Source organism: Colossoma macropomum, unplaced genomic scaffold (assembly GCF_904425465.1).
Source record: "Colossoma macropomum unplaced genomic scaffold, Colossoma_macropomum, whole genome shotgun sequence".
NCBI classification, from domain to species: Eukaryota; Metazoa; Chordata; class Actinopteri; order Characiformes; family Serrasalmidae; genus Colossoma; species Colossoma macropomum.
The window spans coordinates 38338173-38408213 of NW_023494793.1; the positions used below are offsets into that span (position 1 = coordinate 38338173).

The 70041-nt window shown below is 39.5% G+C and overlaps 4 protein-coding genes across 7 annotated transcripts in view; 3 read left to right on the top strand and 1 right to left on the bottom strand.

The window, feature by feature from the left end:
• The window catches only part of tfe3a (transcription factor binding to IGHM enhancer 3a), a 23971-nt gene extending 11011 nt beyond the window's left edge, over positions 1–12960 (top strand). For 2 of the 3 annotated variants that reach the window (XM_036579484.1, XM_036579486.1), the window contains exons 4-10: positions 1336–1557; positions 4366–4461; positions 6934–7072; positions 8087–8143; positions 8586–8661; positions 9178–9325; positions 11339–12960. In XM_036579484.1, the coding sequence (XP_036435377.1) occupies positions 1336–1557; positions 4366–4461; positions 6934–7072; positions 8087–8143; positions 8586–8661; positions 9178–9325; positions 11339–11788 (1188 nt within the window). In that variant the 3' untranslated portion in view covers positions 11789–12960. The remainder of the gene's footprint in view (positions 1–1335; positions 1558–4365; positions 4462–6933; positions 7073–8086; positions 8144–8585; positions 8662–9177; positions 9326–11338) is intronic. The other variant, XM_036579485.1, reaches the window with a different exon arrangement.
• An 18004-nt stretch (positions 12961–30964) lies between these two features.
• Positions 30965–39415, bottom strand: zgc:113363 (uncharacterized protein LOC791449 homolog). Of its 2 annotated transcripts, none has more exons than XM_036579488.1 (5): positions 39314–39415; positions 37037–37202; positions 36211–36342; positions 34658–34888; positions 30965–32956 (listed from the first exon to the last, which is right to left on the bottom strand). In XM_036579488.1, exons 2-5 carry the CDS (start codon positions 37164–37166, stop codon positions 32700–32702), a joined length of 750 nt encoding a protein of 249 aa, XP_036435381.1. In that variant the 5' UTR covers positions 37167–37202; positions 39314–39415; the 3' UTR covers positions 30965–32699. The 2 variants fall into 2 exon arrangements, with proteins under 2 accessions (XP_036435381.1, XP_036435382.1); XM_036579489.1 differs by having other exon boundaries at positions 37037–37190; positions 39314–39401.
• A 1507-nt stretch (positions 39416–40922) lies between these two features.
• cxxc1a (CXXC finger protein 1a) lies at positions 40923–53358 on the top strand. Its single transcript, XM_036579490.1, has 14 exons — positions 40923–41126; positions 44682–44788; positions 44900–45000; positions 45094–45224; positions 46447–46602; positions 47642–47785; positions 48364–48471; positions 49446–49633; positions 49769–49976; positions 50136–50243; positions 50396–50445; positions 51390–51486; positions 51606–51758; positions 51957–53358. Exons 1-14 carry the CDS (start codon positions 41124–41126, stop codon positions 52101–52103), a joined length of 1701 nt encoding a protein of 566 aa, XP_036435383.1. The 5' UTR covers positions 40923–41123; the 3' UTR covers positions 52104–53358.
• An 8451-nt stretch (positions 53359–61809) lies between these two features.
• The window catches only part of mbd1a (methyl-CpG binding domain protein 1a), a 20361-nt gene continuing 12129 nt past the window's right edge, over positions 61810–70041 (top strand). The window contains exons 1-4 of the mRNA XM_036579767.1: positions 61810–61892; positions 66803–67167; positions 68954–69091; positions 69187–69301. Coding sequence (XP_036435660.1) covers positions 66935–67167; positions 68954–69091; positions 69187–69301 — 486 coding nt within the window. The 5' untranslated portion in view covers positions 61810–61892; positions 66803–66934. The remainder of the gene's footprint in view (positions 61893–66802; positions 67168–68953; positions 69092–69186; positions 69302–70041) is intronic.

Here is a 70041-nt window from a genome sequence, read left to right on the forward strand (position 1 = left end):
CAGTGAATGGAAAAAAAATCTATTAACTAATGTATCAACCACAGGTCACTACAGGCAGTCCGGCTCCTTCCACACATATCTGGATATTTTTGAAAACGTTTTGTTCTCCCATACATGAAAACAGAGCGTTTAGAAAACAGTCTCTAGGTTGGAGATTTCTGAAAACTCCTGCACGCCTGCTGCTCTTTACATTTATTGAGCATGCAGAACTCTCTCTGAAATGTGGCTGACTGGGCTGTTTCTGTGTGCTCGGTAGTTTGGGTTGATAACATGTTTATAACTGAGTTTATCTTTGCTTTTTTATTACACTGTAGTGCAGAGGCGTCAGAATATACTACACTCAGTTCTTTTAAATGGAACATCAACTTGATTCCAAAGATGTGTGACTTGATGATCATTAACCAAAGTCAGATTTTTAAAAAATCCTATCTCTATAATTTAAATGGAGAGGAAAGTTAGAAAAACTCAGCTTCTCTGTCTGATCAGGACTGTGTGGATTTTTCAGAGAAAGTGACACAGCAACGTAAAAACATTAAAAAAACTCACAGCAGCAAGTGGTAGGTTTTCTTTCATTTTTTGCACTTTTATTTTCTGACAGAAATCAGACTTTGAATCTGTGTGAAATATCGAATTATGGAGGTCTGATGTCCTCCAAGTTAAAGCCTACTGTTTGTAATCACCATCACTTTGTTAGAAACTCGCAACACGCACTCTAACAATGCTCTTCATGAGGCATTTGATATAAAGTTATTGCATCCTCCTGGGCTGACATGTTAATGTCAGTGTTGTTGTTTTAATAGTTTTTGGAAACCTGTGGACAGAGAGATTTTCGAAAGATTGCTGTTAGTGTGGACAAAGTTTTTTTTTTAAACCCATTTAAAAAATATGCGGATACGTCTGGACAAAGCCTGAAACCACATTTCACATGCCGTCTTTATATAGATAGTCTAAAACTTTGCCAATCATCAAATTGTCTAAAAAAAACAGAATTCATACTGGAGCATTTTTTGCCCATGTGGTTTTTAGTTTCTTATGCATTTTTTGTCTGACGCTATGCGATACACTTAAGAAAGATTTGTGGAGAGCTTGTATTTCCATTGATATCATCATTTTAGTGCAGTAAATTTTAAATGCTTTGTTTTTGGGCATGTTACAGTTTTGCTGGTTGTTGAAAAAGATTGGAGCATCCCTTTATAGTGCACTCTCATGTTTGATCATCAACTTCCAAATATATGAATTATTGAGCGGCTGAGAAAAGCTATCCAGTATTTGTTACCTCTACAGACAGAAGATCTGCTCATGGTCTGTTTCTCTGTTTCTGTCTTCTCTACTCAGGTTCAGACTCACTTGGAGAACCCAACCAAGTACCACATCCAGCAGGCTCAGAGGCAGCAGGTCAAACAGTACCTCTCCCACACCTTCGGCAATAAGGCCAGTCAAACGCTGGCCAAGTCCCCTTCACCCCAGTCAGGCTCTGCCCCCGAACTGGCCCCCGCTGCCAGCAGCACTCCCAGCAGCCCCCTGGCTGTGCTCAGTCTGGGCTCAAATAAAGAGGAGGTAAGATAACATCCAAGGCTTATGGCACAGTTTTGGGAACAAAGTGCAGTATTCCTTTTAATTACAATAGAAAAAAGTAAGCATGTTTATTTTTTTTGTAGTTTTTTGGCAACTATTTGGATAATTGAGAAAGCTCTGAGAGAGAATAAGTAACAACATCAACACTTGTCCAGAGTCAATTTGATAGTGTTTGTGTTTAGCACAAATAGGTTGACGCCTCTGTGCCATTTCAGAGAATTTGGCTTACGAGGTGCTGCATGTACCTTGGCAAAACCCTGTAAGTTGGCAGATTAATTTTGAACTGGCATCTGCATGGCTTTAGCAAAATAAAACCAAGAGGCATAATAAGATTCAATCCTGTAGGTTCCTCTTCTCCTTTATATAATACTGTGTAGGTTAATTCATAGTATTGCCTCTTTAAATAACTGAAAACATATCGTTGCACCTCCAGGTATTTCTGAAGACCAAATAGGGCGCTGAGGGTGGTTGTCTGGTCAGGGCTTTTCGGACATTATCCACTGGTGCCCTTTTTGCCCTGTTGTGATCAGCTTTATCATTTAGATCTTAATTAAAGGTTGCTTATAGGTTTATATGGTCCCATTATGAATGGGCTCCAGTTAGGGCTGTAACAAAACATCATATTGCGTTGTATTGCGACGTACCATATTGTATTGGTGTATTGTCATTAGCAAGGTAGCTTGTGGTTAGTGTGTTAGCTTATGGCTAACATATTAGCTGGTCGAGCTAATGGCTAGAACATCAGATCAGGATACTATAAAGCACACCCTTTGTGTCAAACAATGAGTGCGTTTACATGCACTCAATAATCTGATCATAATCGGATTTCTGCAGTTATCTGATTATTCAAATTGTAAATAGCATACTCAGATTTCTTAGATCAGAGTAAATCTGATAAAGAGAGCTGGATTTTAGCTCAGTAATCAGATTTCTCAGTGCATGTAAACTCTTACACAGATTTCTTTTGGATTTCTCAGCGTGAGCATTTGTGAAAACAGACCGCAGTGCCGGAAATAAGTAAGCAGCGTTGCCGCGAGACGCAGCAAAACACTTTTGGAGTGATGCTGAAACCAAATACATGCTTGACGAAACAAAAGATTTAAATATTCTTCTAGATATTCTTCATCTTCTAGATGATATATGTTCATGTTTTTAGGTAAAGTGGCGCGATGTTTTAAAAAAAAAGCTGCAGCATGAAGTTTGAGTTTTACATTATGGTTACATCACGCCTTCTTCTGTGAGTTTATTGGTCAGTTGCAAAGCAGAAATCAGATTACTGTCTGACTCGTGTAGACCAGGAGTTTCCACCACTGTCTGATTACTGAAGTGCATGTAAACGCATTGATCTGATTACTGACAAAATATGATTTCTGCATATTGGGTTGTTGAGTGCATGTAAACACACTTAATGTACTTTTATCATGTTGAATACTCTAATAAACTTTAACTGAAACATTAATGTGAAGCACATTTTCAGCCAGTCGTTAGATTTGCGGTATCAAAAAAAAGGATGGATTTGAAACCGTATTGTATCGAGTCGAATTCTGAATTTTGTGAATCGTTGCAACCCTAAAACCTGTCCTGTAGTCTAAGTCTGTTGTAGAATGTTTTGCTACAACCATTTTGCCCCTTCCTCAGTGTGAGTTAGTAAAGTGTCCAGTGTGTGGGCTGGATATAGTCACTGTCCAAATAGAAACAAGTATCTCCAGAGGGCTAACTTTACAGAAGACTGCAAAAACACTGTTTGCTTTTAATTTAAGTCAATGTAAAGAGCTTTTATTCTGGGCTATTTTGGAGCATTTCTGTTGGTCCATGTATCATAACATTTTCACACAATGTAAAGGGCAGCTGCTGAGCTTAAATGATGTAGAAAAAAGAAAATAGCAAGAAATGGCCTTTTTTTTTGGTTAATATTGCACGATATGCAATATCAAATGCAATACATCCCTTTCCGAAAGACCAACATGGTCAACCAGAGAATTTCACAACCAAGCACCCAACAAAACTCCATCACAATATGCAGGGAAGTTGCTATTGCTCTTCTTACTCATAGTCTGCAAATGTACCACGGTGTAAGTATAATCTCTTATTTTTCCCTTTTTAAAGCTATGAAACACTAAGCTATTTAGACATGTGCTGTTGTTCCAATAACGAACCGGTCTGTTTACCTCAGCGGTATGTCTAGATCCTTTTGAAGTGTGTTCAGTTCCCTCTGTAAATACAATAGCATGCTTTGTCGAGTCGATGCGAAGTTGGCCAGGCCCTCTCGTGTGCTCTCTGTGTTCGGCACCACATTGTGCTGGTAAATATCACACTACCAGCTCAATGGGCCCCTCCACACTTAGCACGCTGTGTGGGTTTGGCTAGTAAAGCTACACAGCATGTGTGACTCTTGCTTATCATTCTTAATAAGCTCAACTGTCTGCTACTGCCAGGCTTGTGTGCAGTACGAGCCTAACCCTCCGGAGATGAAGTACATGCAGCCTAAGGTTTAATATGTCTCTCTGTTATAGCTGCAGTGGGCTGTAATGGGATTTAGTTGCTCTTTTTAATGAATGAGGTAGACTGACCGAATGTCTCATGGCTGGGTGGCCAGTGTGTCACCGTGAAACTGCTGCATTGTGTGTTTTTTTTTAAGACATCCTGCTGTCTTATGACTCAGCGTGGAAAATGACCACCTCAGGCATATTTCTGCTTTAAAGAACAAGCAAATGCTGCAGTATTTACTATGTTTTTTTTTACGCTTCAAGGTCTGATCTTTACTGGCTTTGTTTCTGCATTTATGTGCAGATTGAAGATGTTATTGATGACATCATCAGCCTGGAATCCAGCTTAAATGACGAGTGTATGACGCTGATCGACTGCGGCCTGCAGCTGCCCAGCACGGTACGTCCCGGTATCCGAAAAAAGCCTGCATGTAGGAATCTCTAATTGTGTTTTTCCTGATTAATATTGCAATTGCAATTTAAATGAGATTAGTTTCTATAAATTAAGCTCCACGTGTGGTTTTTTATTTGTTTTTTGGGTTGTTTTTTTGCCAAGAAGACCAGAATATACATTTTTTAGGCTTTACGCTTGAACACTGAATGCGTTCCAGATCCAGTGTGCCAGACTGCCAGGTCGTCAGCTCTGAATTATTAGCTTTACATCTTAAGACAGCTTTGAATAATATAGGATATATTTAATTACTAAAGTTGTGATTTGAAAACTGCAATCTATTAAATTACAATTTCAATATAAAAACAAATTATCAGTCACCCCTACCAGCAGTTTTAGCTGCAGGAGTCTTTAGGCTGCACTGAGCCTTTCAGTTTCAAAGTGGTTTCAACACTCTTATCACTGATTTCTCAAGCTGAGCAAGCAAAAGCAAGGGGTATGAAATGCAGAAGGGTTGTGTAAATTAATACAATAGATTTGTTCACTTGATAACTGACATGTAAAAAGTGCCCACTGATTTCCTACAAACACCAGATGACGTTTCATTCAACGTTTTTTAACCAGAATTTCTGCTGTGAACACAATGCCTTGCCTATTCGTTTATTAAAAACATTTCACAACCTCGGCCACAGTTTCATTATAACTATAAGTCAGGCACCACCGGTTTTAATTCCTGTCATAATTGCTCAAGCAGGGTTGATGTCGAGGTTTCATGCCCTGGCATGTCACAAGTGAAGCATTTGGATTGGTGTGGCTGAATTTGTGTAGGAGCTACTGGAATCCAGTTCTGTTCTAGAAACTAACATGCATTTCTAACACATGGCTACCAATGGGCGGTGATGGGTGGGGAACACACACTGGGTAACAGGGGGAGGGGGCAGACACACACACACATACACACACTCAGGCAATGGCCATTGAGTAGGAGTGTGTGTGTGTGTTAAAGCAGAGAGCTGACAGTGAAAAGTTTTCTGAAAGATATTTCCCCATTCGTGACGTTCTTTTCCTTTTTTTATAACTGTAAGAGAAAGAGGAAGAAGTGTGCTGTTGGTAGGAGAAGATGAGGATTCTAGTTTTAGTGCCGGAGAATGAAAAGAAAAGAATTAAAACCGAGGTAAATTGCGTGTTTTTTTTTCACTCTTTCGCTTGCTTTTGATAAGATGGCTGATTCAACACTGTCACTATGTTTTGAAGCCTATAAAAGGTAGGAGGTTTGTTGGTTTCAGATCGTGTTGGTTGCAGGTTCAGCTATAATTGGTGTAAATTATTTGCTGTTCGAATAAATCTTGTGAAGCTGTGCCTGGACTGAGCTCTGCTGCTCTCGTATGCAACGTGCTTAACGTTCAAGAGAGCACATGGCTGGCTTTGAAGAGTAAAGCACTGGCATTGCAGACCAAGAGGAAGCTCCTAAGGAAGTTAAAATACCATTGACTCTTTTATGGGCTGTTTTTCGAACAGCGGAATCCAAAAAGTTCCAACTTCGTCTAAATACATGTGGTTTTGTCTAAAAGACTTAGTTTGGATCATGATCTTGTGCATTACAGTTGAGAGCAAACATACAAGCGCATTTTATTTTTTGCTTTAATTACATAATAATGTTTCAGGAAGATTTTAACATAGTAATTAATAATTAGAAAATGCGATACACTATACAGGACGATGCAGGCTATGCTAGTAGGCAAATATTAAGTCATCTCACTTCTATTTTTACTGGGAATCCCTATTACTTAGCATTAGACGTAAGTATAAAGTTGAATTACATGTCACCTGCAAGGCAGTGAAATTGACAGAATGTCAAATTTGTCATTTTACATGTCCAAGTTGTGCTTGACTATTGTACTGGAGTCCTAGTAATTAAAAACTACAGCATATCTAAGGCTAATACATCGGTGCAGCTCTAGATTTTACAGGGCAGGGCTGTACAAGTGTGCAATTTTTTGGGTAGTAAACCTCAGACTGTAATTGGGCAATACAGAAGTGCACGACCTTGAAATATTGCATTTGTCTAAACTGTAGGTTGACTTTGTTTGGCTTTACACAAACGATATACTATATGGTGAGGCAGGTTGCATTATTAAATCGTATTATTATGTGCAGCGGACTAATGTGCCGGTAATATGATGTAAAACGGTAGCTGAATCAGGTGTGCTGTTTGGCTCCGATGGGCTATTAGCACATGTGAGAGTAAATGTTTTGTTCTTGTTCGCACACTATGATGGGTAGAAGCAAATCCAACTCGGGCAGTTTGAGTGACACAGGATGTGAGTAATCCAGGGATGGGGTGACAGTTTGTTCCTTAGTTCCACGACTGCAGTCTTACATTTACATTTACATTAATGTTCTGTTGTGTGAGGGAGGGTTATGTAGAGATCTTCTACAGAGTTGCTCCTCATTTAAAAACCTGCTGTTATTGGTTTGCAGCTGCCAGTCTCAGGAAACCTCCTGGATGTGTACAGCAGTGCCGGGATGGCCACGCCCACCATCACCGTCAGCAACTCCTGTCCGGCAAACCTGCACAACGTGAAGAGAGAGCTGACAGGTGCTTCAGAGAGAGCTGGCAGTTCGTTGTCCTCTTTTTTTCTCTTTCCTTTTGTTCTGTCAGTCCAGCCTTTTGTCTCTCTCCGATTCCCCTCTTCCTTATTTTCTGCCCAGCCCCTCCCTCACAGTTTGATTGAGTCAGTCTGAATATGCCTGTCTTATTTAGACACTTCCTGTTATGTGTACTTCTCTTTTACATTGCCCTGGCCGTAGTACATTATGAGAGAAGGTTGTTCTGGGGCTGAGGTGATTAAAGGTGAAAATCAACAATGCATAGTATTTGGCCAAAATATTGGGCCTCAGTCACCAATATCTTCCTTTTTTTCCTTAAATTTGTTCTTGAGAAATGTCTTAAGAAAAAGTTTACGTCAGATTCATGAATTGGTCGCACCTTTGTGCTCCTAAATGTGTAGACTCTATTCTTACCTAAGAGCAAATCCCAAATAAGAAAACACTGGTGAATGTCAGAATCTTTGTGAAAACTTTGTAAATGGGTTTTAAGAAGATTTTTTTCTTAAGAACAGTTGGTAAATGAGGCCCATTGATGTTACTCTAAACAAACAAATAACAAACGTCAGCTTACTGCCTTGATCAAATCTCTATTTGTAAAAACATTTTAAAATGTTAAATATCTCTATGGATCAGCGTGTTGGTTTTAGTTGTTGAGTGCATTGTTTACTTTCATCTAGGAATGGGAGATATGGCAAAAATATCATATGATACTAAAATACACAAGACAACATATCAAACTATTTGTATTGTGATATTTTGACACGGAAACAGTGCACTAGTAGTGCATCATTTAAAAAATTGCCATCAAAAGGTACAATTTACACTCTCTTTATAACGAAACATGCAGTTGGTCAATGTTCTGTAAGTACTGATGATAACCATGATGTGTTCAGAAAAGCATATTATCTTGATAACAGAATTGATTGTGATAAAGTATTGTCATCTATTCTATTCTAATCTATTCTATTCTGTTCTATTTTATTCTGTTCTATTCTGAATGTGTACTTTACATGCTGTTTTTCAGATGCCGAGACTAAAGCTCTCATTAAGGAACGGCAGAAAAAGGACAACCACAACCTCAGTGAGTTTCACTTGCGCTTGCTCAAGTTTTTGAGTTTGATTGCTTAATAAAATTGAACGTTCATTCATTTCCAAATTCTTATGAATTGCGACTATGAAAATAAAAAAAAAAAAAAACAGCGAAAAGCTGATCGTGAAAAGATAACTAAGTAGAGGGAAGTCTATTAACACGATGCCTTTAACGTGTTTTGTTGAAGTAGTTACCTGTACATCCGCAACAACTTGTTGCCAAAAAAGTGGACCTGGAAGAGAAGAAACACTGTATTTTATACTATTTTGTTCTGATAATTAGACACTGAATATGTGATACCGAGTTTGTAGCCTTCTGTCGTAAACCACCTAAACACCAGAAAGGGAACTGTTAGCTTGTGGTAACACATCAGAAACAGTCAAAGTGAAGTGCTGCAGGTCTACAGTCACTAAATATGTTCATTCCTCCACAGTTGAGAGGCGGAGGAGATTCAACATTAATGACCGCATTAAGGAGCTGGGAGATCTTGTTCCAAAGTCCAGTGACCCGTCAGTATTCATTGCATTTTTTTTTTCACAGTTGGGTTTAAGTTTTGTTTTGAGCCCTTATGATTAGTAATGTTTAGTAAATCTTAGAAAAGAGCATCTCACCAACAGCAGTCACTTAAAGAGGCACTTTGGCCAAAATTTAAAAATGTGAAAATATTGTGAAAATACCTGCTCACCTAAGTAGTGCTCACTTACAGTGGTGCCACGGTGGTTTCTAGACTGTGCAGTTTTCAGTTTAAAAACTAGAAATAACTCTTTTTGATGAAGTGTCTTGAAGGTGGGAGGATCTTTTGAGAAACTACATGGTTGGACAGTTTAAATGTGTACATAACGTAGCAATAGGCCGGAATGCTGCTTATGCTGTACCTAATGGTATAGTATGCGGCTGTGCACGGTTTTATTCTGGCTGAACTGTTACATACTTAACACTATGAGCTAAAGACTTAGGATGGCCTGCCATTGGTGTATGGGTCTAACCATGCTTCTGTACTTTCCTCTTTGCTGCTGTGGAAAAAGTGAGATGCGCTGGAACAAGGGAACCATCCTGAAGGCGTCGGTGGACTACATCCGTAAACTGCAGAAGGAGCAGCAGAGGTCTAAAGAAATGGAACTGAGGCAGAAGAAGCTGGAACACGCCAACCGCACACTGCTTCTCCGCATACAGGTCTGCTCCTCCAGCCTTGCAGGATTTCTCTCCTTCAGCATGCTTAAAGCAAGAACTAGGGAAGGGACACTTGGTGGTTTTCACAGTATACCACTTACAGAATCAAATGAGGATCGTACTGTTTCATATTTTTAATTTTTATTTTGAAAACTGGGTATGAGTACCATCTTTAAACTCCACGATGGAAGTAAACTATCAACTGTTACAGTCTCCTTGCAAATCATACACTAGGATAAGGCATGTTTGTATAGTTATAATCTGAACAGTCAACAGTAGTGCACATTGTAATTTCATGTTTACTCGAGTTGGACCATTTTTGCACTACTTTAGGCTTATTTGTCTACTTCTGTGACCCTAAGGGTTACGCTGTGGTGCAACAGAGTTTCTCAAACTTGGTTTAAACATTGCCTGTTTAGTAGCTTTATTTTGCAAGAGTTAAGAAACAAAAAAGAAGAAAACAGAAATTAGAATCATACTAAGTTTCTTCTATTAAAGGAGTCAGCTCTTGGTTTTGGATTGTGATTTGATGTAGGCCAAAGCATCAAGCAGTGTTTAGGATTACAAATACATTTCAGGATTTAGTCTATTTTCCAACAACGTAGTTGATTTGAATGGGGGATCAGGCAGATATGATTAGAGCTGCAATAAAACTCAACAGCGACAAAATAAATTATGCTTCAGTTAAGGGCCTTTTACACAGCAAGTGACGAGTAGCTACCGGGTCGGCCTGTTTCTCTCCGCTTCCCTTATTAAAGGTCAGAACTCTTTTCATGCAGCAGGTGGAAAATCACTTGCTTCTCTCAAGTGGTGAGCTCAGCTAATGCTCGTCTTGCGTAGATTGCTCTGATATTTTAAATAAAAAATAGGAATCGCAAAAAACATTAAAAGTACTTATTGCACAGACTACCAATTTAATGATGAGGTATTAAACACTCACTGTAACGTTATCGTGGACATGTGGGTAATTTAGTCAAACAATTTGCAGTTTGATCAGTGTTTTCTTAGACATGCAGAGCAGCTGTAATGCTCTGATCTTGTGATACAACCCCTCCTCTGATTGGAGCCTGTAAACAATCACTGTGAACTCTGCGCCACAGCACGGCAGCAGGAGGAGCAGACAGTAGACTTTTTATTCCTCAAAAAGATTTTTGTCTCACTCAGCATGGAGAAGAAAAAAATGTTCAAATACATATGTTTGCATCACAAACTGCTTGTGTATGAAGTAAAGAAGACTGAACTTCAGCTCCCATGTGTAGACTGGTATGAGACCCAGTGTGGAACAAAAACTCCACTGCTTGAAATGTCATATTCTCAATAGCAGAAATTAGCATTCTTGTCAAGAATGTATTTGAATAGCAGAGACATCTCGTCGCTGTCCAAAGGAAACCATGCATCTCCATTTTTATTTTTTTATTTTTCTACCTCATTTTAACACACCAGCTTTCCTTTACGTTGTGTGAAAAATGTACGATGAATGGACCAATAGAAATGCTCCAAAATCACTTGGAATAAAATCTCTTTACATTAGCTTACATTAAAAGATAAGAGGTTTTTTTGCCTTTTCATGTAAAGTTACTATTTTGAAGATACTTGTTTTTTTTCTGTGGACGGCGACGAAATGTTTCCACAGTAAGCACTGTTATAATAATGACTGGCATGGCATGTACATGATGATTATATGGCAGTACTTGCCATTTTTAGACTGGTACAGTATATACAGAACAGTATATTTAATTAAAGGATGTTTCCTGCTCCGTTTTATGTTGGAGCAGCTTCACAGCTCTTGGTAGAGGTCTCAGTGATCTATGGCAGGGTTCTCAACTCTGGTCCTAACTGCAAATAGTGTGATCCTGTGTGATAGTGATACACAGTGGGACTTGTTATGTGGACAGTTTTTTATTTTTATTGTTTAATTATTATTTTATAGTAAATACTGCTACTTTTTGCCTGTAGTGTGACTTAGGATTGTGCTTAAATTTTAAAATGTCTTTTTTTTCTGGTTGATTGGATCAGGAGTTGGAGATGCAGGCTCGTCTCCATGGCCTCCAGGGTTCAGATGCCACCCTCATGCAGCAGCAGCAGCAGCATCAGCAGCAGATCACGTCTCTGGACTCAGGCAACGAGCCCCTTTCTAAAACCATCCTCACTCTGGGCGGGCCAGGGCTTAACCCAACCACCACCTCTACTTTACTCTCCCCTCCCCCTTCTGCCTCTCCTGTGGCCGGAGCCATGACCATCCCTCTTGACTTCGGAAATCTTAGCTTCGGTGAGCTGGACGACCCCGGCTCTTCCATGTTTAACTCCGCCCTAATGGGGGACATTGGCCTGGGGGATATTTTGATGGACGATGGAGGTGCACTGTCGCCAGTGGGGGGCGCCGACCCCCTGCTGTCTTCGGTCTCTCCCGGAGCCTCCAAGACCAGCAGTCGCAGAAGCAGTTTTAGCATGGAGGAGGATTTGTGACGGATGTGATTCGCAAAAGTTCGGTCTGCGGGACTGTTTTACCGAAAACCCAGCACTAACAAGCAGCCCAGCGTTTCCATTCCTGCTTATATGCCTCAGAAAGTGGCCAGTAAGGGCCAATGTATCACAAGGTCAATTCTTTTTAATCATAGTACTGTAAAAGACCCACACACAGTGTGGCTTGCGATTCACTGCTGAGATAAGAGACGCTTCACTCCGTAGTTTTTACCTCGTTGAATTAGAGGTACTGGGGTTTAGAAGAGTTGGTAGGAGCGAAGTAGCAAGATGAGCCACGATTTTTTAACAGGACGTATGATGCAAGTAGATGTATATATGGTAGAGTTTAAAATTAGGGATGACAATAAGCACCTCTTTTATGATTTTGTGTTTATTGTACTGTTATAGAAGCAGTGATAGGCTATAGTTCTGAGCACACTGACCCAGATTTTGCCACCAAACACAAATATTATACAAGCTGACAGAGGGCTTTACATCGTTTATAAGAAGAACTGACAATACTGAAGATTTCAGCAGACACAAACTGTAATGACCTGGCAAAGCTGTGTTTGTTTTTCTGTCGTGTTTGAGGTAGAATTGGTGGCTCTGCGAGGCCAGGGCTCAAACAGTCTGGAGTTTGAGGCTCATCAGTCTTTTTTTTAGTGAAACAAAAGAAGACGAATGTCCAAAAAAACAGATGCATCATTGTAGATCAGTTTCTACCTTCAGATCATCTCTCACTATATCACATAGCTCATAATTTCAAAGGGATAGTAGCGCTCTGCTCTTCTGTTTTGTGTTTATTTGCATATGTTTCTGCTTTTGTATGAATTGGTGTAAATCATGTTTATATAAGGAGGCAATGAGCCTGTAAGGACACTCTTTTAAACGTCCCTCAGGAAAAATGAACTGATAGAACGTCACGCATCCTGTTCATATTTGTGTCCATTTCCTGCTGGGCATGTTTTTCACCCCCTCTGTGGAACTAATGATGACGATAATGGAGTCTTTTAAAGCTTGTTTCTGTTTCTGAAGTTGAAGTGAGAGTGACTGAGCTGCTGCTCTGATTACTGTCCACTGTCAGATGGCTCCCTGGGGGCTGGGGACACCAAGGCCATGAAAGCCTGGTGTTTTATTTGATGTTTGATTTACTGATATAAATGTTCTCTTTTAAATGTCTCTCCATATTTCAGATTAGCCCACAACAACATGTATGTCTAGTTAATATTTTTTGCTTTACCTTTTGTCTTTCCCAGTGACAGCATTAAGTTCACTTTTATTTATTTTTTAACCAATTTGGCCCCACTTTAAATGTTTAATTGGTCCGGATTTATACTAGCGTTCAAAAGTTTCAAAGCACTTGCCTTGTTAATTGCTATTATTTTATTCAGTAACTTGAATACAGTGCTGTAATCTGGATGCCGGAAGGTATTTCAAGATGTTTTATTTAGTTTTTTCCAATAAATTGTTACATTTCTTAATAGGTTGATTCCTGAGAGGGAATTATGGATGTTAATTTTAGTATTCTCAGTAACGTTCTCATTATTGTACAGCTGTCCCAATTATTGTAGAACAGGGGTCGGCAACCCAACCCCTTTGGGAGCCACAACATTTTATGTCCATTTCACCATTTTAGCTGTAAATGTCTCAGTATGTGCTGATGTGCTAGTATAGGATAAAAAATATAATATAAACGAAAACGCAGACTTACTTTGCTTTAAGATTTACCTCTATAGCTGCTTTTCTCGCGTCTCTGGCAGGAAACTTTTACACGAAATGGAATAGTTTCTTGTAAAATGTCCCTCACCATTTGATTTTTACGAGGCAGAAGTCAGTGGAAAATTCAAACAAGAAACTGGCAAACGAGAATCTGACTTCAGCTTCGCAACGTTTTTTTAGTGTCTCGTTGAAGATTAAACGTCTGGAGTGATTATGAATGCAAATAAGTCGATTCATCTCCAAACTGTCGATGTTCATCTTAAATCTCTCTCTTTGCTACTAGCTGTGTTGCTATGGTGACCAGCAGTCTGTTCGCCAACCTCCAGGGTTAAAGGTTGGTGAATTGGCAGTTATACATTAACGCCAGCGTTTGTTAAAGCTGTGTTGAACGATCAGCAGAGGTTTATTTTACTGCAAAAGAGGATTATTTTATTTTTGCCTAAAAATCCGATTCTGCTGTGGAGCTGCAACAGGGCAGTAAAAGAGCAGTATGTTGCTGACCCCTGGTATAGGACCATCTTTCTGACCACCTCTCTTTTTTTTTAAAGCTTCCCAATAATTAATTTAAATCTGTGAAGTTATAGAGCAGTAGCCTCATAATAGATTTTATATATGAACATTTTTTATTATTATTGAAAACAGTGGTCCCAAACTTTTGAACGCTAGTGTCATTATGAAGTGTGATTTTGGTGATGACGGCAGCAGAACTGCACAGGACGTCCGAAGTTTAGAATCAGTGGTCACATTTGTTGACGCTGCGTATAGTCAGTCTTAAGTGCTGATCTAGGAACAGCCTTTTATAGCACTTTTTCACCCGACACTGCGGAACAGCACCAAACTAATTCAGACCCAGAACTGTTTGTACCCTCGTCAAGTACCTGTGTTCGTCTCCCAACACATAACGGTACTGATCAAAGTAGGCCGGCTTCTCTGGAGGCTGTGCGGTGTTAACAGGATTTCCCACAGGACACCAGTGACAACAGTAAACACAAACAGCAGCAGTACCGCTGGCTAAGCTTCAGGCTCTGATTTTCTGTTTCAGTTTGATTTGCTTTTATGTCACAGACAGTGAGTCCGGTTAGTGTTTTTAGAAGTGGTGCTTGTGACTCAAGTGATGATGCATGAAATTTCCATGACCATTGAGTCTGACTAATCAGTGGTCTGCAGTGTTACTAGTGCTAGAATGGTAGCCAAGTTCTGGTTATCACTGGTACTCAGAAATGCCTCGTTTGGGAGCAGAATTATGTCAAAATGTGTGATCACGAGTTTGTAAACCAAATTTGTAACCGCATCGTGCTGCACCGCACTGTCTGGTGGAAAAGCTATCAGATCCCCCTATTTAAATTATCAGGGAGGGGAGCCTGACAGATGGGCTTGAGGTCTTGAGTGGTTTTAAGGCGTCTTATGCAACACTTTAAGCATCCGCTACAACAAAACAAAAGAAAACTGCTCCACTCAGTGATCCACAAGCGCTCTCCCTCTATTGCATTTTCCTTAAAACTTTTACTTTAATTGTTTTATGATTATTAGTTTTTCAGGATGTTCTTTTTATTATTAGTTTCTGACATTTTCTATCAAGAATGGCCTTCTTGTAGTTAGTCAGTTCATTATGTTCTAACAAAGAAAAGGAATGTGTCAGATTACCTGAACTCGCCTAGTCATGCATTATTTACTGAGCCCTGTTGGTGACGTCCTGTATAAATTAAAATAATGCCTGGCCACGACTTGGTAAAGCATGGGTATGAGATCCTAACGCGTGGCCGCGACTTAGGCATAGGTATGAGATCCTAATGTGTGGCCACGACTTAGTAAAGCATGGGTATGAGATCCTAATGCGTGGCCGCGACTTAGGCATAGGTATGAGATCCTAATGTGTGGCCACGACTTAGTAAAGCATGGGTATGAGATCCTAATGTGTGGCCACGATTTAGTAAAGCATGGGTATGAGATCCTAATGCGTGGCCGCGACTTAGGCATAGGTATGAGATCCTAATGTGTGGCCACGACTTAGTAAAGCGTGGGTATGAGATCCTAATGTGTGGCCACGAGTTAGTAAAGCATGGGTATGAGATCCTAATGTGTGGCCATGATTTAGTAAAGCATGGGTATGAGATCCTAATGTGTGGCCATGACTTGGTAAAGGATGGATATGAAATCCTAATGTGTGGCCACATCTTAGTAAAGCATGGGTATGAGATCCCAATGCATGTCCACGACTTAGTTAGACATGGGAACAAGTTGTGGCCATGCATTAGAATCTCATTGCCATGCCTTAATAAGTCATTGACACGACTTAATTATCTTGTTCCCATGCGTTACTAAGTCATGGCCACGCATAATTTTATTTATACAGGATGTCACCAGCGGCGCTCCATAATTAACTCAAATTATTATCATTTTTATTATTTTATTTTTTTGCTTGCTCAGCTTCCACTCTGACGCCACTTTATGGTTTGAAGGTGTAGATTCTGACCTCACAATGATTCGTTTCAATTGTGACTCAGGAAACAGATTTAACCCAGTTTGATTTGTTCATTTTAGTTGATTTTTTTGTTTTGAAAACTGAAGAAGTTGTTTTGGCCAAAAAATAATAACTTATTATAACTATTGTAATTGATGCAGCTGCATCGCCACATTCAGATTGGTGTAGAGGTGCAATCTTTACACCCCTACCTCAGTCTCCCGTGTGGCCGGTATTACAATCAGTGATGTCCACTAGGTCTGAAAACCATCACAAAGCTCCTTTGAAGTGTTTCTGGTCAGCTTTGCTGTTTCCTTGTTTTTTTCCTGATTCCCAGCTCTCACCGCTACAGAGAACGATCGTATTTCAAAGCCTGCTAAGTCAACAGATTTTAGCTGCAGTCTCCAAACCGCCAGTACGTCCTGTTTGTGAGCTGAACGATGCAGTGGAGGATTGTGGGTTGAGTTATTTGATGCAGAGGAACAACCTGAACAATACATAATCCAAGCCAATGGCAGAGGCCGGCGTCTGGCTGGCCTACAGTCAGAACACGCTCTTGTTTCTGTTTTGTTGTGTTCAGTATTCTTTTATAGTCCCAATGTCTGTTTTCTGGGTGGTGTCTTAAAGACATCATTCGCTCTCGGTAGTCTAACTATCACTGATGTTTTTCAGAAGAGAAATGCATTAATTATGTTTTGCTGGTTGGAGTTTTTATCTTACGTGTATAACAGAAATACCGTCGAGCATTACTGAGGTTTAACAGTTGAATCTCGACTTCGTCGAATGCTGAAAGTGCTGCTTGTGGATCGTGTGAGCTTATATGTTGGTGTGTGTTTTTGTATGATGTACAGTACTGGGCAAAAGTCAGAGATCATCCTTTATTTATCTCATTTTCAGTCGAAACGGCCGTTAAGTACAAGTTATTCATTTTTCAGCATCACAAAAAGCTGAAAAACATATAACTGAAAATTACACAGACGTCTTAACAAATAACATATCAGTTCCTTCAGTGTTTTACAGAAGTCTGGAGAGGCCATGAGCTGTTGCTGTAATTTTCTAGATTGTTGTGAGATCACAAGATAATTAACTTGTTAGCTCAAGATAACAACTTCGATATCTTGAGATCACAAGATAGTTAACTCATTATCTCAAGATAACTATCTTGAGATCACAAGATAATTAACTCGTGTTTGAGATCACAAGATAATTAACTTATTTCAAAATAACTGTTGTCTTGATCACAAGATAATTTACTCGTTATCTCAAGATAACAACTTTATCTTGATCACAGGATAGTAAACTCATTGTCTCAAGATAACAACTTTGTTGTCTTGATCACAAGATAATTAACTGTATCTCAAGTTAACTTTATCTTCAGATCACAAAAAATTAACTTATCTCAAAATAACAACTATAATGAGAACACAAGATGGTTACATCATTATCTCAAGATAACAAATTTGTTGTCTTGAGATCACAAGATAGTCAACTCTATCTTAAGAGAACAACTTTGTTGTCTTGAGATCACAAGATAATTAACGTGTTATCTCAAGATAACAACTTTGTAATAAAGCTCTTCGGCTTTATTACAGCTTCCATTCTTTTCAGGAGACTCAGTTTCTCGGAGAAATCTGCAGGGATATTTTTCACACCTCCTAAGTTCAGTTTTAGAAGTTGGTTGTAGTTTTCGCTTCACATCTGAATCAAGAGTGGAGCTTGATTTTCTCCTCTCTCTCAAAGATGAAGCTTTCAGTGCTGTTTATCTGATGGGGGCAGTTGTGGTGTTTACCAGGTCTTCCAGGTGGTTGTTAGGAGGCACATTTTCTCTGTAGCTTTTAATCATTTTTCAAATTCCAGTTTTGGAAACTTGTTCACTTTTTTTATCTTTAACTTTACCTCTTCCTTATGCAAGTCGATCCGCTTCTGTCTAATATTCATAAAAATATCCTGAACATTTGGACTGGAAATTAAATAAATGGAGGGTCTCTTGACTTTTGCACAGTAATATATGGGCCAGAATGCCATTAAATGCTGTTGTGAGGCAGCGAACACAGCAGTGCTTATCATATGTGTATGTACACTTCGCCGTGTCTTACAGTTGCAGTACCATTAGATCCTGTTCTCTTGGCTTAAATGTGACATTTATATGCTAAAGTATATTTTCAGATATTTACTCAAATCTAGTTTTATTATCGTATATTAATTACCCCCCAAAATTGATAGTTTTAGCGCTCTGAAATGAGCATGTTGTTTTTTTATTTCCTAATGAAAATGGTAAAGATAAAAATGCCTTCCTCCGAAAGCCATGACAGAGATGTGGTCAAACAAAGGAACCGTTTAGATGAAGCGAAAACGATTTAGTATGCATAATTCAGAAGTCTATGCAATGTCAGTGGCTTGTGGCCTGTGAGGTGTCACGTTTTTGCCTATGTTTTTGTGGATTTGTGCATTTTTTGCTGGTGTAATGTCTGTGGAAAGAGGTTTTCTTTATCCTCGCTATGCAGAAGTGCATGCTTCTAGCAGGTTTGTAGCTGTGTCCTGCAGTACAGTGTATTCTGAGCTGCCTGTACTTTTGTGTTTGCTCTTAAAAAAGAAAAAAAAAACAGGGAACGCTGTCCTCTTGTTTCCTTTTCACACTTACACTTTGGAGACAGTGGCATTTTTGTAGACATCTCCCAAAATCCACCTTTTTAGAAACAGCAATAAGTTAGCTTTTATATATTTTTTGGTAATACTTGATATATTGTGCAGTTTCTTGTAATGAAATGTCCCTATAAAACCCTTAAAACGTCTCTTACCTGATTAACGCTGTATCAGTGGGATCATGTGTACAGTACGTTGTCTAGAATTCTGGCTATTACGAATGAACGGAGGAGAGTACAGCGATGTTTACTTTGGCCTTCTGCATCTGAATTATTATTTTATGATATCGTGCAGCAGTTTCATATGTGAATTTAAAGGAAAGGGAATTTTCACATGTTGAGTGTCTTTCTGCTCTGAATTTCTCTATTTCTCTGTTTTCATTGCTCCAACCTAAACAAGCAACTTCCAATTCAGTCTCTCCATTCAATGTTTAGTTTCTTTTTTTATTTACTTTTTATGGAAATGTACAAATAAAGTTTAAAAATAAAATCGAAAATCAAACATGGCTTTTGTGTGAATGATTCAACCTGAATACCATAATTTATAATAATATACACCGATCAGGCATAACATTATGAGCACCTCCTTGTTTCTACGCTCATTGTCCATTTTATCAGCTCCACTTACTATATAGGTGCACTTTGTAGTTCTACAGTTACAGACTGTAGTCCATCTGTTTCTCTGCATACTTTGTTAGCCCCCTTTTACCCTGTTCTTCAGTGGTCAGGACCCCCATGGACCCTCACAGAGCAGGTACTATTTGGGTGGTGGATCATTCTCATCACTGCAGTAACACTGACGTGGTGGTGGTGTGTTAGCGTGTGTTGCGCTGGTCGGAGTGGATCAGACACAGCAGTGCTGCTGGAGTTTTTAAACACCTCAGTGTCACTGCTGGACTGAGAATAGTCCACCAACCAAAAATATCCATCCAACAGCGTCCTGTGACCACTGATGAAGGACTAGAGGATGATTAGCTCATACTGTACAGCCATAGATGAGCTATCGGCTCTGACTTTACATCTACAAGGTGGACCAAAAACGCAAGTGCGTCTAATAGAGTGGACAGTGAGTGGTCACAGTGTTTAAAAACTCCAGCAGCACTGCTGTGTCTGATCCACTCAGACCAGCACAACACACACTAACACACCACCACCATGTCAGTGTCACTGCAGTGCTGAGAATGATCCACCACCCAAATAGTACCTGCTCTGTGAGGGTCCATGGGGGTCCTGACCACTGAAGAACAGGGTAAAAGGGGGCTAACAAAGTATGCAGAGAAACAGATGGACTACAGTCTGTAACTGTAGAACTACAAAGTGCACCTATATAGTAAGTGGAGCTGATAAAATGGACAATGAGTGTAGAAACAAGGAGGTGGTCATAATGTTATGCCTGATCAGTGTATACACATGCCGTATGTCCAGACTGCTCATCCAGCATGCCTTCCTAAATCAAGGATGCAGTAATAGCCTCTACTCTTCTGGGAAGGCTTTACACTAGATGTTGGAACATTGCTGTGAGGACTTGATTGCATTTAGCCTCAAGCCATTACTAAGGTCAGGCACTGAAACTAGGTGATTAGTTCTAGACCACAGATGCCTCTCCAACCAGGGATGGATTACTGACCAGACCAGTGAAGTCAGTTCCCAGGAGCCTCAGACTTCCACAGGCTTTGGGGGGATCAGACTACGAGGACCGAGTGGGCTCAAATACTTGGTACAGTACAGCGCAGACATAAACATTAGACGATCAAAAACCTGTTGAATAAGTACAAACGAAAATGAAATGGCACAGTAATTTACAGTTTAGTGCAAAAGTTTGGGCACAAATTATGTGATATGTGGATATGGCCGTATATGTTATTATGGATTTATGGGATATAATTTGATGCAGTTGAATGGGATGGTTTAAACAGTGTGTTTTTGCATTATGACTTGCTTTCTATCAAAAAAGGAAAAGCACAACACTGCACAAACTCATAGCATTGCACTACAGACATTATTATGGTCAATTTTATTTATATTCAAAACAAAATCAGGTCTAATTAATTCATTACATCATTTTTTGTTTTGTTTTTTTTCCTTTGTCTTTTTTGTCAGAGTGTGAGGGGGCTCCAAAGATGTTTGTACCAGGGGTCGTGCAAACCTATGATGTGTCCCGGACTCCAACTGGATGGAGCTCCATCACAGAATGCAGCTCCACTGCTCCACAGCCCAAAGCTGGGGGGCTTTAAACCCCTCTAGCTACCACTTGCCATTGGGCATGGTGATCTTAGGCTCATGTGTAGCTGCTCCAGAGCCTCCATTCTATTGGTCAGTGCTTCTTATAGATTATACAAGTTGTGTCAGCAACTAAACACCTGTATCAGCAATAGGGCCACCTTAACATAGCGGTGCTGTCTTGCTTCCTGTATAAATGTCCTGCTCTCAGGACATTGAATTGGACGATACTAGAAGACTCTGTGGTCTGGTGACTCAGACAAAGACTAGCAAATCCTTAATCTCAAACTCGACCATTAAAATGATACAGAAATGAAGCTCTAAATGAGGCCATTAACTGAGATGAGCTGTTCTCAATCAGACACAAAGAGTTTTATTATAAACATGATTTGCTAACAATGTCCAGCAGAGGGCAGAAATGTTCAGCAAATGTCCTCTGGGGTCTACAGCCCACCTCACAGGCTTAAATCAGTGGTATCTCTTAAATTTCTGGCATTCTTAAAAAAGATAGAAGGGTTCTTTAATAAAGGCAGTGGTTCTATTTAGAACCATGAGTTCTATAAAGAAAAGGTGAAATCGTTCTTCAGATTGATGCAGAATGTGTTAAATGGTTCTATATAGCACCAAAATGACTCTTCTATTGGTACAAGCATGACATTGTATCAGTAACAGAACCCTTTTTGGTGCTATACAGAAAAAGGTTTTACATAGAACCATATACAACACATTCTCCACGAGTCAGTCAGTCTGAAGAACCATTTCACCATACAGAGAACCATTTAAGCATGAAATGGTTCTATATAGAACTCATGCCTCACAAAGAACCATCTTTTTTAAGAGTGTAATTCTAAGAAATCACAGAGTAAAAAGCCATTCAAAGGCTTCAGAGTGACTGACCGATGGTGTGCGTATACCAGAGAGTGAGTCTTGCTGTCTGACCCCACTGTGAGCTCTGTATAAATTCCAGTGGTCACACTTGTGCTCGAGTTTCATTCCCTGGAGCCGCTACATTAGGCTCATTATTATTGTTATTACAGCTCTCCACCTCGCTGCGGTAAAAACGTGTTGCCGTTTTCATTTAAAAGCCCATTTCCCCGTAATAACACTCTGCTAGTTTTGGCTGGACTTCAGTGCCCACCTGCTGAGCGCTGTTAGTCTAACCAGGCCTTTCACAGCCTGGCGCTGGGTGGAATGGTCTGGAATGAACTGCAATCTGGGTCAGTTTTCTGGCCTGTGTGATTTTTAGGGCCATGCGATCTGTTTGATAGAGGAGGGTGTTCCACTTTACCACAGACTGAGTGTAAAACAGGAAGAAAAGAATCAGCCCCTTGTGGCGAAGGAGGTGGTCAGTTTAGGTGGTCGCCACTAAAATGTATTCAAACTACCAGTAATGCATGGATCTGCAGTGTAATTAGAAATAACAGTTCCATGCTGGGAGCAGGAAAAGCTAGAAAATCCATCTGCATCACAAAACATGTGCAAAACAGATTTCAGTGCAAAGACATGGCCGGACACCGTCTCTATAAAAAGCCTTTACTGAAACATGGCGATACGTAGTTTTATTACACACTTCTATAACCTAAGAAAACACACTTAAACGCTTAGTTCTTCAAGGGTTCTTTAGCAAAGTAAATGGTTTATATAGAACTATGAACACTCAAAGAACCCTTTGCGTGATTAAACGGGTCTCTGCATGGTGAAATGGTTCTTCAGACTGATGGAGAATGTGCTGTAGATGTTTTCTGAAAAGGGTTCTATATAGCACCACAAAGGGTTCTGCTATTGTTACAATATCAAACTTATGACAAAAGAAGAACCGTTTTGGTGCTACATAGAACCATATACAAAACATCAATCTCCATCAGTCTGAAGAACAATTTCACCATGCAGAGACCCATTTAACCACGCAAATGGTTCCTAAAGTGTTCATAGTTCTATTTAAACCATTTACTTTGCTAAAGAACCCCTAAAGAACCATCTTGTTTAAGAGTGTAGCTCAAGCAGTTTGTATTAAAGTCCCTGTAGTTGCTGAATAATAAGTAATATCTAATAAGCCTGGGATTTTAAGGGGTTAAGATTGTCTCAGAGAAATTAAGCAGATCTCACTATTATATTAATGAAGAACTGATTTCTGAAATGTGGAGATTAACATCAGCATCTCACTGTGAGAAGTTCTGGTGATGAAGGAGAAAAGCGTGAGTTCTCTTTCTGCACTGACAGACTGCTGAGAGAGTTCTGTGATCTAGAACAGAGCTGTGTAAGAAAACGATGAGATCTCACGCTTTTCTTTTGGAGGTATTATTCAGCTGAGGCTGGGCTGAGAAGAGTCAGACACTGAAGAGTTCAGCCACATGTGGGACAACATTTTGATCAAAGTGAGAAAATCTGAGTTTTATCTCTCAGGAGCCAAATTTCAGAATCAGGAGAAAACGGCCCTGAGTCTCACTCTGATTCCACACTGGACTGAACCACGTCTAGGAAGGAGATCAAGAGGAGGTCTGATTTAGGATATGTCTTTCCTCTGGGCCGGGAATTTTTTCGGTCTGTGATTTATTTTGCACATGCTTTGTGGATGCAGATGGATTTTCTAGTTTTCTAGCTTTTTTTCTAGTTTTTTTTCACTCCCAACATGGAGTTGTTACTTGATGTTTGAGTTTGCTGCACCGCGGCCTCAGGAGCTGCCTTTCTGCCTCACTTTTGTGCAGTTAACTGGATTTAAGGCCAGAGAACTCAGTCCTCTGCAGCAAACACCAGCATCTAATGTCTGTCCAATGAATTCCCCAGAACAACTGACACAGCAGAAGAACCAGAGTGAATGACAAACACTGTGAGTGTGTGCTGATGTTCTAGAACTATCTGAATTAGGGTGAGAAAAGTCTAGAACAGTGTTCATGGGGAACATTCTAGAATAGCATGAATGGAGAAGAACTTTTAAAACAGAGTGAATCAGGAACACATTCTAGAACACATTCTAGAACAGAGTGAATCAGGAACACATTCTAGAACAGCATGACTGAGAAAGCAGATCCTAGAACACTGTGAATGTGTGTTGACAATCTAGAACAGAGTGATGGGGGGGAACATTCTAGAACAGTGTGAGCAGGGACAATGTTCCAGAGCAGAGTTAACGAGGAAGATATTGCTAGAACTGTGAATATGGAAGAACACTCTAGAACAATGTCAATGCAGGATAACATTCTAGAACATTGCAAGTAGAGCAGAACATTTCAGAACAGCATGAACGGGGGCGTTCCAGATCAACGTGAATGAAGGAAAACATTCAAGAGCAGCATGAATCAGGAGAACCTTCTAGAACAATGTGAATGCAGGATAACATTCTACAACACTGCAAATAGAGGAGAACATTTCAGAACAGCGTGAATGGTGGGGCATTCTTGAACTATGTGAAAGAGGGTAGAACATTCTAGAACAATGTGAACGAGGAAAACATTCTAGAGTAGCATGAATCAGGAGAACCTTCTAGAACAATGTGAATGGGGAGAACATTCTAAAACCATGTGAAGGGAGAGAACCTTCTAGAACTGTGAGAATGAGCGGAACACTCTAGAACAGTTCGAATGAGGGGAGAGAACATTCGTAAACAATGTGAATAGAAGAAGGCATTTCAGTGTGAATGGGGAAGAACATTAGGGAGCAAATCTAGATCATTTGTTGGTGCTTGTTTAGTTTTATTTATATACATTATTTTTATTATTATATTATTTTTATTAATAATAACTATCACAGTTAGTATTAAAGGCTCATTTTGACAGGTTGTCTGTTGTCAGTCTAATAAGAATGAAGACGCTGTGAATCGAAGTTAAATTCGTTGTAAGTCTGAATTACAGACGCTGGATTAGTGTTGATTGTTTTGGCTGAGGTGAGTTCATCACTGTTCTCTAGTAAAAATACTGTTGTGCCTCTAAAAGAACAGGAAGCACCTGTTAACGCCGTGTGGTCTGAGGTGCGTCACTCAAGCTAAAGCGCTAAACGAATAAAAGATGAACGTGTTAGTGGAGCTTATTTCTGAAGCCCACTGAAGCCCTCACTGCTGTTCCTCAGCGGTGAGAAAAGTGCCGAGTGTGCTTTTCTCTTCAGGGCTGAGACTTTGTGCTGGCTCAGTAAACTCTCTCGTCCTGCTCAATAACAGAGAGGAAAGCAGCAGTTTAATATGTTTGTAACCAGGCCACCAGCGTCCGGCCCAGTCCAGAGGCCTGCACTGCACATTTTTTTGTGTATCCCGCTCACACACCTGATTTAATTCACGAAGTAAGAAGCAATAACTGGCTGATGAGCTGAATCAGCTGTTAAAATTATACTTACACAGCTATTAAAGCACATAACACCAGTGACACGTTATGAAGTTATGTGCCTGATGAGCAAAAATATTTATAAATTAGTGAAATAGTGAGCAAGTGTGACTCACCCTCTCATGCCTTGAGCTGCTTCCTCTCTGATGAGCCTCGACCCAAATATGCAGTTTAATAGAGCTGAAAATACTGTGGTAAAATGTAACATAAGAGTCCTGATAACACCAGTGACCAAAATCTCTGTGACAAATTATTTTTAAAATAAAATATATACTTTTTAAATGTTGTATAATGTTAATGATATAAAAATTATATATGAATTTGTTTTATATAAATCCTTAAGTTAAACCTCTTAAAAATACTGTTTTATGTTAAAAATGTTTTCTCAAATGTTAAAAAATCGGTTTTGTGATGAGCTGTTATACAGATGCAGAGCGACTATGAAACAGGATGAAAAAAGAAAAATCATTGAAATCATAAGGGAAATGTGTTATTTAGTCTTAGGTCACTGTGTAAATGTACATACTGACTTTTGGAGCTGTGCCTAATATTTTAAGCATCTTTTTAAGCCCTGCAACCTTTGTGACATGGTTTCCCCTCCAAATGGAGAACAACCCTTATCATGGAATTTTTCTTTGCACTCTTAAAATAAGAGTTTAGTGCACTACATAAACATTCTCAATGTTTCAAAATGTCCAGTTCACGCCCCAGTCCACATACGGACACTGAGCTGCATTTACTGCCAGAAAGCCTCAATGTTAGTGCTTCCTCCCACCAATCCAGCTCTCCCCTTCCCTTCTAAAATGATTGCATCTCTCCAATGCAGGGGTGCACAAACTTTTTGTCTTTGGGGCTAAAGTGTGACAGTTGTGGTGGGTTGAAGGCTAAAAAGGCAAACCAATGTACAAATTAAGGTCAGTAGGCTTCAAATGAAGTTTTTAAAAAATATAGTTTAATAAAATTTGACTAATTTGACACTAAAATACAATTGAATAAGTTTAATAAGTTATACAGTGGAGTCTAAAAGTCACAATCTGGGAATAAACAACAATCTGGAAATAAGTCCAACAAATGTATCCCTTCCATTAAAGCTCATGTTCAAGGCAAGTTAATTTACAGTCGCATGTAAAAACAGCCCTGGTTAGATGACTTGTTTTGTTGATTTTCTAAATAAAAATAAGTGAACACATCCTTCACAGAACACACTTAAATATGGCATTTTTCACAACATTTAATAATTTTTCATAACATCTAATATTTCTCATGCTGGGATTATTGTACGCTTATTATAAGATTGCTTTACTGATTTCCATTTGTTTTAAGTGATTTTAGTATGTCATAGTGTCTCACTATATATTTTGTTATTTTATTTATTATAAGAAAAGTGCTTGAAACAAGTCAAATTATCCACCAATATAGTGAGATACTATGACTTACTAAAATCACTTAAAACAAGTAAAATGTCTAGAAATAAGTTAAATAATCTTATAATAAGCACAATAATCCCAGCATGAGAAATATTAGATATAATGACTAGATTTAAGATCATTTCACTTGACAAGATACCATTTTTTGCAGTGTACGACTGTGTTTCATTCACAAAGGCATTTCAAAGTGCTTTATGTAAAATAAAAGTAGAAAAGAAGTAAAATAAAAACAGAAACACAAGGAATTACAAACAACAGTGAAAACAAAATGAAATTGAAATAATTTAAAACAGAATAAATTTAACTCAATTCAGACAGCTCTCAGGTGGATTTGATCTACTCATCTGAGGCTTTTGCACAAACTTGTGGAGTCCAGCTCGAGTGCACGCTGTCATTAAAGCAAAAAAGGGGCATACCACCAAATTCTGAAATTCATTTAAATATTTGAAAGATTCCACTTTAGTAATGAATAGCTTTGTATTAAATTAGAAAGAATTCAAAGCAGAAGCATTTTCACCAGCGCCCTCAGATGGGCCAAGTCAAACATCCTGAAGGCGCAACTTTGGCTGTACTGCATGTGGAGCAGACCCAGTGGTGGTCAGTGTGATTCAGGTCTGTCAGTGTTGTGCAGTATGTAGAGCAGCGCTGGTTTCTGAGTGCTGTGAGTTAGAAAATCTGCTTCCTGTCCGTGTGGCCCCGGAGCGGCGGCTCTGTTTGAAGAACGGTGGGGCAAAAGTGTTTGCGGGTGGGGCAGGAGCGTTCGGGTGGAGCGCGGGGTCCGGTTAGGGGCAGTGCGGGGCTATCCTGTCACCCTCAACACTGTCATCTCAGTCACTTCCTGCACTTCCTGTTTGGCACATTTCTAGTTTAAACACGGCCTTCCTGCCCATGTCCGGCCCACGCAGGGACCCAGCTATACGCAAAACATGCTCTTCTGCCCACAAGCTCTGATTAATGCCCAGTAGTCCAATATCACTTTACACGGATCATGACTTTGCCTATGAGTCCAGAGAAGACCTGCTAGATTATACACTGAAGGCCATTACAGGGTGTGGTTCTCCACCATAGACAGTGTTCAGAGCAGCGTTCAGACGTACAACACCCATATAAAAGTGCAACTGCAGCACACGCTGTTCCTTCTTGTGGAAACCACGTCCCTTTGTTGTGTTTTTATGGATTTCTCTGTTGTCCTGCTGCGTCTGCACTGTGAGAACTGCTCTGAGTGAGTCATCGCCTCTTCCTCTTCAGCCGATCCCTCTGCCAACTCTCTGAGAGGTTGCGGCCCACACGGGCTAGTGCAGGTCCCCGGGGCCCACCGGGCAGGTGGGGAGGGCCCAACACGAGAAAGTGGAGCGTGGCCCACTTCCTGCCTGCACTCGTTCAAATCAGGATCCCTCTGTTCGAGGAGGCTGTTTCACTCCTCCCTCAGCCTTTTTGTTTTGTAGATTCACATAAAAATCCCCCTCATCCCAAACATCCGCAGCGCTGGTGGGCCGCATGCTCAAAGCAACAGCTGGGTTAAAGGGGAATTCAATAGCTGAGATGTAAACAAAGTCAGTCAGAGTGGTTTGATGTGAAATGCTTATCGTAGAGAAACTTACTGACTCAGATTTCTTTACAGTGGTGGTCATAGGAACCAGGAGACACAATATATACAATATAGGCTTTTTATTTAGCACCCAAAATGACCAGTGAACCTACACGTGTCTTCTGAGGCTTTATATAAAATAGTGCCAAATCTGACAAAACATGTTTTGTTTGGGGACTATTTTGCTCTACAATGCCCTGCATGTCCCTCTCCACCATGACTGTATTTAAAAACTGATGTTTTAGGCCAAACACTTTCCTCAGAAAACAATGTCTCAGTCGTCAGGCATTGTATTCAGAACATTTTCTGCAATATCATGATGTGAGGCAGCTTTTAAAGGCTTTAAATGCTCTTCTGTTTGTTATCACCAACCACTGTGAACAGTTCTGACTTGGAAAGTTACTCTAGACCAAGTTACTCTACATCTTGACAATATAATTACGCAGAGATTTTGAAAAAAAGGTGGAATTCCCTGTTAAATTCAAATTTACCCCATAACTCAGTAATTGATACCTATCATACAGTGTATGATGATACAGGCCATGCGGTCTGCACAGTGCTAACTGGTGGGGAATCAGCTTTAATTGCTTGTTAGCTACATTCACCTCATAGTCCAGTACAAAACTGAAGCAGCAGATTTCAGGCATGTCCTGTCTGATCTACTACACTTGAATTAAAGGGGAAACTGCCACACTTTCACTTTAAAGCTACAGTTTGAGTTTAAGGGTTTGTTTTTTAAGTTTTTTAAGTTAACCTCAACTAAATAGCAAATCGTTGTTGTCTGAAGAAAACCTCCTATCTCCAAAATGGTAACTTTACAGGAGAAGGAAAAACCTACTTTACTTTTAATGTAAGTCAATGGAACCAGACATTTTTCCAAGTCTTTTTGGGCCGTTTCTTTTGGACCATTCTTCATTAAATTTACACACAACGAAAAGAATCTCTTAATAATGAAATTATTATACCTATACCTATACTATACCTTCTGAAGTCTTATGACTTCTTTTCTCAAAATGTTGACTTGCTATGTCAAAACAATTAGTTTAGTATCTCATAATAATGACTTATTACCCCAAAATAATTACTTACTTTCTTGAAATTTAGTAACTCATTATATTCTCAAAAATACAAATCAATATTTCAAGACACCGAGTTAATATTTCAAAAACATATATCATTCATTTAAGATATTGGGAGGAAATGTCATTATTCTGAGATAAGAAGTCAATATTTCAATAAAGTACTACTTACTTTCTTGACATTCATAACTAATTATGATTCATAACTAAACTAAAAACAAGTTTATATTTCAAGAAAATATGTTTTTTAAAGATATTAGGTCAATACTTCAGTAAAATTTTATTAATTTGAGATATTAAATTAATAATTTAAGAAAATAAGTCATTATTTTGAGATATTAAGTCAATGTTTTGACAAACTGTTGCCAGAACCAGCGAAGGGGAAAAACCACAACTGGTCTTTTCTGTTCTATCTGGTGCGAATCTGCTTCTATAAATAAAGACATGATACACAGAATATGAGGTGATTCTAAACAAAGTACTTAGAACATGAACTGGTTCCTGCTTCTAGAACCTTGTTTATGAATTTGAGGACAACATTCATCCAACTCTATTTTTCGTCTTTAGTTCAGCTGAACTGAAGCCGGGTTTTGAATCAGTCATTCGAAAACCATCAAGCCAACCTTCAATAATATGACTTGCAGTGCACATTAATTCAATCTATAATACTTTTTACCAATAAGATGTTTCTGATCATCTCTAACGGATCTTTTCCTGCTGTGTGGAGCTGGTTTAACCCTGATGTTTGTGGAGCTGCTCCTCACAGCCGGCTGCAGGATGAGGTGTCAGCAGCTTTCTCTGGGCTTGAAGGGCTCCACTGCCCTGCCAGAGTCAACAGCAGACATTTTACCTCTGCTTTTCCTTGATGTCCAGCAGCCTCTCTCTGCAGTGCGCCGTGTGCTGCCCAAATACACCAAGCCTGCCTCAGGGCGTAACTGGCTGGAGGCAGGCTGTGAAATTCTACATGCCCAGAGGAATATGCAGCCACTTGATATGGTCACCCAGGCCAGTTATTTTTGCATCGGTTTCAAGGCTGGACTCATCAGGCTTCCTGCGACATCAGCTTCAGATAAGAGCTCAGTGCACACAAAGGGAGTGCTTAGAGTTCATCTGACCCTACAGGGCTGAGAGGACATGTCTTACAGAGCCCCTTAAATGGCCAGGACCCACTAGCAGGTCAAAACATCTATTACATAGTTTAGCAGTCTATTACATAGAAGCAGTTTAAAATGACATAGAAGCAGTTTAAAATACGCTGTTAGAAATAAAGGTTCAGTGCAGGTATATTTTTTGTTCATCAATGTAAATGTGCCCTCAAAGGTACAACAGTGGTTTTAAGGTCCAATTATGCACCTTAAATATGTTTTTCCAGGTGAAAAGTACATATTTGTACCTTTTCATAACCGAATGCTTTAAAACAGAACAGTAAAATAAAAGCATGGAGACGAGACGGGGTGTGTGGAGTCAACACAACTTAGAAGATAGAATGGATTATGGTACAATTATTTTCCCTGACTAAAGGTACTGAGATGTACCCTTGAGGCTCCCACCCCAGTGACAAGAGGGGTACTCAGGTCTGGGATTTTACGGGGTTAACACAAAAACACAATCCTACACTTATTCTTATCTATAACTAAAAACCTTAAATGCGAAAATGGAAAGTTTATTAGAGCGTCAACAACTATTAAGGTCATAAGTCAGCACTGATCTTGCAGAGAAAGAGGGGAGGCGTGTTTACGAAAACAAAAGCCTCTTTACTTCTTTTTATGCACAATACAAAATACAGTTCACAGTGAATCATAAGTTAATTGTAAGCTAATGCAGTCCTCTGACAGATCACGTCTAGTGTGCAGATGCCAATCAGGCATCAAAATAAGCAGTTCATATGCAGGTCAGTAATCTGAAACAAAGAGCAAGTGCAGCAAAAGTGTTTATGTTCTAGATATATTTGGTCTATGTGTTCTTCTCTGCTTTGGAGTGTGGCTTACATTGAACTTACTTGATTCAAATGTGCACATCATTTGCACCTGAACAAAACACATTACATCAACACAATTATCTTTCAGTTTGTCTTTCAGTTTTAATACTTTTAGGAATAACTGTCTTGATGTACTAGATTTTATTCACACGAAAATGACATTGTACACATTCGAATCAAGTCAGTTGTATGCATCACTTTTTGAAGTGTACAGGAGAGGCTTCTGTACATCTAGAAATAAAACAAATATTAAGGATGTGAATGTGCAGATGAAAAAACGTTAGTTAAATCAAATTATGACCATATTCTGCTGAACTACAGTGCTGGGCAAAAGTCAGAGACCACCTCTAATTTCTATTTAATTTCCAGAAAAAAAGTCATCAAGTACAAGTTACTCATTTTTCAGTGCTAGAAAAACATATTTTCCAGAAAATTACTGCCAAGTCAACTATCAGTTTTTTCAGTATCTATTGTGTCCACCATCTGCCTTAATAAAGCTTCCAGAGTTTTCCAGGGCTCCTTGGAAATACCTCCAAAGTTCAGTCTTAGAAGTTGGTTGCATTCAAATGGTCCCCAAATTACTACTGTTAACATCAGAGCCCTATATAGAACACAAATAGTCCCTAAAATTTGCAAGGCAGCTAAGTTGAGTTTGGGTAGCTGCTTGTGTGAATAGTAGGTTCTCTTTGAAGGGTAACATTTTGTCAGTGACTCCTTTGGGAACAGCCTTTGTTGGGAGGACTCAGCTATACCTGGTTGGTTTTATGACTGAAAGGATGGAAGAGTTAAAGTGGCAGTAGCCATAGGATCCACCCAAGTAAAGAGTGGATAAATTAAATACTGACCGATTTGATTTTATACATAGTTGTTGAGGCTTTCGTATCATTTTCAGTTAATTATGTTTCCTGTTTTCCTACCTTGACACTGCAAAATGAATATCTTGTACTTATAGGCTGGAAACTGAATAAAAGTAAGGGCGGTCCTGACTTTTGGACAGTACTGTACCTCCTGTGGTGATCAAGGAAGATGCATTATGCCCTGGGCAAGTGCAAACGTGCTCAACTCTCAAAGAAAGCTGAATCTACTAACATTGGGAACAAAAATGGCACAGTTTCAAGGCATTTAGACCTGTGAATGCAAAAGAGGTAGCCAGTGACTACCCAATAACGGCCATTCACAGATATGAATACTAGCTTTTTTAAATACAGTAAGCTCTAAGCTGCCCCTCATGAGTCAAATGATAGAATACCTCTGGTACGTCACTGAATAGCCAATCACCAATAACACATGTTCATTCCATTTAACTTCAGTGACTCATTTCAGACACAGCGGACACGCCTCGATCTCCGTCTCTAACCTCTCACTAGCCTACAGAATAAATACAGCGTACAGCAACCTTTCACAACACTGTGGTGTTATGACACATTCCGAAACCTTTCCATAAGTCCCTCTCGTCACTCACTCTTTCATGCCACTGGCCGATAGGCTTTCTACGCAGGGAAGCAGATGGAGCAGCACTCCAGGCAGATCTCCAGGCAGTCGGAGGATTGACAGCAGTCCTCCAGGATGGCGCAGTCCAGCAGGGCAGAGCAGGGGTCCTCAGAACAGCAGGCCAAACCACTGCATGCCTCACTACAGCAACACGCAGCATCACACTCCAGCCCACAGGCCAAACACTGCGCCAGCGCTGAGCACAGGGACAACACCTCGCAGAACAGACACGCCAGAATACAGTGCACGCAGCAGTCTGTGAAAAAAAACACATATTAGCCATGTTTATTGGAATAGAGTGCTTTGTCTGATTCTTAGCTAAACTGTCTGACATAAACATCCAACATTTTCTGAATCACTTCCCTACACTGGAAACACTTAGGAACCTGATATCATAACATAGCGTCAAATACGTGATCCACCATTTTGGCAGGGTTAGTCGGTCTAGGTTGGTGCTTAATAGTTAAATCTTCTTTCCTACCTGCTTTTTCTTGATTTTGCTTGGTCTGTAGCCCATAGACTACAGACTATAAACCTCAATGCATTGGCAGAGCTGACTAGTATTCAAATCCACATGGCTACCAGATAAAAGATCAGAGCAAAACCAAGCAGATAGGAAAGCTCCATTTGGATGCAGCGCTAGTCAAACAGCTCACAGAAAGCGTTGCAGTGAGAGTGCCGATGAGCTGAAGCTCATTTTATACTCCAATCGTATAGATTTAATAGACTTTAGAGGATTTATCATCAGCTAACTGACTCATCGTCTCAAACAAGTTATGATGTGACTAGGAATGTTAGCTGAGGTGAAAACAGAAGCTTAGCCTTTGAGGGATCTGTTATGGATTTTTGTGGTGTTTTGCTTAGTATAGCACAGCAATAGTGTCACTAGCTAGGCTAGTAGTGTTTGCTAAAAGGCTATCTACAGTGGGCTGTGCCAGTGAAATCTGAATCAGATAGTAAAAAAGCCTGGGTGATGAAAAAAGGAGGCAATGTTAGCATATTCAGATCAATACCCCAGCCTTTGTTTTGGAGTTTGTTTGGCTCCACACTGTCAATAAGACTAATTTATCCATATAACACTGTTTAGCAACCCTCTGTCGTTTGATGGCCTTTACCCCCTTTCCTTTTGATTCAATTTTAAACATTACAAGTCTGAAAAACCGCAATAAAACAACAATTTATTTAGACTTCAATCCCATGCCAACTGCTTCCCCACAGCAAGATAAATCTTTTATGACCTTTGCACAAGTCATTTTTGAGAAACTGGATGTTTCAGATCAGCAGATTATCACACAAATGATTAGTTTGGCATCGTGTGAATGCTTCTGAAAGCCACAAGGGTTTAAATGGTCCCCAATGGAAACGGCTACCAGACACTGACTGGCAGACAGCATGAGGCGCACAGATAAAACCACAGGCAGAGCCCAGTGTAGCTGCAAGATAAGAGCAGAGCTTATTTACTGCTAACTCTATGGGTGGGGGCCTCTTTCTTCATGTGCTGTCCGGCAGTTTAAACACACTGATATAAACACGGTCTCTGGTCATTGTAAAGGTTGATCTGTTTCACTCAAAGCTCCTGGTCTGTAAACAAGGGTTTGCCAGTTCCAGCAACTGATTACAAACATGATTTAATGAAAGGTGTGATGAATTTAATAAGCTGTGCTGCTCCTGGCACTGGGAAAATCCCACTCTCAGTTCTGGGGACTCTATGCACTGCTCTTTTTGTGTTTCCCCTGTTCTGACAAGCCTGATTCAACTCATCAACCCTGTCATTAGTCAAGCCAGGTATTTTAAAGCAGGGAAACACTAAAACAAAGCAGACTGAGATTGAGAACCACTGTATTCATAAACTGTGTAGCCCAGGGCAGCATTTGGAGAACTCTGCACTACTTTTTCTGTAGACATGTGACTTTAAATATACATCTGAGAGGTGTTAGTATAATATTTTTCTTCTCACCGTCGCCAGCGACTTGCTGTATTTGAGCGGCGTTGGCTTTCAAACTCTGCTGGCTTTTGGAGGTGGAGGGCAGCCGCTTTTTGTGAGTCTGGTTGTGCCCGTTGCACTTGGGTACCTGTGCAGGGTCAGGTGCCTTTTGACCTGTAGAGGCAGTGGGAGGTGTGCAAATGGGTGGTGATCCATTGGTCACAGTGTCTGGAGGAGTGGAGCCGTTGAGAGGGCAAGGAGACTCTGAAATAGAGACAGTAGGCGACTGTGTGACATGGAGCTATTCAGGAAAAGAAATACGTTATTTAAAATTTAGTCAAAATGTCATTAAGGACAAGTCTTCAATTTCTGTAGCATCAGAGAAAAAGTCTTCCTTTCAGTTTTTCAGAGAAATCTGCAGTGATATTTTTCCACACCCCCAAAGTTCAGTCTTAGACGTTGGTTGCATTTTCTGTTTCCCACAATACAAATAATCTCTAACACAAATTTAGACTATTTAGACTAAACTTCAGACTTATTATAAAATGTATCTATAAAATGGACAAATGTAAAAAAAAGGTTTGTGTTACTCCACTTATGGGTCCATTTATGAGTCAGTCTACCATATTAGTTCAAACTGTGGTCCCACAGTAAAACTATTTAAAAAACATTGAAGTATTTAGACCTTAGATATTTATAAAGATTATCCTATGATCTATTTAAACCAACAGCAGTAACTGAGACAGTAATAAGCTACATATATACAAAATCATCATTTATACTTTCTTTTGGGAGGTGCCGGTCCCAAACACTAACCTCTAAATCTCAACTTGTGTTAATAATGCTTACATTTTTTTTTTTCAAAGATGTTTTCACTTCCTTTAAGCTGAGATTGAAAGATTTAGATTTATCATGAGTTTCATTTTTAAATAAAAAAACTTTATTCAGAAAATGCTGCCCCATGTTTTCATGTCACTACTGAATTACAGTTTTAGTCCATAGGCGGAGTCTTATTTTAGCCACACCCCTGCATTTTAGAGCAGATAGTGAGACTGCATCCATGTCCCTCATGACCACATGGTGAGCAGTTAGATCCCATTGTTTTGAAGTAAATGTGTCTCAAAGTCTGGAAATCAGTGTGAAACATTAACACTTGTCTCTACCAAAACACAGATTTTCTGTTCTCAAAATTAGCTAAAATAGTAAATACAGAACCCACACTACAGAGTCCCCACTGAAATATTGGTAAAAATTCAGTAATACCATGATTGTTTTGGCGGTGAAAAAATGGAATGATCAACTGATTATTTTAATAAGCTATGAAATAATATAAAAATCAATAAGCTACAGTGTCACTCAAGGCAAAAGAATTTTAGTCTAAAGGCTGTCACTAAGAAGTCAAAATGGGTTTTGAAATCTGACTTTGAACCAATTCAGTACAGTGATTCTTATAATAACCATAATATAAACTTCATTCGGAGGAATCATCAATATTAACCACCACTACTTTACTGCAAGTGACACCTCAGACTGTCCTTCACCGTCAGCGCTGCCTAAGAATAAAAATGTACTGTAAATGCTGTTACCTTTTTCTATTTTGTGGGGAATCACTGGTACGTGGTCGGGAAGCAGAAGAGCATCCTCGCTCGTTACTACGATGTCATTCAACGACACGCCACTTCCCCTGTGGCCTATTCCATTAGAACATGTCATCTTTGCTGAAAGAGGATTAATGAAAGTGAAAGAAAGACTGAAAACACTGTTTTCTTACCTGCTCTTATGCAGCAGAGATGAATACATCATGATGCGTAAAATTTAGGGGTTATTTGTAAATTAGCTCTGTTACTGCAATCACATGTTCTACAAAGATAAGGATATTGTTTTATCTCTTGGCAAAAATGGCATAGAACAGCACTTCAACCTACAGGACTAGCTCTGATTATACAGTCATACGCAAAATACACCCTCAGTCAAATGACATGTTGTGTTCAAAATACGTTACATCCTCTACAGGTAACAAATGAAACAACGGCATTTTTCTGCTGATTTTAGTGCATTTTTTATTTTAAAATACTAAATATAAAACACTTTTTTCCAATTTTTTTTATTAAAAATAAGTAGTAATTGTGCATTAAAATGTGCAGACGTGTGCTCTCTGTGGAGGATGTGTAACTTATTTTCACAAAAATGTAGTCTGACCAGGGGTGCCAAAACTTTTGTATACAACTGTACGAACACATAATTCCACAAAGATTATTATTACAGTGAACAGAAAGAATAGAGACCTTAAAAGGAATACAGCACATAACAAGGATAACATGGCTAATAATGCATGGAAGCTAACAGAAGCCCCTTAATCCCCAACAGTTTTCATGAACTGTAGATCAGATCAGCACTTTCTGATTTACTGACCGGGCTCTGCTGTGATGGCTTCTGTGTCAGCAGTGCTCTCTGACTGGGCGATGCGGTTAGTGTGGTTGCCGCAGCTCTTGGTTCTGTCCTTTCCACTGCTCAGTGTCACGTCCTGCTGCTGGACGTCCATGGCTTCTGTCTCCTTCTGAGACGCCTGTCAGTAACTCTGATTAAACAGGGAGAACGAGATAGCGACTTGTAGTACACTGGGCCGCACAGTCCACAGCACTTTCAAATAGCAACTATACTGACGAGTCAAACCAGTTGTTTCAGAGCAGGGAGAACACAAACCTATGCAGGATTAGCAAAGGCTGAAGTAATGCATAAAATCTCTGTGCCCATATATATATTCATGTCCATATCTGATGATTTTCAATCTCCTTTGTTCCATAAGCTGCCTGAGCTTGACTGAGCACAAATCTGAAGATTTTTTTTTTTTTTTTCAATTAATCAAACCACATGGGCAAAAATGTAGTTATATTAATGTATCATATTAAATCCAACCTTTTATGAAAATCCTAATTTTACGATGAATACATGCAAGATATAACAACATATATATATATATATATATATATACATATATATATATATATATATACGTTGTTTTTTTTTTAATAACAATAAATAATTTCACTGTAGGTCTGTGTACAAGTTCTTTTCCTTACCCTTAAAAATAAAATATTTATTTATTGGACATGAATAGGTTATATGGGTGCAAACTGATAGCAACAACACATTTTTTTACATTTTTTTCCGTTTTTATTTTTCAACATCATTTGCGCTCAGGAGCTGCTCTTTTGCTCTTGACATTGTGTACAGATTTCATGATGAGGGCAACGATATATAGTGTCTCACTCCCATCCATTCGCAGCCTTACCAGCTTTAAATCAATAATATTAGCTATGAACACTGAACAGGAGCCGATTAGATCATGACAAATGATCGCAGCACTGGTTGTCCAGTCTGTGAAGCTATGCTCGCTGCAATTTGTCTATAATCTATACACAGTCAGTGTAGCAGCTTTATACTTCCAGAATCCAAACATATCAATGCTTTTGTGACATTATTATGAATTCTGAAATAGAAACCGTTTTCTACTGAGCTTATTGAGATATCTACTGACATAATGCATTTGAGAATTTCCAACCACGGGGTTGAGATGAGGTGAAAGAGTCCTGTTTACATGCTGAGGCGCTGAGTAACTGAAAAAGCCAAACGTCCTCATTACAGGAGCTGTAAACTGCTTTCAGCCTCATCAGCAAGATACTGTACCTATACCAGACAGTCTGATTTTCACAACTAGGGGAGATTCTCATAATCTAGAATCAGGACAACACCTTTGCCAACAGCTTCCGCTTGCATGTGTTGTTTATGGTTCTATATAGCACCACAAAGGGTTCTTGTTACAGGGTTGACATTGGCATTGTAACTACACAGAACCATTTTCAAAAGGCTTCTATACTGAACCAAAGACAATCATCGATCTGAAAAACCATTACACCATGCAAACAACCACTCAGCATGAAGTAGTTCTACGTAGAACTCATGGTTCTAAACAGAACCATTCCCTTTATTATAGGGCTTGAAGAACCATCTGTAGTGTAGCTACCAGAAGTCTGGACCATAAACACTTGAACCTCATTGAAAAGTGTCTGGTCCAGAAACTCCTCAGGTACTGAGTCCCTTACAGAACTGCAGTGGAACTTCTCAGCACCATCCAGCGTCTCTCTGAAGTTTTAAAGGTTCTTTTTTCTGTTTTTGGAGTAAAATAAAAAGCTAAGGCTCCAAACTGAGAGGTGTGAGCAACAGTACAGCAACACAGGAGCTGAACCAACACAACAGAATGAAATGAAATCCCAAAACTGAAGAGAACTTTAGGAGCTAAGTTAAATGTGAATGACTGAAGTGGAGAAAGTATTTACTTTTCCTCATAAATAAACTTCAGAAGAAGAATTCTTTGAAAAGACTGATAAAAGTGAAAAATACAGCAAAATTTTGCTCAAGTACATGTAACTAAGTAGTTATAACCCATTTCTAACATGACGTATTTCACTAACCTGTTGAAACCCACAATTTACTGAGCAACAGAGCAAGCTAATTTGATTACTTGCCTGATTTTATCAGTCTGAGTGACGCCAGTAAACAAGATTAAGTGATGTAGAGGTAAAGTCTGTGGGACGAGAATGTTGAAATGACTTACAAACTAGTTTTTCGGTGGTCTGACTTACTTTGGACGGCGGTATCTGGATTAAAACAACTAAAACATAAACTTACCTTGACTTGAGTAGATCCAGCCTCTCAGTTCTAGAAGATTCGGCTCGATTTAAGGCTCGAAAGCGACGGTTAAATGATCTCTAGCAGCCAGTCAGTCACATTAGGGAGGCGTTATTATTTTCCTCACCCGGTTTTCCGCTACAACCCGCCTCCTGCGTTATGATTGGATAGTACTACACACAGACAAAGCTTCTGACCAATCCTCACGGAGGAATGGAGATACCTCAGCCAATCACAGTCGGGGGAGGGCGGGGCTTGACAGAAAACGGGTGTTAAAAATAATGACGCCGCTAAAATAATGTCTTTAGACATTTTTGGCACTTTAAACATTTAAAACATATATTTTTTTTTCAATCTTCAGACATTTTACTGTCCTCTCTCCCAGTTGTTGGTTTATTTTTATGCAAGCCTAAATATAGGTTGACCTTTTCAATAAATAGGCTAATAATAATTGTGGATTTGTTTGACATTGACTTACATTAAGTGTTAATGTTTTTCACTAATTCACAACATGAAGGACTCGAAATTGTAAAATTGTGCTGAATTATTTGAGGCACGCTCAACAACAGCTCCCCGTTGTTTTGACTGACAATGCACGCGCTCTCTCGGGAGCAAAATCTGAGGAAACATCTTGTTCTTTTAAAATGACAGAAATGAAACTGGCCTTTGAGACACCGGCGGAGTGATGAAAAGTCTGATTCATTCAATGCTTTTAGAGCTTTTATTAGACACTTTCCTGATAAATGCAGTGTTGGTGAAAAAAGGGCTGGATATAAAACCTATGAAATCAAAAAGTGGACCAGTTTTTGACAGGGCGCTGCATTTTTATAATCACAAACAATGTGAAACCAGATTTGTTAAAAAATAATAAAATGAATTAGTACTCAAATTTGAGCCACGCTTGAATTGCATCCATATCTCTATTTATTTGTAGTTTTCGCTAAAAGTTAAACAGGAAAGCCTGATAACCAAGTAGCCTAAACAAAAGTGTCCGTCCAGAGGAAGGGTCCAGTTTATTCAAACAGTAGTGCAATGAAAATCTTCACAGACATTGAATCATTATTATTCAATTATGACTATTAGAGTGTCATTATTAACTTTAATAACAGAATTTGTTGTTGTATGCAAACATTGTTAACGTTTCAAAACATACCATTCCCTCAGCAACCCATCCAGCCCATATATGAAAACGATCAGCTTGTTTTGAATTCACTGTTTCTGTGAAAACCAGCTTATTTACGTTCATCCACCTGCTCAGCCTACAGCAGTTTAGCCCCGCCCATTTCTGGTGAAGTTATAATGAGTGTTTCACTCCAGACTGCTTTTTGAACGAGGTTCAACACAGGACAGCCAATCAGAACAGAGGTCGTTTACATATATCAGGCCTACAGGCACAGTAACAACTACAGCCTGTTTAATTCTAAAAGATAAAGTGTGTAGGATATGAGCTCTTTTAAAAAGAACTTTTATAACACATTTAATGACACGTTTAATATTTAATAATATTAAATATAACATTTAATAATAAATAACATTTTAAAAACATACTGTAATGTTTTTAACCCCTGATGTTCACATCAACCTCCAGTAGGGGGCAGTGCCTGAGTTTGCAGTGCTCGTATGGAAGAAGAAGAGCTGTAAAAGCCGTTGCAGTGTTTTTTACTGTGTAAACACAAAGGTGGACCCTGAAACGGTTACAGATTAGTCTGGTTTTATCTGATATTGGACTTTTACCGACGGTTTACCTTTTGTTTCTACGGCTTGTGTGCTCAGCGGTTTATTTTGGACTTGTTAAATTCCCGAACCCGACATGGTGAGTATGTGTCTGTGGAGTTCGCTGGGTTCGGTGGACTGAGGCAGCGCCCTCGCACACAGGCCACAGACCAATACATACACAGAATTACAAACAGAACACGATTCCGGAGCTTCACCAAGTCCGTCGTGTTGTCTTGTCACACTGTTCTTGCTGAACACCTGATCAGTAGCCTTAAATGTCGTTTGTATTGCTCTGTCACTTGGCTGTCTCCGAGTTTTTATAGCTTGATGTGCGTCTGAGGGCTGTAACGATACACATTTTCAGGTCCGATACGATTTTCGATTTTGAGGTAAAGATTCAGTTCAACTTTCGATATCCTCTGTCTTGAAAGTGTCTTGATTCTGCTGAGTTCCTAATCTATATAGTGCACAGATTGGTTTGGCTCAGATGTGCCTGCCATGCTTACAAAATAAGCCCCCAAAATTACAACACCTAGAATTTGTATGCAGTTAGATAAGAAGCCGAGTTCTCTGAAGTTAATCGTTCTGTAGTTAGTTCATGCACGTATATACGGAGGTTAAAAAAATAATGAATTTGAGCGAACGTTTTGCAGTTCGTACGCACGTTTTCCTTTATTCATGGTCACAATTTCTTAAATCGTTCCCATCGTTTTCTTTTAAACGTGCGCACGTTTTCTTTACTTCGTGGGTACGTTTTTGTTTATTCGTGATCGCGATTTTCTAATTTGTTCTCTCGTTTTCTTTTAATCGTTGTCATGCTTTATTTTTAACTGCACGCACGTTTATTTTTTTAAATCGTGCGCAAAATCAGTGTAGTAGATACAGGTCATGGTTTTTGTCTGGTGCAGAAGTAAATAACAGCTCCTTGAGACTGTCTGATGGGTTTTGATGAGTTAGATTGATGAGATGATGAACAGAGATGCTCATCAGGTCTGATTTTGATTTAGGGGGTTATGAGGAAACTGCAGCTCCTCTTCACAACAAACGGCCCTCAGATTCATCAGTGCAGCCGCAGTTTGGTGGTGAAATGAAGGAAGACAATAAACTACAACCACAATCTTCACTAAACTGCACTTTCTAATGATTCTATTTAACAGAGATAAAGAAGCAGCGCGGCTGCTTAGCGCTGTTTCTGCTCCCACGACAAGCTGCGGTGTTAGAGATCATCACACAATTACAGGAGGAAATGATTAGTGTCAACGTTTCAACAAACTCAAATTAAACACACACAGAAACATTCATGTGGGATGAGGTCAAATGGCGAGTGAGTTTAACAGATCTTTAAATTAGATGTAGATATATTAATGTGAGGATGTTGAAACGCTGATCATTTCGTCCTGTAATTGTGTGATGGTCCCTAACACCGCAGCTTGAGCGGGAGCAGAAACACCGTGGGCAGTTCACTGTGAAGAGGAGCTGCAGTTTCCTCATAACCCCCCAAATCAAAATCAGACCTGATGAGCACCTCTGTCCATTATCTTATCAATCTAACTCATCAAAACCCGTCAGACGGTCTCAGGGAGCTGTTATCAAAACACAAACAATGTGCGTTCAGTTAAAAATAAAACATGACCACGGTTAAAAGAAAACGAGAGAACGGACCAGAAAATCGTGATCACGAATAAAAAAAAACGAACCCGCGAAGTAAAGAAAATGAGGGAACGATTTAAGAAATTGTGACCACGAATAAGAGAAAACGTGCGTACAAACTGCAAAACGTTCCCTCGTATTATTATTATTATTTTTTTTTACCTCCGTCCCCTCCAGGGCTCCATATGTATAAGGAATTCCAGGTCTTAGTGGTTTTTCTCTATGGGAAAATGAGGGCATAAAGGGCGGAAGTATAAAAAATGGTGTTGTTTGTCTTTGAAAATCGCTGCTATATCACAGTGTAGTAAATAAAATTGTCCCATACCTTATTCATTTTGTCCCATTTACGTCCCCTTAGGACTAAGCAGTTCTCTATGTGATAAATGAATGGTGTTTTCGCTGCTGCCGTAATCGCTGCTCTTGTGTCGTATGGTCAACAAAAATGTTCAAAACCCCATATTTTTGCTGTATATTACTGGAGCCCTTTGACTTAAAAGGCCATTTAGCAGTTAAAATGAGAATAATGCTTTGTGCGTGCTACATGCAGGTTAACACATTCGTGATGTCACCAAAATATCTTGTGCAAACCAGTAAGTTTTGTTTAATGTTGTGGTTAATTGAATGTAAACAATGTAGTGGTTATTTGGCAGTAGTAACCTTCTTTTGAATGCCACTATTGTACAATGCTGTGAGAAAGTATTTGCCTCCACTTGATTTCTTTAGTTTCTGCCAATTCATCACATCTATATGTTTCAGATTACCCAACTAATTTTATTACAAAATAAAGACATTCCATTTATTGAAGATAAAGATAAAGATTTATTCAAAACCTACATCACTCATGTGAAAGAGTGATTGCCCCCCCTTCCCCCCCAAAGCTAATAACTGGTTGTGCCACCCTTGTTAGTAACAGTTGTGGAGTCAAATGTGTGTGGTAACTTGCGATCTTTGATTTTCTTTGATCTTCCTTGATCTATCTATCTGTCTGTCTATCTATCAATCTATCAATCAGAATTATTTGGTAATTTAGTTATTCATAATCCTAATAATCGTTTATTCTTTTAAATAATCGATAGATTATTCGACTATCAAATTAGTCATTTGTCGCAGCCCTAACTATCACCATCAGGTTTGACTGTTGGTATGATGTTCTTGTGGTGGAATGCGGTGTTAGTTTTACGCCTGATGTAAGGGAACCTCTGTCTTCCATCAGTCCACAGAATATTATCCGAAAGTCTTGGGGGTCATCTAGATGTTTTTTGGCAAATGCAAGACGAGCCTTTGTGTTCTTTTTTGGTCAGCAGTGCTTTGTGCCTTGCAACTCTCGCATGTTTGCCATTTTTGCCCAGTGTCTTTCTTATTGTGGAATCGATTACATTGAGACAACTGAGACAGGTGAGGCCTGCAGTTCATTAGAAGTTCATCTGGGTTCTTTTGTGACCTCCTAGATGAGTTGTCAGTGAACTCAAGAATGTTAATTCTTCTTGTTCCTTTTGATGATGCTTTGGCAATACTGTAACTGAATATGGTCATGCCAATAAAGCTTATTGAATTGAATTGAATTTTATATATATATATATATATATATATATATATATATATATATATATAATGTCGCTGTTGTCGGAAGAAAACCTCGTATTTCCAAAATAGTAACTATACAAGAGAAGGAAAAAACCTACTTTAATTTTAATGTGAGTCAATGGAACCAGACTTTTTTCCAAGTCATTTTGGGCGGTTTCTTTTGGTCTATTACTCATAAAATTAAAATACAATGTAAAGGGTAATGGGTATTCTCAAATTATGTCAAAAACTGAAAAAAATGGAGATACGAGGTTTTCTTCCGACAACAGCGATAGATATATATATATATATATATATATATATATATATATATATATATATATACATACATACATACATACATACATACATACATACGTAGTTATATTTCTCAGTTATTCTTACTTTGTTCCTTTTTGTTTTGCTCATTCCCCACTAGGAGAGGGAGAATCCAGCTTTCAGTCAACCAGACAATGAGGGCAGCATAAACCGGAACGCTCCACTGTATTGCATTTGTCGCAAACCAGACATCAACTGCTTCATGATGTGAGACTTTATTTGCATTTCAACTGAACAGAAACTGACTTGTTAAAGTGTAACAGGTAACATAAATGATGGCGCTAACGCACTATAAACTCATTTGCTCTTTTTGTACAGAGGTTGTGACAACTGCAATGAGTGGTTTCATGGTGACTGCATTAAGATTTCAGAGAAGACAGCAAAAACAATCAGGGTTTGGTACTGTGAACGCTGCCGCAGTGAGTGTCTAGTATTAGATCTTTTATTTCATACTTACCCCTTGTGCAGTTAAAATAAGTCATTTGCTTAGCTTTCATAATCTCCTGTTCCAGGTAAAGACGATTCTTTGGAGGTCAAGTTTCGTCCCAAGAAAAGCAGAGAGAAAGATGCAGATGCAGAAGGAGTGGATTCACAAGCTGACACTGACACACCCGATTTTAAGACTGGCCGGCGTGGATCACGGGTAAACTAACTGTACAAAAACTGCCTGAAGGAATGATCTCTACAGTTTTCACCTTTACCCTAACATAGTAATTCAGTTTTGCACCGAAGCTTTGAGACTAATATAATAGTTTTTGCATGGTTTTCTTCCACTGCACATTGAAAAATAATGGGATCCAGTGGTTCTAGTTCATTTCCCACCTTCTTGAGAGACAAAACCATCAGGAAAAAAACATGATTAACGATTTTATTGTCTTTGGTCATTTTATTCTAATGCCTAGTTTGGCTAATTATCTACTATGCTTGCTAGTTGTACTAGCACTGCGCTCACACACACAAATCTACATTTACACAGAATCATGTGTAGAATCAAGCAAAGCTTACATTTTTCTCTGACAAGACAAAAAATGAGCATCTGTGGCATAGCATAAATGCTAATAGCATTAGCTTCCTTGCTTACCATAGCAAAATCTCTACAAAGTAACAACTCTAAAAAGATAGCAAGTAACATATCAACACACCATCCTAATTTACGTTCTACTGCACCTATTGGTAATGTAATAGTTCTTGGTATCCTAATCTTCACCTGGAACAGTTAAAGAATTTGATAAACTTCATGCCGCAGCTGTTTTTTAAACATTGCGCCACTTTAGTTGAAAATATGAACATACGTCATCTAGAAGATGAAGTATATTTAAACCCTTTATTTCGTCAAGCATGTAGTTGGTTTCAGCTGGTACCGTGGTGTTTTCGCACATGATCAGACTGAGAAATCTGAAAGAAATCAGAGTAAGAGTTCACATGCACTGAGAAATCGGATTTAGAAATTGAGCTAAAATCCAGTTCTCTTAATTGGATTTTTTAATTTCTAGACATTAGTCCGATCTAAGAAATCGGAGTATGTTGTTTACGTGACCATTTGAATAATCAGATAACTGCAGAAATCCAATTATGATCGGATTATTGACTGCATGTAAACACGCTCATTGTCTATTACTACCAATGGCCAATGGAAAAAGCACAGTTCCATTTTTCTGGTGCCCAGGGCTCGAATACTGTGTGCAGTGGAAAAACACCCATAGACTTTGATTACTTTTAGCTTTATTCGCCTTTTGGCTCCAATGCAAAACACAAGAAGCAAACCCTTAATACTAATTATGAATGAAGACACCTATGGAGTAGCTGTGGTATTTAACATTTTGAGCAGGCACACTTGAGCTTATGTGTATTGAATGTGCCTGCAGGTGAAGCGGTCAGCACGTATGTGTGGGGAGTGTGAGGCCTGCAGGAGAACTGAGGACTGTGCTCAGTGTGATTTCTGCAAGGACATGAAAAAGTTTGGCGGCCCAAATAAGATCAGGCAGAAGTGTCGGCTACGGCAGTGTGAAGTCCGGGCCCGGGTGAGTGTGCCTCGCTGAATGTTGAACACACCTCAGTCTGACCTCAGTCATTTTCACACTTACTATGTGGTCACAAATAATGATGTCAGTTTCACTGTGCATCATTCATCACTTATTACATTAACCCTGAGCTCTTATACAGCATCATCTTTAATTTTTTTACGTTTCCATCACAGGAAAAATAACGTTTAACTGGTGTTCCGTCTGTATTGGAAACCAGCTCTGATTAGAATAGAACAGAAAACCCCATTGGTGGAAATTTGTCTTATTTTACTGTAAACTAAATGTATTTATTATAATTAAAAATGTATTAATTTCAAGCAAGGTAAAGGTTAAAGAGGGTAAAGAGACAGCAGACAGCTTTTTACTGAAGACCTCATGGGTTTCAGCTTCTCATCTGCTTCAACTGTTCCACGGCCTTGGCTTAAACTTAGAGGAGATCATGGCTTTGCTGTTGCTGCGCCCAGACTTTGGAACAGCTTTCCTGTCATCAGACAGACAATCCTTGGTGGCTGTTTTTAAATCCAAGCACAGAACACATTTCTATCAACTGTGTTTTAGTAACATTTGACTGGTTTTTGCTGGTTGAGTGGTTGATTGTGTGTGGTGTTAGTGTTAATGTGTTTTTATGTGTAAAAATGATTTAATCAATTGTAAAGCAGGTTTTAAATGTACTTTATAAATAAAACTTATTTACTTACTTACTATGGCTACTGCTGGTTGGTATAGTGTAGTGGGTAACACCTCTGCCTTCTATGCTGTAGACCAGGGTTCAATCCCCTGACTGGGCAAGCACTCTACGCTATACCAATAAGAGTCCTTGGGCAAGACTCCTAACACTACCTTCGCCTACCTGTGTAAAATGATCACATTGTAAGTCGCTCTGGAGAAGAGCGTCTGCCAAGTCCATAAATGTAAATGTACTGCTGCGGTGTTCTTGCAGTTCACCCAAATGTCTCTTTTTAATTAGTCAGTGTTAGAGACTTTGTTTAGATTTATTTGAATGTGAGCTGAAATATTGTGTTTGTTTGTGCTGCAGAAAATGCTGCGGGTGAAGGATGAGGAGTACTCTGCGTCTAAAAGCCCACACATGGCCCAGAGAGACTGCCCTCTATCGGATGAGTTCAGTGAGGATGAGCTGGAGCTTTATGAGCAGTACCGTGCTGGCAGATACGGAGACCATGTACGCACACACTCCCACAACACTGTATAGATTAACTCATCACTTTAGGCACAACGCTGTGCCTTTAAAGGCTTAATACTTGTTTTTTACACTTAATCTTTACTTCAGAATTCTTACACTTATGAATTACCATGTCTGCAGCAACATTTACAGTACACTACTAGCTGTGATATTCTATACAGAATTACAGCCTTATGCTGTGTTTATATGTTGGAGTTGAATGAACGTTCCATGCCTTGTAGTACCACACAACCAACAGTGGCTTTGCAGCCATGGAAAAGTTGCCATGGTGACAGCTGGGGGGATAATAATGAGATGTTGGGCACCTGTGACCCTCAAAAAAAAACATTATTCAGTTCTATTGGGAAAAACTCTTAAAAGAATGTTCTGCTGACCGCTCTAGTTCACTGCAGTCGATGCTGGTAGCGGTGGATTTTTGTTGCTGCTGTTTTTTTGGAAAGCAATGAAATATCTGGCTTGCCATCGACTTTTGTATGTGAGCTAACAGGCAGAACTGCAGTTCCATATAGATCTTGTCTAAGGGTTGTCAGACATGGAGTGTGTGTGTCTTCTATTAGAGCTGGAACAGTGATGATGATGATGGTACGTGCCTTGACCCTGCCATGCGGAAGAGAGCCGTGAAAGTCAAACATGTGAAGAGGAGGGAGAAGCGATCTGAGAAAAAGGTTAATTACCTACACAAATTTAGACACCGTCAAAGTCGAGCAGCCTGTATGCATGTCAGCACAAAGAGGTGAGTTTAGACACCATAGATAGCATAGAATAGTGCTTGTTAACTGACAAAAGAAACTGCTGAAAGGTCATTTAAAACTGTAATTACAAACAATGTAACTACTTTTTGTAAAAACTACAAATGCTATTGTTAATAACAAACGAAAGCAATTACTGTCATGAGGAAATGTTTTTTTTGAAAAATCTAATTTACACAATTTTCCATGTACCTCAAATGTAGACATGTTTGGTGTCCAAATTTTGCTGCTTTCGTTTAGAAGCTACGTGGCTGATAACGCTGTTATCAAGCACTGGAATTCTATGAACACCCAAAAAACGCCATGCAGGCCTGTGGATGCTGTTTCTGTTATGTTCCAGATTTCTGTTGTTTCTGTTAATGAATAACTTTAGTCTTATTTTTTAACTGAATATATATGTTAAGTAAAAGTAACAACATAAATTTCTAATATAATCTAGTGTCCATATGCCTGCGTGATGGTTGTGAAGGGAAGGGCAGTCAGATTCTGTGGGGGAGAATTTGACACGACACCTGTTGTCTAAAATGGCTGCTCATTTCGTTCAGCTACTCTGTGAAGTTTTGTTCATTTTTATAGTTAATAGTAAATCATATTGTTACATTGAAGTCTGAGTGGCGGACGAAGACCTGGATGGGGTTTAAGCTGCTCAAGACAAGTTTTGGAGATGTATTTACTGAGAAGATTTTGGTGTCTATTGAGTTCTAGTATTTGTTAGCAACGTTAGCCTCGTAGCTCCCGTACTAAATTGAAGTAGCAAAATGTGAACACCAAGCATGTAATAACATGCCTCAGCCTTCATTCGCTGTTAGCCACATTTGTTTGGCCTAATGTCTGCCTGCTCCTCTTCCATAACTTATCAAAGTTTAATTTCATTCTGTATCTTCTATCAGAAAGAGGAGAATAAGCCCCGTAAGCACAAACCGAAGCAGAAGCACCGGGACAAGGTGAGGCACAGTGAGCGGACTGAGACTCGAGACAGTGGGGGGAGCAGACAGTGCCTCGGGCCGAGCTGTGTGGAAGCGGCACGTCCCAACTCCAAATACTGCTCTGATGACTGTGGCATGAAGCTTGCAGCCAAGTAAGGCTCATCATTATAAATGTGCAATGCATAGTAATCAGTATGTATACATGTGTATTCTTAGTAATATGTGCATTGTAACACTGACATAAAAACCAACTTAAGATTCATTTTCATCTCTCCATGACCCATCAGTCGGATCTATGAGATCCTCCCTCAGCGTATCCAACAGTGGCAGCAGAGCCCCTGTATTGCTGAGGAACAGGGCAAGAAGCTTCTGGAACGCATCCGGCGTGAGCAACAGTCGGCCCGCCTAAGGCTCACTGAGATGGAGAAGCGTTTTCATGAGTTGGAAGGCATCATCGCTAAGGCCAAACAGCAAGTTGTAGATCATGATGAAGAGGTCAGAGAGCATCATGATGTCAACCATAACCAATTGCTGGTTTATAGTCCTGTCTGAAGTAATAGCACGTTGACAGGAGCCATGTTTGGTTGGTAGAGGAAGTCCTAGTGTAGGATCTGTAAAAGCATTTTTCTGAGTGTTGACTCTTGGCCCCTGCAGGTAAATGAGGGAGATGATGATACGGACCTTCAAATTTTCTGCGTCTCCTGCAGTCATCCAGTCAACCCCAAGGTGGCGCTGCGTCATATGGAGAGATGCTATGCCAAGGTGAACTGAACTGTTCCTGGTCATTCCTAACTGTGCTGTATATAATACGTTACATATGAAGACTTGTATACCTCTCTTTCAAACTCTTGCAATAGTAACTTGACTTCTTGACTTATTCTCATTGTAAATCCCTTTGTCTGTTTTTTTAACAGTATGAGAGTCAGACATCATTTGGTTCTATGTATCCCACACGCATAGAAGGGTAAGTGAACATGAACAGCTTGGTATCAGTTCAGTTCAGGTGAAGGTGTGTCCAGAGAAATCCTAGTCACACAAAGTCAAGGAGTTAGTGCTCTCCTGCAAGCGTGTTTAGCCGCTCAGCAACATGTGGCGAGAAGCACTGGTAGGCAAGGAAGTGAATTTTATGTAAGAATGGTTGTTTTATGTGACTTGTTTCTGGATTGTAAATTTTTAAGATTTTAACCACCTTCATTTATGCTTGGTAATCAAATGTGTCTCTGTTTGGTTGGATTGCTGCATGGCACTTCAAACCTGTTTTAAATGCATCTTGGGCAAATTTACACCTGCATTTTTATGTGGATAATCTCTATCCAGGTGTAATCCTGATGCTTGAGGTGCATGAAACAATCAGATGTAAACGGGGTCTAAGGCCTTGTTCAGATATGCAACCCAAATCCGATTTTTCGGCATATCTGATTTGAGCAGGACAGATTTTATACAGTCTGAATGGCAAAAAGCCACATTAAATTTGACCGTTTCCCATCAGAGCCACAGATTTTCACATTTAACATTTGGGTTGCCGACCCCTGGCCTAAACTAACATCCTGTTCTGTTCATACTGTAGTTAATAAAAAGTGAAACACTGCCGTGAAATATAGAGTGATCTGTAGTCTGTTAGCTAGTTATCGTCATTAAGTTTGCTAAGTTTTGCCACTGTCTGGTCAGCATATGCACACATACATCATTACTACTGCAGCCAGTGTGGATATGCGAGCAAATGCGACTGACCATACAAATTAGATTGGTCACTTGTAATTTGAAACCTCAACAGTCCGTCTAAAAACACAGGTACAAAAACCAAGTCTGATTTGGCCTGCAGTGTGAACAAAGCCTAAGACAGTGGTTTTTACTTGTTTATGTCAGTAATATAAAATAAACCCTTTGTGTTTCACTTTATTTTTGCAGTGCAACAAGGCTGTTCTGTGACGTTTACAATCCTCAAAGCAAAACATACTGTAAGAGGCTTCAGGTTCTCTGTCCCGAACACTCTCGAGATCCAAAGGTGAGTTTGTCGTGTGGATTATCTGCTCAATTGATCAACAAAGCACTATTATTAACGAACATTTTTCTTTGATTATTACCGTACTAATAGAGCCTTATTGTTGATCTGTGGTTTTGCAGGTTCCAGCAGATGAGGTGTGTGGCTGCCCTCTGGTTCGTGATGTCTTTGAGCCCACAGGGGAGTACTGCAGAGTGTCCAAGCGCAAATGCAACAAACACTATTGCTGGGAGAAGCTCCGCAGAGCAGAGGTGGATCTGGAGAGAGTCCGAGTGGTTAGTGTGCTCCAAAGTCATCTTAAATTCTCATCATGAACTAATGTTTCAAATTTAGAATGTTTTCAATGATAGAAAATCAAGTTTTTTTCCAGATACATATGTAAAATGATTCTAATGTGATGCTAGTTCTGTGCAACTCTGTGACTTTATTCATTTATTTAATACCATGTTTCCCATGATGTATCTGTCTCCTAGTGGTACAAGTTGGACGAGTTGTTTGAACAGGAGCGAAACGTCCGCACTGCAATGACTAATCGTGCTGGCCTGCTGGCTCTCATGCTGCATCAGACCATTCAACATGACCCACATGCCACAGATCTGCGCTCCGGCAAGGACAGATAGCCACTGAGGTCTGCTTTACCTTTTCATAGGTGCTAATGTAACATCAGTAAATGTTTAAAAATAATATCTGTAACAGTAAGAAATAAAAAAAAAATAAAACTGCACAGAAAATTCTGTATCTTTTAAAAAATTCTGGAAAGTTTTAAACTCTTGAGATGTTAAACTTTTAACCTAACGCAAGGAGAAGCAGCCACTAAGATCTCTTTTGTCTTTCATTCTAATGTTTCATTAAAAGGTGGCCGAGCAACACAAGTAACAGTAGTTTTCCTTTAATTGCAAGTTCAATGATTAAAGTTTCTTATTTTATTCTAAGAGTGACAGTTTGGATTTACATGGATGTTCTTGTAAAGACTCATTAGAAATAGCCTACTGGCTTTGGAGGTGGTTCTTAATAGCACTATGGAGTTCTACATATATGAATTAATTCATCTCATGATATTTTTCTACCATTTTTAAATCGTAACTTTTTGAGATTAAAAATAAGGTCTTGTTTGGAGGAAGGAAGAAACAGCTATGCTAGCTCAGCTATATGATTACTGCTAGCTTAGCTATGTGACCACGAGCCAAGTAGCTGCAAGCACATTTGGTTCCATGAAATAAAGGTTTATCCTATGCTCTTCGCTGGTTGGGTGTTTTTTGTGTCCATCATGCTTTAAAATTCTTGTAATATACTCCGTATAGATTTTGTCATTGTTGTTGGAAAATTTTTGCACATCCTCGAAGAGATTTGTCTTTTCCAGTGCAGCCTTGGGCCTCATTCACCAACTCTTCTTAAGACAAAATTTCTTCTTAAAACCAGCTTACACAGTTTTTATGAAGATTCTGATATTAACCAATGTTTTCTAATTTGGGATTTGTACTACACACACTCAAGAGCACAAAGGTGTGAACAGTTCTGTGGTTTAAGAACACGTCACGAATCTGACGTAAACTTTTTGACGAAAGACTTCTTAGGACTTTTCTCAAGAACAAATTTAAGAAAACGTGGGAGGATATTGGCAAATGAGGCCCATTGATTGCGTTTCATTCAGAAGTACTAATTCTTGTGCACTACTTTCTCTGAAAGCTCCATTGTCCCCAGTGAAATTGTACACAGGGTGCTTTGAACAGATAAGCAGAGAAAACAATGCTAATGGTGCCACTTTGAGTTTCATTTACAATTAACTGTACGTTTGTCTTGGTAGTTGACCAATTCTGTATAAGTACTTTTTGAATGTATGACGTGTGTCATCAAAATTAAATTCATTTCACTTTGTTTGACGTGTATGTGTGTTTAATAAACTTGCCAAAAGTTGTATTGCTAGCCAACAGTAAAATGTTAAAAGCTGCACTGCATTTACTAAAAACAGCCATTACAAAGACATTATGGCCCAATCCCATTTCTTCTCTTTACTCCTACCCCTTGTTTTTGAGTGTCACCCTAACCCCTTGGAACTGAGTTATAAGGGATGGTGGCTGAAATCTTCCCCTACTGTAATTTTTTTTCTTATTTGTGGGTTTCTTTGGTCTCTTGTTCAGCCATCTTGTCAGTTTTTCTTTTTTTCTCATAACACTCCGTTTGGATTGTGCCTCTGAAAAACCTCCGTTTGGAGGGCCATGTAGCCCTAACACTTCGCCCTACCCCTCTATCTCTACAAAAATGGGACACCCCACCCCTAAACATGAACTTGCAAAACAGAGGGCTATGGGCTAAGTGGTAGGGGCAAGGGGTGAAATGGGATTGGACCCGAGTGTTATTTAGTGATATGTGGTCTAAATGTTTTACTAAACAGTGTGTAACTAAAATAGTGGATGAAAGTGTTGATTGTAGACGTCATGCCTTTAGCTATGTTAAGCAGCACTTGCTGCTGGCACTTACTATAATTAAGAATAGCAACACTATAAAGTAGTTCTGGACTATATATTGTCCATACTGGCATACTGTAGTATTGAAACAGCTATGTCAGATTTTTAAGGCATTGCACATCTTTCACAAGTGCTCTTGGAATTTAAAAGTAATTAAACAGGAAGAGGTGAAGTGTGAACACAAGCCAGAGTCGAAATTCTAGTAGAACTGACACTGCAAATATACCTATACAATGCAATATATATATAATCAAATACTGTAATACAGCTGGAAAATAGAATGGCATTTAGCACAACAGCACCCAGCACTGCCGCAAATCTGCTTGGGAACAGTGTCTACTCTTTCTTTTCTTCCTTTCTTTTTATTATTTATATATATATAACAGAATATATATATATAGCAAGAGGATAGTGGGCTGATGGCAAAGCTGGTGGTCCGTTGGCGTTTTGCTCATTGTTTTCTGCGTGGCCCACCGGAGTATTATGGCTCATTTTCCACTCACAGTCCAATTTACTTGTTTTTCCTTCCTTCCTTTCTTTAGTTATACTTTGTAAATTAGTTGAGTAAATAATTTTAATCTAGCACAGTGTCAGCTACAATGTTTTCAATAAAATCATTTTTTATCAGTCCTAGTCATTTTTTTCCTCTCTGTTGTTTGTAATATTCGTCTTAGTTTGTTTTCCAAAGTAAAAGTCTTTGTGCATTTAAAATCAGTTTGAGGAGATTAAAAACTAGTTAGAGCTTGTATTCAGGACAGTAATCTGGGTGGTCCTATGGTCGACCAGCAGTGGGTGCCAACCTTATCAGGCCAGTGGACTGATATATGCTCGCTGTCTGGGAAGACTGTCAAGAAAATAAATAAAAGGAAATTACAATACTTAAAACTACGACGGCGTTTAGGGCCACTGTTAATAAAAATAAAAACAATAGACTTCGACAAAAAAGTCGTAATATTTCCAGAATAAAGTCGTAATATTCAGAGGATAAATAAAGTGGGCTAACTGTAGGGGGGCTGCCATAATGCGTTGGGGTCTCGGTTGCTGTACTGGCGCCGGAGTTCCACTCACTCTTGTCTCTTTGTGGATCAATGATTTTGATTATCAATCTCACGGTCTGTGACACTACATGCCCTCTTTGAATGGCACGGAGATGTAACCACTAATTCTACGACCTTTTTCTCAAAGAAGTATGACTTTTTTCTCAAAATATTACATTTTTTCTCTAAATAGTACGACTTTTTTTCTCGAAATAGTATGACGTTTGTTTCTCGAAATAGTACGACTTTTGTTTCTCGAAATATTACGACTTTTTTCTCGAAATATTACTTTTTTCTCGAAATAGTACGACTTTATTCTCGAAGTCTACTATTTGAATTTTTATTAACTGTGGCCCTAAAACGCCTTCGTATAAAACAGAGATGGGAAAGAAAGAAAACAACAAAACATGCACACATCTGAAAGGCAGTATCGGTCTGTTTCTGCCCGTCCGGACTCTGAAAGAATTGTGCAGTGTCCGTTCAGTTCTCTTAGTTAGGGCTCCTTTATTCGAACACGCCGCTTTGGAGCCGCGGGAGAAAATGGCTGCTGCGGTTGGTTGTTCTACACAGTGCAGACGCTGCCACGACTTGTTTAGTGAAGTCTGAGAGGTGCAGTCAATGACCCGTTTCGGTTTGAACTGAAAGTGTTGACGTGAGAAGGTGTCCGATTATGTGGCCCACAGTCGTTTATAGGCCGGTTATCACCCAATCCACGCTAAAGATTTAAGATACATGTAGATGACCCGAGTTTTCGCACCATTGAGCAAAGTTTGCGAAGTTTAACGTGCAGCTATCAGAGACGCCGTATTATCACGAAAGGGGAGGGACGAGTGTCCAAAGACACGGTCATTTTAGAGATCTTGTGCTTTGGTTACACGTTGGAACAGACCAGGGATGTCGAACCCAACCACTAAAAGGGCCGTGTTAAAAATCTCAACAAATCTGTGGGCCAGAGAGCGACTGCGTTTTGATTTCATTTTTAATTTACATTTTGATGCGACCCGAACTGACCATTATTTATTCAAAATATGCCAAAACAAACATAGGCAACTGTAGCAGACCTTGAAATATTCCATGCATACTTGACCTATTCAAAAATAACACCTGCCATCTTTTCTTTTTGTGGTGTAACCGCTGTTGGGGGAGTGGAGTCGGGGCACACATTACGTAGCAGTGCATGCTGGGGGTTGTAGTGCATCTTGTTGTGAAACAGGCTAATGTTAATGGAAAATAATAACAATACCCCGCGACCCAGAAGGATAAGCGGTTTAGATGATGGATGGATGAATAACAATACCCCGCGATCCAGAATGATAAGCGGCTTAGAAAATGTGTGTATGTGTGTGTGTGTGTGTGTGGAAATGAGTAATTGAGTTCCACAGTTTAGAAGCATAACAACTGAACGAGTCTCCATATTTTCTGTATTTTACAGAAGGTATTAGTAGAAGGTCAGTATCTGCAGATCTTAGACATAAACAGACAGACACTCTGTGATGTATCAGGTGCTTTGAGGTCATGTAGAGCCTTAAAAACTAGCAGCAGAACTTTAAAATCTATCCTGAACGATACAAGTAGCCAGGGCAGTTCTTTTAAAACAGCAGTGATATGATCTCTGTGTCATTGTTATTAATAATAATAATAATAATAATCATCATCATCATCATCATTTTGCAAGCTGGATAGGATTGTGTCATGAGCCTGACTTGGCCCATGGGCCTTGTGTTTGGCACATGGGGAATAGACTGTCCTGTACAGACAAAGCCTGCTGTTTATATGGTCACACTATACGAAAACGCTGTGCTACGTGAAACGCAGCCCGGCAGACAATTTCCAATAAAGCTGTTTTCATTCAAAACAACATACTTCGAGTCCTGAGCAAAAACACTGGGGCTGCATCCAAAACCACACACTGCCGTACTACATAGTGTTAAAAATAGTACACGGCCAATTGTAGTCCATTCATTAGTGTAATATGTGTAGTGCAGTAGTCCGTGGTTTTGGCTGCAGCTTAGCTGAATCTCAAATGGCTCTCTGCTCTCTACATAGTGGAATCAAAACTGTGCCTCCTTCTGCACGCAAACAGTACCTAATATGCCTAATAAATGGTCATTTGGGATTCAGCTGTGTGTGTACAACATACTGGACAGTGCGCTGCTTGGCATAGAAGCCAGAACTTACAGCGCATTATAGGAAGGAGGGCCGTGTGAGAGTTACGAAACTTAATTAAAAAAACACTGTAATCCCTGCTAAAAACATAGAAACCATTAAGTGTTTCTGTTGGTTGCTGATGGTTTTGTAATGTGTTTTGGCTTTTTAAAAGGGTTGATATCACTGTGTAAAGCCTATCTGCCATACGTAAGGCCCACGGGCCAGATCTGGCCCTCAAAATGCTAGCCCATTTCACAGTGAGCTGCACTACAATCCCCAGCATGCACTGCAATGTAATTTGCGCTGACATCCCCCCCTCCCTCAACAACAATCTGTGGGACAGCAGTTTTCTACCCAATTCCACACATCATATCCCCAAGCACACTAGCTGCGTTTCAGCTGCAGTTCATCCAACATGAACACTGTGAACACTCAGCTGTTGATGTTTTGGTGTATTAACATATAAAAGCTCTCTGGCCCACAGATTTGTTGAGATTTTTTAATAAGGCCCTTTTAGTGGTTGAGTTTGATACCTCTGGTGTAAAGGATCCTAATGGTTTAACAGGTGACCAATGGCTGATTCTAAATGCATTTGATGGTTTCCTAGTGGGATCTAAAGTTGTTCTACAGGAAACTTCCTCTAAACCTTTTTCAGCTGGGGCCACGTCTATACTCACAATTCTATTTAAACAGGGTAAAGTCAGCATTTACTAGCTTTGGCACTGCAAGGGTCGACTTTCTGCCTTTGTTTATGCGTGTTCATCTGTGCTGATCTGTGATTATTGATTGTGCGGTTTTAGTTGCGACTTTGAGAAAACAGTTTGTGAGATCTGCTCAAACTGTGAGACAAAGCAACCAAAATTCCTGACATGTCAGAAACCCGTCTGATTGTCCATCTGCTCAATCTGACCTCGATTGGGCCGTTAATCGGACAGAGGCGTATACCCTGTAATGACGGTCACCCTTCTGGTCACCCCAGTTATGGAAAGTGAATCAGTCAGCCATCCTCAGTAAAGCATCAGTTATGCTTTGTGGTGTAAATCTGCCTTCAGGGTCGTTACCAATCAGTTATAAGAATGCGATGATGCTACATTAATAATTAGTGTATCTTGCTGTGATTGGCTAATTTGCTGTGCAGATGGGTGAGTAAATGTGCGCTGGGTCCTTCAGCAGTGCTGCTTCGTGAGCTACATTAGCTACTATTTTTTTTTTATATTTTATTTTCAAATTTTAACACATTTAAACAATACAACACAAAAAAGACATAAACCCATCAATACAGACCCACCATCCCCGAGCATAGCCCAAACACCCATTAATTATTAAACAAAAAAAAACAAGAGTAGGGATAGAGAGAGAAGAAGAAAACAAAAAGTACATTCAAGGTCATTTTGGATGGTCCAAGAATGGACCCCAAACCAAGTTAAACTGTCTCTATGCTCCTGAGTCACCACTATGCAACCTCTCCATTGTAATAATATGAAGCATCTCTGATAACCAATGTTTAAAACATGGTGGAGAAGCTGATTTCCAGTTTAAAAGAATAACCACTTTAGCCGCAACCATACCAGCCATTAAGGCTTGTTGTTGAACATATGGAAAGGTGGACATTGAATCTGAGAATCAACTGATCGCAATGAGAGGGTCAGGATGTAAGTGTGTGCTAAGTATTTCAGAAAACCACTGAAAAACACTTAACCAGAAGTTCTGCACCAAAGACCAGAACAAGTGTCCTAAAGATCCTTTGTCTGTTTTGCGTTTATCGCAGACCGAAGACACAGAGGGCTATTAAGCTCATGCTCCCAGGCCTCCCTAAGATGGTTGGTGCTGGGGGGTGAAATGAAGATTGATACAAAGTGGGACACCAAATGTCTAGAAGATGGATCCAGACGAAACAATTGAAAAAGTGGATGGTCATCAGTTTTGACTGTAAAGTTTGGAATATTTTCTCTAACAAAATGCCTAAACTGTAGATACCGTAAAAATATAAATGAGAAAGACCACATTTTTCTTTGAGCTGCTCAAAAGAAACAAATCTCCCATCTACATAAAAGTCCCCAGTACTCTGTAATCCTTTGTCCTTCCACACAGAGAATGCCCCATCCAGCTGGGAAGGCTGAAATAAGTGGTTGTGTAAAAATGGAGCATAGATAGAAGTTGATGGAGCTTTAGTAAAACACTTAATCTGATTAAGAATGCTAAGCGAGCTCTGAAGTATAAAATTGTTGCCGACAACAGCCCTAGTAGTTTGGAAGAGAGGAAGAGAGGAACCTGGGAGAGACCTAGCCTTCAACTTAATCCATAATGGATTCAGCGATGCCTGGTCTAGAGATTCCCACTGCCTACAGCCCAGACATTAGCTACTATTTGATGGTTAGAGGAGTTAACTATGAAAATTTAGTCAGCCATCACTCTTAAAAAAAGATGGTTCTTCAATGGTTCTTTGGTAAAGAAAGTTGACCATGCAAACCCACTCTTTCCATGCTTAAATAGCTCACTGCATGGTGAAAGTGTTCTTCAGATTCATTGAGAAAGTGTTGTATAAGGCACGTGTTGTGGGTTCTCCTATACAGTGCTGGGCTTTCTGATCATTAGGCTCTTGTTTAACCTGTAGTGAGGGCAGCCTAAATGAATAACTAATACACTCTTAAGAAAGATGGTTCTTCAAGGGTTCTTTAGTAAAGAAAATGGTTCTACATAGAACCATGAACACTCAAAGAACCCCTTGCATGATTAATGAGTTTTTGCATCACAAAAGTGTTCTTCAGATTGATGGAGAATGTGCTGGAGATGGTTCTATATAGAACCTTTTTGAAAAGGGTTCTACATAGCACCCAAAAGGTTCGTCTATTGTTACGTTGTCAAGCTTGTAACGATAGAAGAACCCTTTTGGGTGCTATATAGAACCCTTTTCAAAAAGGTCCTACACTCTTTAAAAAGATGGTGCTTCAAGGGTTCTTTAATAAAGAAAATGGTTCTATATAGAACTTAAACACTCAAAGACCCTTTTGCATGCTTAAAGGGTTCTTTGTATGTTGAAAGGGTTCTTCAGACTGATGGAGAATGTGTTGTATATGGTTCTATATAGAACAGCTTTTTGAAAACGCTACTATATAGCACAAAAAAGGGTTCTGCTGTTGTTAAAAGACATCATCACAACAGCAGAACCTTTTCAAAACGTGCTATATATAGAACCATATACAACACACTCTCAATCAATCTCAAGAACACTTTCATCATGCAAAGAACCATTTAAGCATGCAAAAGTTTGTATGGTTCATGGTTCTAAGTCAACTTTCTTTACCAAAGAACCCTTGAAGAACCATCTTTTCTAAGAGTGACCGTTGACTAATTTTTGATAATTAACCTAATCTAACCATCGAATAGTAGCTGATGTAGCTCACAGAGCAGCACTGCTGAAGGACCCAGCGCACATTTACTCTCCCATTTGTTTAGCAAATTAGCCAATCACAGCACGATATGCTAATTATCAATGTCGCATCATCACACTCTTATATAATTATTTATTATAAATGTGCATGAATGTGCTGTAGATGGTTTTATATAGAACCTTTTTGAAAAGGGTTCTTCTATTGTTACAAGCTTGACATCGTAACAATAGAAGAACCCTTTTGGGTGCCATATAGAACCATTTTCAAAAAGGTTCTGTTTAGAACCATCTACAGCACATTCTCCATCGATCTGAAGAACGCTTTCATGATGCAAAGAAACTTTTAACCATGCAAAGGGTTCTTTGAGTGTTCATGGTCCTATATAGAACCACTTTACTTTACTAAAGAACCTTCGAAGAACCAGCTGTTTTAACAGTGTATGAAATGGTTGTCTAATTAAGGTTGTGCACTGAAAAAAGTGATGCATTTCAATTACTTGATTAAAACACATGATTTCCTCGTTATTGACTGAAATATATTACATTAAAACTTCGTGCAGTTTATTCTCGGCAGTAGTTTGTACTGATATTTTATTCATGGACTGACTTTAATTATGTATATTAGTTATGTACAGAGAAAAACATGCACCACGCGTGTAACTTTAATACAGTAACGCTATTTAATTAATTGATTAATTGATTTATTTTCAGCAGTGTGCCACCCCATTCTAAAAGTTCTAGCTATGCCCCTGACCAGGCTTGGCTTCCCATCTCACACTGCACGGCAAACGACGGACAATAAAGCTGAAATTGGGTCCAATAATAAAATTCAGTCGGCTACGACCAAATCGGGCTAAAATCGCAGTGTGCGCTGGGAAATCGCTTGCTCTTGGTTAGCTGTTGTGTATTATAGCTACGTGCCTCAGTGGGATGTTTATTCGTATTTGCTCAAAGAAACCAGCTTTAACTAGTTCTGCACTCAGCATCGTCATTACAAGCGATGCTCATTACAAAGTTCGTGTCCCAGCTGCACGCTGTAACCCACTGTGGCAAATCGTGGCATGGTTTTAATCGTTTATTCTCATCAGTGATGACCACTAATAAACCGAGACAAGTCCGAACTGCACACTGTCCACGCTGCAACGTGACCCCTAATCAGTGCTGTAAGCTATTTCGGGGGGAACGTTCCTAACGATCCCTGCAGCGGTTTGTAATTTAACGTGGATTTGTAGCTACTCAACTTCCTCCGACGCTCTGCACATGCTCAGTAGCGCGCGGAAAGTATCGCTAATCGAAGGCACTCGCGACGAGAAGGGGCAGCAGAGCGGCAGGAGCGGCTGCACGAGGCGCCGTGTGCTGGTTTGGGCGGTAAGAAAGCTTTTACGCTACATTTAACGGACGTTTTAAAGGGATTCCGTGACAGTTGCAGCTCGCTCGTTTGTTTGGTTAAATCAGCGCGCGCGAGTTCTCGGTTAAAATTCAAATTCGAATTAAAATTCGAAATGACCGTTATGATAAATATCGGGGGGAAAGGAACGACGAGGCTGGCGGGCTGTTTTTTCCGGCGGCGGTGGCGGCAGCGTGGAGCGACCCGATGCTGATTCAAAGGGAGTGCGGGAGGGAGGAGGGGCGGCGCGGACGGGGGGCTATGGCGTCAGATATGGGCCAAAAGGCTTCTCAGCCGTGCCGGCCCCCCTCCTGCTCGTAATAAATAGCAAAATAAAGTCAGGTATCGACAATATCTTAGTTTTGCGACCGCGCGCCACCGCTCCTAATAAATTAGCGAATCCCCGCCGCAGTTTACAAAGCTGAACTTCGCCCCTTATAGGAATTGTCCGTTCCACCTTAAATTTAAGGTGGAACTGATCATTCCAATAAGTTGGAAGTTGGCTTCCAATAAGTTCCAATAAGTTGGACTCATTATATTACACTCCTATAAATTGGAGGTTTAGCTCTTATGGGGATTGTCAGTTCCACCTTAAATGGTGCAGGCGCTAGAATGTAACTGCTGCATCATTTAAGGTGGAACGGACAGTTCCATTAGGAAGCCAACTTCAGCTTTGTAAACTGAAATTTTGCATCTAATTCGTGCACAATCTCGAGTTTCGGATTAAAGAGACCCAGAAGGGGCTCGACTTTCTTTTTTTTATTTGTTCAGCCGCATTTAAGGATGTTTTTGAGCAACTTATTCTCAGGAATGTTTTACTTCAAGTACCTGCAAAACACAAAATCTGTCTACAGGAGCTGACAGCGTGGTAATTTTGCTGTTCTTTGCTTGACCAAGAGGTGGTCCAGCACTTTGACTTCTTGCCGTGTTGTTGTTGTTGTTGTTGTTAGCAAGTCACCCCTCCACTCAGAGGGTCGTGCTAGCCGGTTCTAGAAAGTGTCTGTTTTTAGTTTTAGTACATTTTAATTCTGTGTTGTGCGCGGGCGGCCTCGTTGGGACTCTAACGAGGCTGCCTCCACTTTTAGTGGACGAATCTGAACTTTCTAACTTATTTTAAATGAAACGAAAAGACTCTCTTGCTGCCCAGTTTGCTTAGCAGATGAGCTAGCTTAAAGGGGAACTCCACCGATTTTTCAAAAATTCTGCATAATTAAATGATTAAGGTGTAAACAAAGTCTCCCAGAGTGGTTTGGTGTGAAATACTTCGTTCTAAAGAAACTCAGCGAGTCAGAATTGTTTACAGTGGCGGTGATAGGAACCAGACGTCCACCTCTAAATGCTTCATCACTGAAAGCTATTACCTGAAATGGTAATGAATACTCAGTCTGATGTCTGAGGCATTGCATTACGGTAGATTTGTGATTCAAGTTTTGGCCTAAAACCAAAAAAATATTTTAATCAATTTATTTTATTCCAGCCATGGTGGAGGGATACGTGAAAGCTTTACTTAAGGCAAAATAGTCCCCAAAGAAAACCTTTTTCCAAGATTTTCCAATAACTTAATCATCAGTATTTACATATTAAAAAAACTCACACATGTAGGTTTACTGGTGGTTTTGGATTGTAAATGAAATGGCTATATTTGTGTTGTAGACATTGTTACATCTGGTTCCTATCACCACCACTTTAAAGAAATCAGTAAGTTTCTCTCAGTTGCATGTGAGCTGGTATCATTTCTAAGTTCACTACAACAAGTATCCCTAAACTCTGGATATCACTCTCAGATTGTTATGGTTTTACTGTCATGCATGGCCTGATATGGGGGGACACCGAAAGGTTGCTCCAAAGTGCAGGTTTTAAATTATTTTAATGATCTGTTAACACTTTTTTTCCAGTCTTAAAAAACTTTAAACTTAAGTGAAACCATCCCAAGACCTATTTGGCAAAAGGTTACCATCAGTGGGTTCATGGTAATGGGGCACTGTTGCCCAGTCACACCAAAGGCCACAGGATCTTAATCTGGCCTGGCTGTCATGACACAATTTTCAAACAAATCCATTTCAATTGTTGCATTGAAGGGGTCAGAAAGAGGTTGCATACTATTTCCCTTAATTATTTGGTAGTTTACTGGACAATGAGCAGAAAGAGGATTACAAAAGTCTAACCTGCAGTATAAGCACTGAAGTGTCCACTCACTCGCTCTAATTAGTTAACACAGGTACTTGGATGACTTGCTAACACAGCTTGTAACTCCATAGAAAAGCACTGACCGATAGAATATGACACTCAGAGCAGCCGAGGGTCACCATGCCCAATGCCAAGTGTCTGCTAGAGGAGTGTAAAGCCCTCCCAGCATTGGGCTGTTGAACAGTGGAACTAAGTTCTCTGGAGTGATGAAGCTCCATCCACTATGTTTGCAGTCATTTTTGGATTCAGATCTTTTGTGGCTGTATTCAGTCAAATCCTCACAGCAGCATTCCAGCATCTAATGTAAGGTCTTCCCAAAAGAATATAGGCTGTTACTGCAGCAAAGAGGGGACTGCCTCTAAATAGCCTTGATTTATAAGTCCAAACATGGGATTAGCAGGTGTCTAAAAGCTTATGGGTATATAGTGCGATTCTCAACAAATGCATGAACAAAACTCAAAGGAACGTTGTGAGCTTTGTCTAAGACGCCAGTGGGGTTTCCATACTCGCCATGCTTATGTTCATTTGCATAAACTTGAAAATTACATGCGTATTTGTGGAGTGTTAGCATGCCTGCTGTGAGGTTAGCTGTAGCCATCATGGTCAAAATCTTTCTTGATGTTCTACCAGAAGAGATTTTAATGTGAATAGACTCCTGTTCATAGAGTGGTAGTTCAGTGACAAGTCAGATTAGCACACATTTCCTCTCACCCCAGATGTGGTTAGTCAAGAAGTGTTTGGTGTCAGATGTTTAGTTTAGCTCTGGAGCATCTAGGCTACTGTAGCTAACAGCTAATGGAAGCCTAAACTCCTTCAGTCAGCTCTTGCACAGTCAATACAACTGTTAAGTAAAGTCAGAGACTTGCTTATATGTCTTTGTTGAGGCTGTATGACTTCCTGTTACGGTACAAATAGACCAGAATACGTATCATATCTAAATACAGCAGTCACAGTAGCCATCTTAAAGACGAAATTGCTGTTGTCCATTTTCTCTAGAGCAAAACTGATGCTGCAGTTGTTGTGGCCTTTTTTTTTGCTGCCCATAACCCATTAAGCACATTTTCAGTGAGCCAAAGTATTTTAATCATAAATATATCGCTGCGGTTGGAACAAAACCTTATATGTCCAAAATGGTAACTTTACAGGAGAATGAAAAAACATGCTGTACTTTTAATGCAAGTCAATGGAACCAGACGCTTTTCCAAGTCATTTTGGGCCGTTTCTTTTAGTCCATTCATTGTGAAATTTACACACAATGTAAAGGGCAACAGGGATTTCAAAAATGGAGATACGAGGTTTTCTTCCGACAACAGCGATACGCTGTCAGTACAGCGGACTAAGATACAGAACACAGCAGAGCCGCTGTAAATATGTCTCCCTGTCACTGTTGTGTCTAAGCCATACAGACAAGCTAACCTGTTACAGTCAGACTAATTGTGTAGATGCAGATAAATCATTACAATATTATAAAAACATTATTTTTAATAACATTAGTTTTGTAGCTGCAGAACTACTGCAGAGCAGGCCTGATGTCATTCCTCAATTTGGTTACTGCCAGTCTAAATGTAACATATATGAATAAAGGTTAAACAAATGATTAACCTGAAGTTTTAGACTCACTAGCTGAAATAGTTAGACTGAACAATATCTGCTGTAGAATATTTGGCCATTTCCACATTTGTCTTTTTTGCTATAATTAATCTGCTTAGTGTACATTTGATTGAAGAAAAAAAAGCTAAAAAACAACAAACCTTTCCAGGCTCTCAGATACAGATTATGTCATGATGCTAAATTTGTATGTTTCTCCTTATTGGATGATTTGGAAATTGACTGTCCCCCCATTCTTTTACTGATTAGGCTAGTTATTTGTTAGGCTAATTATTTCCTTCACAGGGATATGTTCAAATAATCTGCAGTGTCGTTTCTCTCCTCCCTCATTATTATTTGCCATAAATCTGTGCGCCTAGTGGTTTTGCCATGGCTGGCTTCCTCACATCCAGTGCATTGCCATAGTAATGGCGCTGCATTGCAGATATCGAGATGGAGGCCGTTTTTATTGGCCTCCCTGTTCGCTCTGCTCGGCTCACTGGAATACCATCGCCATGGCAACCGCTCGTGGATTTCTTTTTTTTTTTTCCTCCTCCCTCTAAAAATTCTCCATCACGTTCCAGTCGAGCGTGTTGTGCTAGCCTGAGGCCTCAGGCTGTTGAAAGGGATTTCTTTCAAATGAGGATTTTTTTTATTGCCTATTGCTTCCTAGCTTAGATTGAGTATTAGCTATTAATTGGCTTAGGTCTGATTGACTTTTAACAGATGCTCAATCAAATCAATTTGTTTTTGTTTTTAGCAGAGTAATTGGGAGCAAAGAGAATTTTCTTCTTCTTTTTCTCCATACAGTTTTTTCTTGTTATTTGACTCATTCTCCTCAATTGCTAATACATTTAATTGCTGTGTGGTTAAGGTTTGTGTAATCATAGTTAGACCAATGTTTACTAGACCAGTACAGGTCTCTAATGCAATAGTGGATTAAATTAGAAACACAAATGAGTAGGCCAGCAGACTTAAATACTAAATAATGAATAATTCAATTTTTTTATTTCATACCATTGTATGCCATTCATTTTTCAGTTTCTCCGTAATTGTTAACAAGTATAGTTTGGAGGAATAGATCAGGATCTACTCAAACCCTTTTGACTTTTCCCAGCAGCTTAAAATGAAAGCAACCTCTACGTTTCACACGGACTGAACTCCACAGCGGATAAAAGGATGTGAATCCCTCCCATGTTCACTTTTCCTGGGATGAGTCCAGCTCCACTGGCTTGTGAACGTGATAGTGATGGATGAAATGACGGAGGAGTCAAGGGGGCAGACGGAGACCAATCCTGGTTTGTTGGACAACGTGGTCCAGGTCAGTGTTGACGCCGACGGGATTGTCGTGGAATTAGAGGACGCTGAGGATGAACCACCTCCTGATTGGCTGGAACCATTGGAGGAGGACTATGTTGAGGATGGCAAAGAAGGGGTGGAGAGTGAAAGGAGCACTCAGACAAGAGCCAAAAGGGGTGGATGGTATGTATTTTAGGCTTTTTCCTTGTTCTTTATGTTTCTGTATGCCTTTTGTTTACTTTATCCTGCTTGTGTGCCAGTTATGGTCAGTGATCTGTCATGACTAATGGATGGACTGTATCAGCATGTTATTTCACTTGACTGTACTCTTCACCTGGTCCAGACTCATTAGCACTCACGGTAGGGCAGCACAAAATATAGTTTAATAGCTATTGCAGTATTGACCTGCACTGATGTTGCAGAAACCAATCACAAAATTGCCCATTGTGTGCTGTGAGCATTCACCGGTGTTGCTTGATGAATTTGCCTTGCCTTTTATGGGTATATATTGGTCAAAATAATGGAGACTAGTCTGAAGCCCAATCCCATTTCTTATTTTTACCTACCCCTTGTTTTAGTGTCCTCTTGCCCCTTGGAACTGAGTTACAAGGGGCAGTGGTTGAAATCTTCCTCTATGAATTGGGACCCTCAAATAAAAAGAACATTACTTCATTAACAGCTACTAGTGCTGCTCTGTAGGCGACCCTGCCAGTCTGCAGTGGCAGCAGAGGAGGGTAAAGTTCAGCTCCTCACTGCTGGGCTTTAGTTACATTTAGGGCATCATATGCCTTCAAGGGGGGGGGGGCTTCTTGTTTTAATTTTCCCGTTCCACCTTAAATGGTGCAGCGGTTTTGATGCCTGACTGACGACTGCTGCACCATTGGAGGTGGAACAGGAAATTTAGCTAGCTAGCTACCAAAACATCAGCATACTACTAGTGATTATTTATTTATTTATTTATTTATTTATTTATTTTTGTTTTGTGCTTATGAAGAAAAGGACCAAATACATTGAAATGACATTAAACTAATATAATACAATGGTTGTCGTAATTTTTAACAGAGAAAATACTCACTTTTGTTTTGTTTTTTTTGTTTTTTTTTTGGTCACTTGTGCAGCCATCTTGCTCTGAAAAACCGTTTGGAGGGCCATGTAGCCCTAACACTTCGCCCTACCCCTCTATCTCAACTAAAATCGGGACGCTTTTCAGCTGGCTCTGTTTTAATATAGTAAATAAAAAAATAAGTGACGTTGGCTGAAAGGATGATGTATTTTGAAATCAGTAGTCCATAAACGGCATGGCTAAATAATGCTGCTGTTACCAGGGTTACATTTTGAAAACTTAGTCTTTTCCTCTGTGTATTGGCCTTGAGATGGCACAAAAACAGCATTTTAGGTCACTGAAAACAGAGCTTTTGGAAAATGTTCTCCCAAATTTGGTGAAGGACGCATCTTGTGAGGATGTTGGTGAATTATCTACTATGGTCATCATGTCATCAGTATAATGATTTTGCATTTGAAATCTAAACATCGAGCCGGTCTTTCTTTTTGAGCCTGTGCGTGTGATGTGTAGACGTATGATGTCGTCTGAAAACTCCCATTAAGTCTGACCTGTCATCTGTGACCTTTAAATTATAATTTCAAGCTTTACAGGACGACTCACAGCGGCACACACACCATATTCTGGCATGTTTCTGTTTCTCATGCTGCTACTTTCAATTTTAACAAAAAGGTCTTACATAGTGCAACTTTAATTATGGCCAGAATGGATGTCATAAGTCATTAAATATAGATTAAGCAATTAGGAAACAATGGCAATATTTGGCAAGGCATATTGTAGTTACAGTATGTAGCACTACATTTGCAACATGATAGTTGTCCATGTCCATGGAGTGCAGCCCACAGCGAATGCAGTCCTGTGCCATGCATTGACAGTCAAACATCTAACAGCTTTGCTTGTGTCTCACAGGCGTAAAGGAAAAAGGCGGAAGGTGGTTTTGGATGATGGGTGGCTGGACTGCCCTGACCTGGGCAAAGGCTGGAAGAGAAAAGCGATCTATCTCCGCACAGGCCCTGCCATGGGCAGAAAAATAATGCACTACATGAGGTAGAGGAAAACCCGCTTAATAATTGGGTTTGAAAACACTTAGACTTCCACTGTCACCGTTTGCTTTACAAATCTTTATTCTAATGTTTTTACAGTCCAAAGGGCTTCCGAGTCAGGAGTAAGAAAGAACTTAACAGACGTGTCAAGGTTGACTTGACTCACTTTGACTTCAATCAAGGCATATTTGTGGATGGTGTTATCACAACAAAGGTAACTGCTGTACATTTTCAAAATAACTTTGTTTTTATAAGTGTTGTGTTGGTCTCTTGCTAGTTTATGAGGCACATCTCCCATTATTAGACATTCTACACTACTACGCAAAAATCAGGTCACACTCTGTTTTCTTGTAGACTTTTCCTGATTTGTGCAGCTCAACAACCTTTTATGGCACACCATTGCTGTATTCTCTGGTCTTTCTCATGGTGATACAAAGAAAATTTGGCCTGTGTGTCATCTCATATTTATACACCAGTGAAACTGGCTGACCATTACTGACCATTTAAGTGCTCCTAATGGCTCAGGTTAACTTTAAAACATGAATTATTGGGAATATACTTCAGTTAGATTTCACTCATAAGAGGTTAAAAGGGATCAAACCATTTTGGCACACATAGATTTGAGAAAATATTTATTTCATGATTTTTAAATAAAGGCAAGATTTTTCATAATACGTTGAATGAACAATTAAAAGGATGACCAACAAAGTGTTTTTATAGCCCATTTTGCTCATGTTTACCAGACGTGCCCGTGTTTGTGGAGGGCTCTGTATATTAATTATACTCTGTGGAAACCTTTTCTTTAGAAGCAGGATGTTTGCATCTATGTATCGTAACACCTATTTAGCAACTTACTAGGCTAATATTAAAGACATGGCTAACTTGCAGCTAAGCATAACATTCCTGGTATATGTAATGTTACACTACTGTTTTTTCTGTGCTTTAGAGGAAGGG

Coding starts and splice junctions, on each gene's coding strand:
- zgc:113363 (XM_036579488.1), bottom strand. CDS start 37,166: ATGGACGTCCAGCAGCAGGACGTGACACTGAGCAGTGGAAAGGACAGA. Junction 34,889..36,210: donor TCCCCACAAAATAGAAAAAG/GTAACAGCATTT, acceptor TCTCTATTTCAG/AGTCTCCTTGCCCTCTCAAC. Junction 32,957..34,657: donor ACAGCAAGTCGCTGGCGACG/GTGAGAAGAAAA, acceptor TTTTTTTCACAG/ACTGCTGCGTGCACTGTATT.
- cxxc1a (XM_036579490.1), top strand. Junction 44,789..44,899: donor GACATCAACTGCTTCATGAT/GTGAGACTTTAT, acceptor CTTTTTGTACAG/AGGTTGTGACAACTGCAATG. Junction 45,001..45,093: donor GTACTGTGAACGCTGCCGCA/GTGAGTGTCTAG, acceptor CTCCTGTTCCAG/GTAAAGACGATTCTTTGGAG.